Genomic DNA, 72,089 nt, shown 5'->3' with positions numbered 1-72,089 from the left:
TCTCATCATTTTTTTTAATTAAGCAACTTAAATTTAAATCTTTAAAGAGAGGTTCAGTTTCCTTAATCACTTAGACCACTATTATAGCAGTCCTTCTATATAAAATGCTCTTAAAAAGCTCACAATTTTCCATTAAAACAGGTGTACTTATCGGCGTAGCCAGGATTTTTTCCTGTCATGGGCTATGATATAAATACACAAAATATTTTTTAAGATCAATTATTCACTCGAATATATAAATTTGTCAAGTTAACAATAAAGTTTTAATTCAAATACATAACACAAAATACAAAAAAAATTAAAGTACATAAAATTCAAAATAAAAATAAAAATAAATTATACTATTAAAGTTGCACCCTTCGATGTTTTGTAAAATAGAATTCATCTATGATCTAATCCGAATCAATATCTTCAACAAGCTCTCGTTCAATGTAAATCATCATAGAATCTGCTAAGAACTCCTCTTCTATTTTATTGCGAAGCACAGTTTTAACATGTTTCATAGCTGAAAATGCCCGCTCTGTAGTGGTAGTGGAAACAGGCAAAGTCAAAATAAGGCAAATTAACCTGTCAATCAAATGATAGTGCTGCGACTTATTTGTGTCAGCTAATCCTCGACATAATTCAAAAATGGTAGACATATTCTGAAATCTCTCATGATGAATCACATCAATCTAATAATGTTCTAGCTGAGATCTCATATAATACATCTCTTATTCATTGAAATCTTCAAGATAAAATTTCTCGGCAAGCTTGTAAATAACATTAGCTTTAAATCTCAAATTTAATTCTTCCACCTAGAAATCTATTGTTGGGTTAAATATATCATAATGATAATGCTGGTAAACTGTCACTGAACTTTGTTGTTGACATGAACGACCTGTAGCCTTTTTATATGAAGCATTAATATGTGGTATGTCAATATCATATTTTGTGCAAACAGATTGCACATTTACAAGGAGAAGATTAAATCCGGCATCTCTCAAAGTTTGAAGCAATGCTTTAGTAGTTGATACAAGATCCATTGCATTTAAGATGTCAAGAGATTTTTGCTGCAAAGCTCAACAAAGTAAATCAGTAATCCCCATTATTTTATACATTAAATATAAAATGAATAAATATTCAAAAGATTTCATCACAATCAAACAACCACCAGCTTCTCCACGTATAGAATTAGAAGATCCTTCTTGAACCATATTTTCAAGCACAGTAATAGTTGCACCATACATATCTATTAAGCTGCAAATAGAATCAAAATGAGAGCTCCAGCGAGTAGTTCCACTTCGATTTAAATTATTGATTTGATTAGCTCCTCTACCAGTCTCACGTTCTCCAGAGCTACCATATGTGCAATTTCTATAGCCTCAGCATAATGTAAAGTATGACGTTTAGGAGAAGCACAAATAAGGTTGATAATAGTTGTCAATTTTAAGAAAAATAACCAAATAAAAATCTCATTTCCAGCTACTGCAACTAATGCTAGTTGTAGTAGGTGAGCAAAGCAATGTACATAATATGCATAAGGACAATCTCTGAGAAAAAGAGCTTGTAGTCCATTCCATGCGCCACACATATTACTAGCACCATCATAGCCTTAACCTCGCATATTGAAAATATGCAAGTTATATTAAGCGAGCACATCATAAATTTCTTTTTTAAGTGTTGAAGAAGTAGTATCTGAAACATGCACAATATAAAAAAAATGCTCTCGTACAAAACTCTGAATGTCAACAACTCTTAAAACAATAGCCATTTATTCTTTATTTGATGCATCTTTGGCTTCGTCAACCAAAATAAACTTTGCATCTCTAACTTCTTCGCAAATCTTTTTCCTCACTTTGTTCCGAGAATATGCAAAATCTCTTTTTGAATAGTTGGTGAGGTATACTTTGCATTTTTCAGAGCTTTTTCTAAGACAACATCATCAATGTCAACATTTAGTCCCCCCATAAGTCTTATCATCTCTAAAAAATTGCCTCGATTATTAGAAGCCGAAGATTCATCATGACCTCTAAATGCACATGCTTGTAAGCTAAGCTATTGAACACTTTCAATTGTTGTTGTAAGTCTCAACCGATTTTTCTGAACTTCTTCAACAGTTTGTGCATTCAACACTTTATCAATATGTCTACTTACTTTCATTAAATCTTCAGCAGATTTCACAGCATTATTATATGGTGAAGTGGGACTTCCCATATGCATCAAAAGTGCACATCTAACCCCATCATTAACCCTCTTCCAACTTCTAAAGCCTTCGGTGGTGAATGTAAGATGACGAGGCACTTTGTTTTCAAAGATAAAGCATGGAAAACAAAACATTGCATCATTTGATAGAGAGTACTTTAGCCAAGGAAATTGATCAAACCAAGTGTATTAAAATCGACGATATTGTCTCCCTAATTCAGTCATTGGATACTCTGCTAACTTAGGTTGATATGGACCCATTTTGATATAAGCTTTCTAATTTTATCTTGTTGATTAAAAGGATGTTTCCACACTAGAATTCGTAACCCAGGATCTCGTGCAAGATGAAAAGATACTAATGCCATAATAAAATATTCATGAAATGCAGAATATACAAGGATAAACTAGTGATGCAGACTACTGGGAGATTTGGAGAACTTAACTTTGAAATAACCAGTAAATTATTAGTACTAGTGTGTTAGCATCCGTCCATTTCTAAGGTACAGTCTACTGTTCACTCCAATAACAATCTACTGTAATGAATGTGAAACATTGAATTCAAAATGAAAAGTCAGGGTTAGTAAATTTTTACCTGATGATTTTACACTCTTGCGACTCTCTGTATAGATTCTTTTTCAAAATCCAAGCTAAAATTATATATTATTGAAAAGAAAACGCTAAAACCTCAAGTTACTTAGAAGACATGTGAACCAATTAATTATTTATATCTAGATAGGTTTGCTATAAAATATAACTAATTAATTAGTGTTACAAGGGAAATTAAGTGTGCGGCTAATGGCTGCTAATTAATTAGTGTTGCAAGGAAAATTAAATGTGCAGTTAATGGCTGCTAATTAATTAGTGTTGCAAGGGAAAGTGGGTAGTGTTTAGGTTTGTAGTGTAAAAGATAAAAGAAAAGTGGATTATTAAATTTTTTTTGTTACATTGCATGGGAAAATGGGCAGTGTTTAGGTTTGTTATGTAAAAAATAAAAGAAAAGTGGATTATTAAATTTTTTTTGTTACATTGCAAGGGAAAGTGGGCAGTGTTTAGGTTTGTTATGTAAAAAATAAAAAAAAAAGTGGATTATTAATTTTTTTTTTACCTGGGCTACAGCCCTCCTTAGCATTGTAAAAGGTTCCGCCTCTGTGTGTACTTAGGGGCAAATACATCTTTAGTTGTTTTTATTGGCAAGCTTTAGCTTGTTGCGAACAGATACAAGACAATACACGCGCGCGCGCGCGCACATATACACACACTTATTTGACCTGCCCTCCATTGTGAGTAAGTAGTTTTTTTCTCTTATAAAAAAATTATACAGGCAAACTTTTTCGATGCATTTTTGTAAATAAAAAAATTAAGTGTAAATTGAAAAGTTTTTACGTACATGTAATCAAATAAATTAAGAACTATGTGTGTTAATAAATAAAAAAATAATAATAATAATAATAACTAAAAATAAAACTGGAAAAATAAAAAAAAACATATATAGATCAAGATATTTAATCTTGCAAGAAAACATATTTACCCGGTTGTGTTTATTAAATTTATTTATTAAAATTAAATTTTTATTCAATCAAATGATATTAAAAATAAACACATTTTAAACTAATTAAATAAATAAAAGTGAAAAACAATTTATGAAAAACTGCACATCGAACTTTCATCATAATGAAGAATCTGGCTTATCTTATTCTCTTTATCTTAACTGTATGTAAATGAAAATAAATATTTTTTATTTTCAAAAATAAAATTCTTGTATACAAAAGATTAAAAAAATATAGATGAATCAAAATAATCTTTTCAAAAATTAAATATGCACAACACTATTAAAAAACAATTTCTATTCAAAAAAATATTAAATAAACAAAAAAATCATAAATGATGGATGTTAATTGAATATAAATTTAAAAATTATTTAAGAAAAGATATATAAAAAAATTAATAAAAAAAATAAATAATAGTTTGGTTACTGTGACTCAACTTGTCAAACATATAACTCAGATCATAACTCAACTAGATTCAATATTTCTTTCTCTTAAATTTATATTCAACCTAAAAAAAAGGAAGAGGGCCAAAAAAATATTTAGCTAGTAACACGTCACTCGCCAAGACAAACGACATGTCATCTACAAGCTTAGAATTTGGCCACCACAGTGGTGACTGGAAAATCAGATAACTAATCTTTTGCCAAAAAAAACCCAATTTTCAAGCTATTTTAACACAAAAACACCTCATCAATATTCTTATAATACCCACAAATAATTCCATCAACTCTAAAAAGTCCAAAAATAGTCCAAAAACCTTAAATCAAACTGATTTAGTTTGACTTTCTTGACTTAGATTCGATTTTTCATACAACATCAAGACTCTAAACAATCACCTTGAAGCCCTTTTCATCTCATGAAATCCTTGGACACCAAAAAAATCTATTTTGGTGGTCGGAAATAGAGTGAGCGATGAATTTCTCTCTCATCAATGGAATTCAGCAACCCCTCTTTCTCTATCCCCTCTCTAATAAGTGTTTGAAAAATAACACAAAAAACTAAACTTATGTATCAAAATTGATTTTTTTTAAATTTAAAAAGATCTATATTGTATAAATTGTGTTATTTTTAAAGATCGAAGACTTAGGTATATTTTTCATAGGCATGCCATCTATGTTTGGTTATTTTTTTCATTTCAATTTCTCTTCTTTTAATTTCACTTTTAACTAAGAATTAAAATATAATTAGTTTTAAATTAGAATTAAATTATACAAAATAAAACTTCAATGACCAAAATAATTTATTGAAAATACAAAGTATGCCGCCATATTGTTTTTGTGAATATGTCAACAGTACTACCGACTCAACAGTAAACACCCACTAGATTTATACTTTATATATATAACAGCCATTTAATTAGCCTTTTTCTTTTGTCACTTCGATATGATTTTCACGATAGATGATATGACCAATGAAATGAGGCCCAGGTTTAGTGGAATCCACGTATACTCTTTGACTGGTTAATTTTTAGAACTGACCACGAAAAAATTCCAATCATTGCAAACTCACCATATGATTATTACATTTAGCCTTTTTTATCTTTGTAGATACATATTGATGATGTTTATCCTCCAACCATATCCATCCAACTAACGTCGTCACAACACTTGAGGCCCACTAATAATTCCCACGAAAATGATTCGTACTTCATTGGACCAGATTAATTGATCACCTAATTTCTTGGCCAAAAAAGGTTCTTAATTAAATTAAGCTGTGCAAGTCCTTAAATAAAAAAAGTTTGAACCTATTAGTCCCTCGACTATTATTTTTTAATCGATAGTTACTGTTCAATTCCATCTATAGGTTAATAAAGAATTTTTTTTCATTTTAAAATAATTATTTTGACCATTTAAGAAATATTAATCTCAATGAGGTCATGCGATTTCAACGTACATAATTCACTCTCTCAGTCATGGATGAAACCTAAGAATTAAATAAATTAACAGAGGACTTTGATCAAGAAGTTCAAGGAGCTGGCTGAGAATCTTTAAGCTAATTGTTTTCCCTAAATTTCTAGAGGGGCAATAAACTTTTGGTGTTAATAAACATCTGCTGATATTTTCTTAGCAAGGGCTAGATGTGAATTTCTTTTAATTTAATTTCTTATTTTAATTGAGGGGAGAAGAGTCAAACTATCTCACATGCAGATTTACTTATAGAGTGATCTTATTCCTTATTTTGGTATAATTTATTGATGGGAATTGATATTTGGGTCTAAGCAGAGAGGAAGCGGGGATATTGGATCAGAAACCTCCACTCTACAAGGTAGAATTTCCTGTCCAATATTGTATTATCCATGGGAGTTAATAATAATTTCATTGAGAAGCGACATTACGTGAGTTTAAGGAAGAGTTAATTTGACAAATCATGGCTAATTTCATCCCCAAGATCAGATTAAGGTTACTAAGACTAGAGGAAGATGTGGAGGTGAAATGTTTTATCATGATAGGTTGTTGAGCACTTGGGAGCAAGGTCCCCCAAAGACATCATGGAAGAGAAAATTGAGTGTCAAGTTTGGTAAGCTTGGTAATATATATCCCACAAACAGTAAGTTTGAGACTAATTAAATCCTTACAAGTTAAAAAGATACTAATAAATTAATTTGTTCATTAATTACGGCCAAAAGAAGCAGAATATTGGTAGAGAGGAGAAGTCGTCCAGCACCCGAATGAACTTGCATACTATTCCTTTACGAAGCATGTATACAGATTTGTTCGTGGATAATGAAAGGGGCGCCTGTCTCGTGAAGTTACATTTGTGGAATCTAATATAGAAGTAGTACATCATCCAAGTTTGACGTTATCTTACCTAATCAAACTTCATGAAAAAATTGAAGTAAAAATAGACAAGACTCAGCACTTGATGGATCAATATCCATTGCAATCTTTAAGAAGGATCTTTGGGTTTAGATTAAGGTGTGTTTCCTATTAATGAGTTCACTTGACCTACATTCTCTGCTTTCTGTACCATATTCTAATTTCTCAATCTCAAATCTCCAAGTCGAACTTGCATGGTTTTGAAGAGCTTAACATTGTCCACCGGATCTCCCCGCGCGGCCCCTTGTGTTGATCAACCGTAGGGCTAGGCTTATGCTTAGGGTATTTAGGGTTCAAAAAGTAGTTCCAGATCATTCTATTCCCAACTACGAACATATAATTATAATTGATCATACCCATCTTCCACCTTAAACTAGTATTATGCAATGATTTTAAAGAATTGATAACTTTAGTGCTTGATAAACATGAAGAAACACAAATAGCAAAAGTAGGTGTGAGTAATGTGAAATCCAGCCAATTGAGCTAAATGGGATGTCCCTCAACAGGACATTACAATAATACACACATGGAGCTGTCCACACCATTGAAAAACAAAAAACGAAAAATGGAGGAAATACTTAAAACATTAAAGTTTAGGTATATGGTATGGTTACACAAACATTAATGTTCCAACCCAACACAGCTACATCGTTACCTTGCAACTTATTGCTGTGTCGATTGTGACGGTTTCAATTTGCCAAAAAGCTGAAAGAAAATACAACCTCAACTGCCTTCCTGGTGCTTCTTCCCGTGACCCCCTGATTACTTCAATTATATATCCCTTCTTCAACATATATACAAGACCATCTTGTCGACCTTATGACACTTTTTAACTCTCACAAATAATTTATTTTGGATTTCCATGGAGCTTAACTCTAGCATCTCCACGGTCTTTCTTCTGTTCCTCCTCCTTGTCACGCCTCACATTTCTAGAGGTTTGTAATTATTATATATTATGTATCTTCTCAAATATATCGTTGGAGTTTTTTAATGTGTAGCCGCAAAACTTGGGTTCCTTTTATATATATTATCAAGGATGGGTTAGCTAATTTGGTGATGTTTTTTTTTCCGTAGGAGGATCTGAAGTGGCAGATTCAGAGGTTTATGAGATTGATTATAGAGGACCAGAGACTCACTCGTCAGTTATGCCTCCTCCTGGCCATTTTCATGGCAGGCCTTGGATTCATCAAGATACTGTCAAGACATCTCATAAACCCCAAGGTTTCAGAGGTGGTAATAACGGAGAACAAGTAAGATCAAGTACAAATTAATCATTTAAGTTATCAAGTAAGATTGCCAAGTGAAAAGTAACATGCATGGTAGACCTCGTTCATAGGGAAATAATATCGAGGATGTTACAAGGGTTACATATATGATATATGGAACTTGCCCCTTTCTGCAAATTGATGACAGGTTTTTAATTAAGATTCCAGCTGGTGTGTGCATGACTAGCTGTTGTGTTTCGACTAACCGTTTTGTCTTGTCTTTGCTTGTGTTTCGCAGGCTAAAAAAATTCATGGATGAGAGAGAGCTATGTGGAGGAAGTATTAGTTTTGTTTCAAGTTATTACACTTTAGTTCCTTCGATCTCTTAGGTACGGATAGAACATTTGCATGTTGAGAAATGAAATCTTTTGTCATTTTTCAACTTTCTGCAATGGCTGTAAATGTTGTTTGTGTGATCTAAGCTGCTGAGTTCGTGTAACTGTTGCGTATCTTCAAGTTTTATGAAGGATTGTTCCGTCGAGATCTAGATGTTTCCTCTAGTTATGCTGTCAGATATTTTTAGGCCACACATGGATTTAAATCGACGCCTTCTAAAATGTTCATTTTTGGTGGTAAAAACCTGTTGATGTGGGTTTCGTGGCTTAAGAATATATTTCAATGTTTTAATTTTTTGTTATATACAACTCTCAATGGTCCTTACATGAAAAATAGTAATCTTTCATTATATTATTGCAACTCGAATATTGATTCATTGAAGTAAGGTACAAGCATGCAGGAGACTCATTTCACTTATTTTAAGAATATATTTCTTAAAATGTGATACTTTATTGCATATAGCACTCTTTTTTATCTGACATATTGTTGATCTAATCTAATCTGGAATGCTATTTCTCAAGCTGCTAGAGCTACAAGATTTTATTCTGCAACAATTGATCATATGAAAATGGTTAGTTTAATCGCACTATTGTCAAAACGATCTCGAAGGTCTCACTCTCCTGCAAGAATAACCATAGCTAATCTCCTAGCTTTCTGCATTACTGCATACGAACCATAAAAATCCTAACAACATGCACCTGTCATTGATTGGGAACTTGAGTTTCGAACTCAAGCAAGCCTCAGAATCCACACCAGTTGCTTGAAGTAATTATCTTTGAAGTTTGATGGTGCAGGCTTTGCTTGCTTTTCAGAAATTAGGAGTTGGTGTGTACTCTGCTGTCTCTATTTTTCTTTGTCAGTTCATAGGGAGACCCCTTGGCCCATGGGAGTTGACAGTCTACAAATCCTTCACCGCAAACTTACCTTTTCTGAATTTGAATTTATTACTTTCAAAGGAAATGTTAACTTTTAATCATCAGAGACTTACCCGCATTAGTTTTAGCCATTGACCAGCAATAGTTTTTGGTCATATTGTGGAGCACGAAGAAACATGTCCTCCTATTTCTCCATCCTGAACAAAAAACAGAAGTCTATGCGTTGAACAGTAACTTTTCTGGTACATAGAAACTATGACTTAATTATTATACATCAAATACTTGATCTTATATAATTAATCTGTGCGCGTGTTCCTGGTAAGTGTAAATAAAATTTATATAGGAATAGTTTGTGCAAATTATACTTAAAAGACGATTGACTTGCCAGTTAAAAAAGTAGTGCTGACCTTGATTCTTCATTTTGAATCAATTACGGGTATCCATTTTTCGTTTTTTAAACTGGGACTAAGCAGCCTTCAAAATCAAATAGAATGTGGAAATACGAAGCCTCGAATCTTTGAAATGTTATTTATTCCATCACCACGTATATAAAAAAGCAGGTGTTTAAGTAAGAATAATCATAAGAATGAAAAAATTTAAAGAAAACTTAAGTTATAAAGGAAATTTTAAAATATGATTTATATTATTTTTAAATAAAAAAAATTCTAAAAAAATAATAAAAATAAAAAAAAGGTAAATTATATTGAAATTACAAGTATAGGGTAGACCATCATTTATCCTATTAAAATATATAATTCTAATCTTATACAAATATTATTATAGGATAAAAAAAACTATATTGAAGACTTTCCTTTTAAATAAAATTAAGTTTTATAACTCTTAACGCACATTCAAACTCTTTATAGTCGATCACATTTCCTTGATCGATTAGGACTTTATCAAGTCAACTATTTATTCAAACTTTTCTTGGTTGATCATTTTTTTTTTATTTACTCATTGGAAATGTATCAACAAAAAAGAGGTATTTGTTCAAAAACCATACCTTTGCAATCTAGATGGAAACAAAAACTAGATGAAGAATCTTAGGGATTATCTTTCAAAAGGAGTTTTCCTAGGATTTTCTATTTTTCATAATCCTAAGATTCTTCATCTAGCTTTTTGAATTAGTATAAGATATTTAATGTTAAATAAAGAACTTAAAGTTGTTTTTTTATTTTCTAAACAAACTTGTATTTTTTTTTATATTATTGTACTTAAATAATCAACTTGAATTAATGAGGATAAACAAAAAATCAAGTTGAAATATAAAATAATAGCTAACCACAAGACCCAAAGAATAGCTCCATTTATATGCTAATAAGTGATATAGTACATGGAATCTCGCCTCATGAACATCCTTTAACTCTATTATCATCATTGATTGATAATTTAAAAAGTTCAAATTACACTTCGAAACCTTTCTGAGTGATTGTATTTTGAACTCTATCATAACCTTATTTTTTTCCTCATATAAAAAAACAGAAAATGTCTTTTGAAAAAACCCATTTTCAAACAAAAAGATTTTAAAAAAATGGTTTTCAAAAAAATAATTTTGAAGAAAAAAGGTTTCAAAAATAAAATACAATTTGGGTTACAGTCGGGCAAAAATTTAAATTACAACTAGTCAAAAAATAATGTAGGAATGCAATTAAGGGTTTAATTAAAGAGAAATTAGGGGGAAAGGGTTGAAATTGGTCACAATAGAAGTAATTGGAAGACCAAGGATCAAAATGGAAAATATGACAAAGTTTGGAAGTCCACTTCATTCAAATAAGAGCCTAATTAAAGAGAAAAATTTGAATTCAAGGCAAAATTAAGGAAAATTGCACAAATTGGATGGTTAATGACCAAAATAAAAAAGCAGCCAAAGTTGAGGATGAAAATTATAGAATATTAGGGATTAAATTGTAAGAACTTCAAAGTTAAAAGAGCAATTGGAAGCCTAAGTGAGAATTCTTGAAATCAAGGACTATAACTAAAAGAACACAAAAATTCAAGGACCTAAATGAAATTAATCAAATGATGTTGTTCCATTTAAAATCAAGAAACTAAAGGGCTGAATGATGTGTTGTATAGTTTATCTTTCAAAACCATGTTTCTGTAAATAGGATGTCAGCCTGCTTGAGGAAGAAACTTTAGCTCTCTATTTCTCCTTTGTTTTGCCTCTCATCAAGATTAAAAAAAAGAAAACACATTCCTCGTACCATTCTAGATTAAGGTAGCATCCTCAATCTTATTTTTTGATAGTTTTTTGCATGTCTATCAAGCTAGCTAAAAAACCCTTTAATAACCAGTTTTACCGGCAGACCTTAGCTTCTCGTGGATCAATGCCGGTTTGAAACTAAATGCTAAGATTAAAACGCTTAGAAACATGTTAATGATACAAGAACGACCTAGATTATTGATTAATGATGATGTACAACATGCAAAGACAAAAATAAACTTAAAAGAAAACTTAAATCTGGTATTCAAGACAATGTTCTTCGGATGAATATGAAGAACACGAACTCAAGCTGCCTAGAAAATAAGGATTACTGTCATATCAAGAAATTAACTTTCTAGGTCTCTATACTTTCATTTTTTGGTCTATATAAATTAACTACATTGTTCATAAAAAACATGTTTGAATCAAAAACAATACAAATAACATCAAATCATTCAAAACATGCTTAAGATTTCAACTTCCAAAATTGCAACTCCATTGATAACCAATAAAATATCAAACTTCAATTCAAAACTGACTCTTTAGCACAAAAACCAAATCCAAGAACCCAGGACATGAACTAACAACCCAAAAATATACATCAAATAGCTACTACCATATTTGGTAGATTCCAAAAAACACTCATTTCAGCAAGAACAACATTCAAACACCATTCTAAACATCTAACAAATATTAATAACTAACTTAAAAAAAAAAACAATAAGCAAAGAAAATAATATTTTCATTCATCAATCCATGTAAATGCTAAAACACAAAATGATGCTAAAAAAATTTAAAAAATTGTCATTAAAAATTGAAAAAAAAAAAAGAATGGATAGACCACATAGACTCCACCCTTGAGTTTTCACAAGAGTATATCTTCTCCAAGCTTGGTGGCTATAGGCTATTATTTCCCTTTTCTTTTCCTTATTCCTTTCCCTTTTCCCTTTTCCCTTTTTTATTTCTAAAGCTTGCTTGACTTTCTGTGTTAGGCTTTTAAACCTTCACAATAGGATCTTTCCAGAGGGTATTTAATTACTCATATTTTTCTCTATATTTTTTATTCCTTTTTTTTTCTTTGATTTCTAGGGATATTTCTAGGGTTTTTTCTAGGTTTTTTTATGGATTCTCTCAAATATTGATCAAAACTCAGCCCTTTGATCAAAATGAGAGAGTTCTGGACAAAAGCTATCAACTAGAAGCTCTTGTTCTAGGCTGGTTTTGCAATGATGGTTTTGTTTTTAGGGGTATTTAGTGGTTTGCTAAACTTGAAGGGCAAAAAGCTATTTCTTGCCTTTTGATCTTGAGAGGGAGGTTTTAAAGTCATTGATAAAAACTTTTTGAGAAGCTTGTACACAGGAAAAAAAAAAGTGTTTTTTATATAAAAAAAATAGGTGTCACAATCTAGGCCAACTTAGTTGAGCACTTTTGAGGTTTCGCTAGAGCAACTCCGATGTAAATATTATTTGAAACCACCTAAGATTTGTAGATGATGTGTATACCTTTTATTTGGATCCAATCTTAATTAATTTAGAGGTCTGTAGCTTCACATTCATTTATCCAAACATGTCAACTCGATCAGCCCAAAATCTGAAATTGTAGTGATGGCTTATCAGGGACAAGATGTTTAAGACTTTAATGAACAAATTAGGATGTAAACGTCCACTTTCATGAAATGGGGTTGTAGAGGGGTTATTCTTCTTTCATTTACAAAAAAAAACCATCATACCATTTAGAGGTCTAAAACTCCACAACGAGTTCTTGGAAGGTGTTAACCCGATCATCCAAAACTATCAAGGAAAAAGATGAACAGTGGGTGAACGACGCATCATCTAGGTTAAATCCCTTGAAATTAGAGTTTTTAATTTGGGGTCTGATAGATTTCATTTTAACCCTTATTCTTCCAATTGCTTTTAATTGCACATGTAATTCCCTCCCAAACTCTTAATTTCATGCAATTTCACTTCTGCAAAACTCAATCATCAACCCCGGAGTTTAGCATCATTTTTAACTTGGTATTTAGTTTTTGATTTGAGCATTTGGACCCTTAATTAACCATTAAACTTTCGATTTTCTTTAATTTCCACCCTGATTTAATTAATTTCAGCCCTTGAAGTCTTGTGCCTTTTACAATTTGGTCCTTAGTTTTGAATTTCTTCAATCAAACTCCTAAATGGCTATCAAACTTTAATTTTTTTCACAATTAAACCCCTTATTTAACCAATTAAACTTTTCAAAGTTCAATTTCAGTCCTTGAACTACAATTTCTTCCAATTAATACCCAAATTGACTCCAAAAAAATAATTTTTCTTATAATTAAATCCTCAATAAAATTAATTAAGCCTTTCAAAATACTCATTAAGTCCTTACTAATCTAAATTTATATTTCTTTACCCCAAATACAAATATTTTCACCGAAGGGGTCTTTTTTCAATCAGAATTGGGTCGCTAATTTTGTCAATCTTGTACATTCTAGTCCTTTAACTTTTTCACTTGTCATTTTGGTCCTTCATCACCAACTTAGGCAATCTTTTGGGCTTTCTTCATGTGTATCCTCTTGTATTTTTTAATTTTTTTTTCTTTTATCTTTTTTTTCTTGATTTTTTATGGGATCAAAAATGAATAACAACATATGCCTTATACAATGCTTACAAAGTAAATCTCATCAAGGTTTTGCATAGTAAGCTTATAAAGAAAAAGTGTTTGTCTAACTTATTGGATGATCTATTCATCCATAGAATTTGCTTTTAAAATTCAAAAACTAGTCTATTTTCATGGATGACCTACCCTTTTTAAATTTTAAAAAAAAAGCTTCAACAAGCGTTTATTCTTTTCTAAAATTGATCTTCTTCCACAGGTCACCTACTCTTTTTAAATTTCAAAAAGAATTTTAATAAGCGTCCATACTTCCCTGAAATTAGTATATTTTTATAGGTGACCTATTCATTTTGAAATTAAAAAACTAGTCTATTTTCACGGGTGACTTACCCTTTTCAAATTTCAAAAAGCACTTCATCAAGTATTCATACTTCCCTAAAATTAGTCTATTTTCATGGGCAACCTTCCTATATTAAAATTCAAAAACTGATATATTTTTCTTGCAATTAAGTTAATAAAATTAATTAAGCATTTCAAAATCCTCATTGAGTTCTTACTCATCTAAATTTGTATTTCTTTATCCTAAATACAAATATTTTCACCGAATAGATCTTTTGTCAATCAAAATTGGATCACTAATTTTGCTAATTTTATATATTCTAATCATTTAATTTTTTCACTTATCATTTTGATCTTTCATTACTAACTTGGACAATTTTCTGGCATTTTTTATGTGTATTCTTTTATATTTTTGAAATATTTTTGAATTTTTTTTCTATTATTTGTTTTCTTGAATTTTCAAAGGGTAAAAAATAGATAACAACAATTGTGACTCTTCATCTGCTTCATCTTCCCCTACTCCAAGCTCTGCATCAGTAATTTCTTCCTTCGTTCCAGCCCGATAATCTCAGCTCCAGCAGCATCTCAGGCCGACTGCTGATCCTCCTCAGCATCAGCAGCCTCAGCTTATCTACACGGCAGCTCCTCCTCTGCACCAGCGACAGTCCAACAGTGCATCACTGTGTGCCTCCGGCAGCAGTCCAGCACCTGTAGAGTCCTCAGCCTCCGGTCCCAGCACTTCATCTTCTCGTGTTACATCCAAACACAGCACCAGCAGCACCATCTCCACTGTCAAAAACACTGCCCTAAAACCACACCTCTTCACAGCCTTTTTCCACTGTTGCCAGCAGCTCCTCTCTCATTTTTTGACCGAAATCAACCCTTCCTCTAGCGCCAGGGGACTAAAAGAAGTCAGAGAAAAACAACGGTGTCATGAAAAAATAAACACTTCCTATACTCATTTCAAGCCTTAGTCCCTAGTTTTGGAAAACTTATACACACACACGAGTGCACATCACAGCCTCCATTGTTAGCACCCCCCATACACTTCACGCTATATATACTTAACTTCACTTACGAAGTAGACAAAGTAGGGATGAACAAGAAGAGAACGATGGTGAAAAAGGAAGGAGAAATAACAGAGCAAAGACCCACACTGACGTTGCCAAAGGAGAAATCTTGAAAGCTTCATGCCATTATAAGTTATCGTATCCCTCTGAAAGCAGGGCTGAAGGACTAAAATTACAGGTAAGATTCTTTCTCTCACCCATTTATCACTTTGAGCGTTCCTGCTTAATTTTACTAGTTTTTTTTTTTTTTTTTGCCCCTCAAGAATAACAATCATGTGTTTTCTAAAGAGATAGCAGCAGACTTTAGTGTTGATTTTGAGCAGCAAAAAACAGTAAAATTGTGGGCAAATATTTTCTTGTTTGTTTCGTTTTGATTTGTCAATGAGCATTACTTGCATTTGGGTTGTGTTTTTTGGACCAGGCTTTATTGCCTTCTGAGTAATAAATTTTAGTCTGGCGTTTTCCTTGAGCCCATTCATGCCTTTTGGGCTGTGTATTGAGGATCACAGGCCCGATCTGAAAGCCCTGGCTGGAACTGTACCTTTACTAAGTTACGGTAGTGTTTGGGTAATACTTAAATTGGTTTAATATAAGCCTTGAAACATTCAACCTAGTCATTACCCTAAATTTTGAATTTTTGTCCATTACCTTTTAGTTAAATTACAAGGTATTGTTTTTTACTTCTAGGCTATATTTATTTCCTGGAATTCACTTTCCGAGAAATTACTTTTCAAATTTTTTTATGTTTGTTTGCCATTAGAAAAGTTGATCAACGGAAAACACTAAAATTTAGCTTGGTTTCCAAGAAAGTATTTTCCTAAACAATTTGGACGAAAAACACTTTTCGGAAGTTATGAAAAATTTAGAAATGTCATATTATTTTCTGATTATATCAAATTTGGTTCTCAAACTTTTGATTGATATATATATTTTGTTTTGAATATTTATTTTTCAATTTCATCTCTAAAAATTTAATTTTTATATTAACTTTGGTCTTTATTTTTATAATTTTTATTTGCTTTTCCCTTATCATTTTTTTTTATTATTTTTTATGTATCAAATTTGGTCCTCATTCTTTTGATTGTTACTTATTTTATTTGAAATAATTTATGAAATGTTAATTATTATTATTTTAATTTCTTCATCTTTCATCTTTTTTATTTTTTAGATTTGATATCTATTATTTTGATTATTATTTATTTTATTTGAGATAATTTATGAAATTATTTTTTTTCAATTTCATTCTCATTCAACCTTTTAATTTGTAAGATTTGTTCCTCATTATTTTAATAAACTTGAGAAAAATAAAACATTAATAAGTTATTTTCCAGCTTATTTTCCATGACATAACCAAACACTGGAAAGTGTTTTTCAACTTATTTTTCATTACACTACCAAACATCGAAAAATAATTCACTTTTCTGAAATTTACTTTCCCAGAATTCACTTTTCAAAAGAAAACTACTTTCCAGCAAACAAACGGAGCCCTAATGTTGGTTTAGAAAATTACATTTTAGTTAAATTACATCCAATGTTGATTTAGAAAATCTAAAACTTGATTGTTGGTCGACCATTAGTTTTGACCGATTAATTTCAATGATCTATGTATTGTTCTTTACAATATCTTAACCATCATTGTTTAGATAAGGTAATAAGTTAGCAATGGCTTCAATGGAGTTTGGTATAGTGAATACCATGTTTGTGGATGTAATTTCCTCATGGTTTCTTACTTCTATATTACAAGGTATTTTTAATCCATCATCTTCTATAGCACTCTATTCATTAAATTGTTATATTAATACTAAGAACTCTAACTACTTTCCTTTTTCTTACTATGTATTGTCATTTTAGAAGTGTTTTTATACCTTCATCCATTATACAATTATCTAAGAAGCTATCAACATCGATATTTGTCATTCTCTTTTATTTAATTTCTTGAGCATTTAGTTTCTTGTTCAAATTCTAGCCAAGATGTCATTCATTCTGTTTCGGATAAAAGTTTCTTATAATGCTTATTCTTATCCTTTTTGTTGTCTGTCTCACCACAATCATATTCCTTCCTGAAACCCCACCTATCGCTATTATAGGAAGGAAAAAAAAAGCAAATACTTCAATATCTTCAACGTTGTTGCTGTTATTGCGGTTGTTTATTTATTGGTATATCATTTTTTTCATAGTCGTATCCATGTTCTTTATTTAGCGTTTATGGTTATATTGATGGTTTTTTTAGCTTCTCCATTAGTAGTTCCAGTTCATGATTTTATTCAAATCTAGACTTTAAACCGGTTTAAGAACCAAACGAATGTTGAAAGCAAGTTCAAGAACCTTTATTGAGAGAAAAGATAGCCCAAAAGAAGATTTAAGGAAAAGCCCGTTAAAAAGTCAGATTCGGTAGCGGTGAAGCAACCGCAAGCTGTAGAGGAGGAGAAAGCAATAGTGGAGGTAAATAGAAGGCTGGTGATCGGAGAGGATCATATAGTTTTTAGGGCAATGTGGACTGCTGATTTTTTATTCTGTATATGTCACAGGTTTTGTTGCTATAAACGATATAGAACACATTGATTTGGCTTGTTAATTTCTCTTTTGATTTCCATGACAAGTATTTGGGGGATTGTTTCTAGTTCAATGCTTGAGTGCTACATCAAGTAAGTCTCTTGGTCCCTGCTTGATTCTTTGTTAGTTTTTTTTAAGTTTAATTAATTAGGATTTGTTCTTCAATTATCTTCATTAGTTGACTTTTATAATTTGTCTCATGTCCTTATTTTTTGGATCTCTGGGTTACCTTTTTTCTTAAGCATTAAGGACCATGCTGGTGCCCACAGTTTCTAAACCCTGTTGTTTTCCATTTCCTTTTTTATTTCTTTTTCCATGTATTTTCCAAGCGATGAGATATCTTCACTTCTTGGAATTGGTTATGTCTAGTAAAATACGATTTGCTTATTTCTTTTGTTGGAGAGTTTTTATTAATAGATTTAAAATTAGTCTCCATTTTGAATCATGATATAAACTAAACTCAAGATTAGTCATTAATTTTAAAACCTGTAAAATTAATCAAGATATATGCAAGCAAGTTTAAACATTCACATTAATAAAAAAAAAAAAAAAGTTTTAGACTGGTCAATTCTTATCTCACATGCCTACTAGTTAGACCAACCCCACTTGCTTGAATTTCATATTGTTTTAATTTTTAAAATTATGTATAGATGGTTGATATTGTTTCTGTATAGTATAATTTAAAGTTAATTTATCTTTTTATTTGAATTATAATAATATATATTGAATTAATATATGTGTGTGTACGGTGACAGATCCTAGAATAAAGCATTAAAATGCTCTGAAATCAAAATTTATCATTTTAATAAATAAATAAAAAACATAACACCAAGCAAAATGAAATTAACAACTTTACTTTTTGCCAAGATTTTTTTGTTGATGAATGATTTTTTTTCTTTAATAAAAATTAACCTCTAATTTTAAAAAAGTACTAAAAGGTTTGGCTAAATTATTGTAGCCAAACCCACAAAATATTATTTATTAGAATAGTGTTTTGTTTTGTTTCTTTTTATTTTTATTTTTTGTAATTTAATCTTTGAATAACTTTTTTTAATTAAACCTTCAATATTAGGTTATTTTGGGAATTATACTTCTTAATTTTTTTTTATTTGTTTTGTTGGGTTATGTATTAGTCTTGTAGATTTACTTTTCTTTTCTGGATTTCAAACTTCAACATTAGATCTATTGGAAAAGGGGCTACATAATTTTTTTAAAAAAATTTCTTTTCTACAAATCTATCTCGATCTCATAACTCAAGTCGCGAGTTTAATAGGTTGACTTGAGTAGTTTTTTTGCTATTTTTTCAATATCATCATTTAATATTGAGTTGATTAGAAATTGACTTTGATAATTTATTTTTAATTTTTTTTTCTAAGAAGTTATCATGGTTTTATGATCCATATCATAAATTTGATAGATTAATCTTGAACTATCATGTCTTGTCTCAATATTTGAAAAAATATATAATCCAAAATGTTATCACATCAATATTTTAAAAAGATATCATTTAATATGTATTATATTTTAAGTTTATGATTAATTTTTTTATTAGAAAACATATTATCAATATTAAAAAAATTATGCTAACAAAAATAATTTGACCCTGAACCCAAAATTTTAATTTAAAGTATTGTTTGTCTATGAAGAATTAGGAGCAATGCTCTCTAACAAAAAAAATATCCCCAATATCTTCACCTGAAGTTCTTTCCACATGCTTTAACCGTAAAATGGCCACTGGATGTCGGCTTTCATTTAACACAATTTTATTTTATTTTATTTTGTCTCATCAGAGTATATTGTGCCAGGTTTTTTTTTTTTTTTTTTTCAGATTTAGAGCTTGTTTGACAGTGTAGTTGCGGGTACTTTTCAAATAACTTTTCATGTCAAAATACATGTCAATAATGTTTTTTTATTTTTTAAAAATTATTTTTGACATCAGAACATCAAAACGATCTAAAAAATACAAATCATATTATATTTTAATAAAAAAAAATTTAATTTTTTAAAAACATAGATTAAACCGCGTTTTCAAACGTTAGCATAGTAATTGCCATTTCACTTATCATTCATTACGCTAATACCAAGAATTACTCCTTATCCTTGTGGATACATGTTAGAGAATATTTGTTTTTATATTTTAAAATATTTTTATATTTAATATATTAATAAAAAATAAAATATTATTTTAATATATTACAAATAAAAATCATTTTAAAAACAACAAAGGTATGACCTTATATAGTTTCATTGTATTTTCTGATTAAAGGATAAGAAAATAGATTTTCTATAATTAAGAAATCTAGTGGTAGATATTTGTTTATTTTTGTATTTTAAAAATATTTAAAAAAAAATTAAAATTTTATTTTTTATTTGCTTTAAATTAATATTTTTTTAATATTTTTAGATCATTTTAATACACTAATATCAAAATTAAATTTTTTTAATAAGATATTATTTTAATATATTTTTTAAAAAATTCAAATTCCAACAATTTGCTGGCAGACCATCTCCAGTCTTGCTGTTCATATTATTAGGAAAAAGCTAAATGGAGTTGAATCTTAGGGGCTAAGAATAATTTAGTCTGATAAAAACAAAGGGTCATGTCATCGATAATATCGTAAATACTTTAATTGTAAAGACCGCCATTGACACGGCACTTTAGCTGTCGTTTTATAGTAGCATCTCTTTATTTATTTCTGTGCCCTCCTCTTCGTTCGAAACTCGTCTTTGTAATAAATAATTTATTAAATTCAAGTTACACTTTGGGTTATCTTAAATAACATCAAGTTTTAAAATAATATTTATTTCAAGAAATATTTTTCAGAAATCAAATATTTTTTAAAATTTTAAATTCACTCGCCAAATCAATTAGTTGTGATTATTACTTAATTTAATTTAAAATTCAAACTATAATAAATTTTAAATTAATAAATTATTGAATTATTCTATAAATTATAGACTGTATTTAAAAATATAATTGAAATTGTTTGAAAATTTTGTTAATGTTTTCAGATAATTTGATATATTAATGTTTAAAATAATTTTTAAAAATAAAAAAATATTAATTTTATATATTTTTAAATAAAAAAAACTTTTACAAACTTCCTAAACATCATTCAAAAGCCAAATTCAGTGGAGTTAACTAAACATCGATCATGTCGATTACTATTTAATTTAATTTAAAATCCAACCTACACGGTAGCCTCTTGTCAATGAATTATTAAATTAAGAAATAGAGTTGGGTTTATATATATATATATATATATATATATATATATATATATATATATATATCATTTAGGAAGAACTAGAAGTAATTGACTCTCGGACTCGTTTATACAGAACATCATTTCCTTGAAATTTTCATATCCAATTTCCTCTGCCATTTCACTCTTTTCAATTTTCACCTTCTCTGTAGAAATATAATCCAATATAAGGGGCTTTGCTTTTCTTTTCGATTCCGTACTCTCAAAAATGACAGACAACAACAACAACCCAAGCTTCAACAGCTATAATAATGATGGAGAGGAATCAAGCCCGTTGTTGAAGAAGAACCTTGAAGACAACGACAAGAAACCCGCCAAGGTTTCTGCTGATGCAAAGACCGCCACCGCTGAATATGGATGTACCGTCAATGGGCTTCCGTTGATTCATGGGAGCGTGATGGGTGAGCCTATGGGACGGACTCAGTGGGACTCCAGCCTTTTCTGTTGCCTCGGTCGCAACGATGAATTCTGTAGCAGCGATCTTGAAGTCTGTAAGTCTTTAATTTCCGTGCGTTGATAGATTAATTTATCATTTTTTGAAATTATTCGTACATTCTTTCAATTGGGGTCGTTCTTGGTATTAATGATTGATTCGTTTTGTAATTTTTCTTTTCCGAGAATTGCTATCGAGAATAGATGATTGATTATTCTAGATTACAGATTCTTTGAAATTGTTAATGAGATTTTTATAATTGATTAAAGTGCAGCAAAGTAATGGATCATATGTCTTTGTTGCAAGTTGAATATTAATAGCACCAATCTGGATGCTCTCCAGGAATGCAAATGGAGTATAAGCTCTTAGATGAGTAACAAGGGTAGAAAAAGTTAGTTTAAACAGGAAGAGAGACGGAGTCTATGGTTTCCTGAACTCCAGGCTCACCATTAATTCATCACTTCATAATACTCTCATGAAAAACAAATTCTGTTTCAATATATCCACTTCAGAAATGGCTACACGTTGAAATGACTAGGACAGTAAAAAGAACTGAAAATAACTAACCAAATGCTGCGTATAACAAGGGAATAAAAACGCTGCAGGTGGACTTGCTGAAACGGTGTTGGTACAGTAGCTAATGATCGGTCAATTAATTAAAATAGTTGAAACTTTTCCATTATTGTTTCTTCCCCTTAGAATCTAGCTCTGCCACCATTTCCCCTCCTTGAAAATGCCCTTGTCCTCAAGGGAAAATTATGGAAACTTTAGATGAAGATCATCACCAAACTCCCCGGTTGCATTCGAAGGTGAAAGACCCTTCCATAGGATCAGAACATGCTCTGAAGCACCAGTCTCGATGTATTTCTTGGCATTATCCCATACACCACCAGCGTTGGAAGCAGAGATGGCAGTCTGGACACCAAACACAAGGGATCCAGCTAGTAGGGGTGTTAGCATGACAATTGCACCAGATGGGGTCATCTACTTGATAGAAGCATCCATGAAGACCTTAAACACAGGTGGCATAGTCAGGCTTGGCATGATCTTCCATGAGGCCATGAATGGTGTTGAATTGCACTCGACCCTCCTTAACCATCTTCAAAGCTGCACTTCCCACACTTTTAATAACTTGTTTTATGACAGGATTGCAAACTTCTTCTACTTCCTTCAACTTCTCTTCATAATTATCCTTCTCTGCATTTTGGTTATTGTCCAACCATTCAAGTGCTTCCTTCAATGCAGTTTTGATCCTCTCTTTATCATCTGAATCAATCTTATCAACAAGCTTGTCTTTATCATTGATTGCACTTCTCATGTTGTAGATGTTAGTCTTCAACTTGTTCCTAGCATCAATCTTCTCCCAAATTTTATTATCCTTCTTGGCTATTTCTTCAGCCTCCTTCACCATCCTATCAATCTCTTCTTGGCTTAGACCCTCCTTATCGTTGGTGATGGTTCTAGATTGAGACTTCTTTGCTGCTTTGTCCTCGGCTTTCACATGCAGAATACAATTGGCATCAACCTCAAATGTGACCTCAATCTGGGTCATTTTCCTTGGAGCTGGAGGAATGCCAAACAAATCAAATTTCCCAAGCTCACGACAATCCTTTGTTAAGCTTCTTTCACCTTCATCAACCTTTATAGACATTGTGGTTTGCTGGTCTTGGTAGGTGGTGAAGATTTGGGACTTCTTAGTTGGTATAACAGTGTTCCTTGGGATTAGTTTTGTCATCATGCCCCTAACTGTCTCAATACCCAGACTCAGAGGAGTAACATCAAGTAGAAGGCCTTTGGTTTCCTCTCCGCCTTCACCACTAAGAATTCCATCTTGAACAGCAGCACCATATGCTACAACCTCATATGGATTCACACCCTTGTTAGGTTCCTTCCCATCAAAATATTCTTTTAACATTTCTTGCACTTTGGGAATTCTTTTACTTTCACCAACAAGCACAATCTCTTTGATATCAGCCTTCTTTAATCTTGCATTATCCATAGCCTTATTTACTATCTCCAGTGTCTTCTTAAATAAGTCCATGTTCAACTCTTTGAATCTTGATCTTGTTATCGGCTCTAAGAAATCAATGCCATCAATGGGTGATTCAATCTCTACTCGAACTTGGTGTTGGCTACTCAACGCCCTCTTAGCTCTCTTACATTCCCTTCAAAGCTTCCCAAGAGCTGTCTTATCCTTACTTATGTATTTGTTGTGCTTCTTCTTGATCAACTTGATGAAACAGTCCATCAATCTCTGATTGAAGTCCTCTTCTCCCAAGTGGGTGTCTCTGCTAGTAGCAAGAACCTCAAAAACACCACTATCAATAGTCAAGATGCTAACATCAAATGTACCACCACCATTATCCCCTCCTTTCTTGTCCAAGCCATAGGCAATAGTTGCAGCTGTTGGCTCATTGATTATCTGAGGCACATCTAGCCCGGCAATGATGCATGCATCCTTTGTAGTTTGGACATGATCATTGGCTATATCTCTCCATGTCCTTTTTGAGAGACAGCCACATAGAGTAAATAGTCCCAGGATCAATGTCAATCACAGTTCCTAGTTTTGATCCACCCTCTGTTGTCACTGCTAATCCTAGAAAGTAGTATTTTGATATGATGTTGAACTCAACCCTTCTAGGATCAATTTCCAAATCTGTTGGTCCAACAAATCTATTTCAACCAGCCAAAATGTTAACACTAAGAGCAATGACATCTAGCTTCAGAATCTTTGGTGTCCAATAGTTCAGACCACAGCTCGAAAGTTTGCAACCTTAGGAGCTGCAGGTTAAGTCCCAATTATCGTTCCATGAAATAGAATTGTTGCAGTTAGATATTGATTCGATTTGACATATCCTCTAATCTTAATGGCAACAATTTCACCAATCTTAGTAGCAGGCAGAAGATGAGAATCAACAATTAGCTTCTCGCCACTATCTGCTGTGTTTGCCACTATCATCCCAATCCCACCAGCAAGCTTTATTGCCGCTCCTTTCTTCACTCTTGCATAAGCAACAATCAACTCCATCCAAGAAGTCTCATCCCTCTTGGCATTTTATCAAAAACTTTTCTCTCATACTCCAAAAACCCACATTTTATACACATATCAATCATAGAATTCCTAGCATGCAAACCCTCATCAATAGCTTCATCATCTTCCACACTATTTGATCCATGAATTCGCGAGGAATGAAACTGAGGCTTCAGATATTGATGGCACCAATCCGGATAGTATCCAGGTGAATTGGTATTGATTTGGCAGAGAGCCAAATTTGATTTAGTGATGAATGTGTGTGAGAAACAAGCAAGAAGCCAAACAAATGGAGAAGAGGGCATGTTTTCAGGTGCCCTGAAGGAACCCCCAGCCTTCAAATTGATCTTATCTTCAGTTTTATCTGGGTATAGGGTCTCTAGTCACCAAACTAGTAGCGTCAGTAGCAACAGGCGTAAAGTGAAACCCTCTGGTTTGGCATCTGATGATAGACTCAGTTTTGGGACAGATGGATCACTTGGGACTGGAGAAGAAAATACAAATGGTGTAACTTTATCATCAATTTTATTGTTGGGGAGGTGCCATTCAGTTTCTTTGGCAAAGCAACCTTCTCCTTGAAGCTAGATATTTGAGAATTTGGTAGGGCACCTTCATCAGATATTAAAAGCTAACTTCTGGTTTGTTGCATCTTGCTTATCACTTATGGCAAGTAACAGTGGAGATGTAAAGTCGATGCTCTTTTCAGCAATCACAACAGCCTTGTAGGGGTAGTGACCTCATTCCAACTTCTGCAAAATAGATCTGTTTTGATCCATCACCCCATGAAGAAGATCCTTAATCTCCTCAAACACGTCTCAAGACTTAGTATCAGTCATCATGTTCAGGGTCCGAAGATTGACCGCTCTGATATCACTTGTTGCAAGCTGAATATTAATAGCACCAATCTGGATCCTCTCCAGAAGTGCAAATGGAGTATAAGCTCTTAGATGAGTAGCAAGGGTAGAAACAATTAGTTTAAATAGGAAGAGAGAAGGAGTCTGGTTTCCTAAACTCCAGGCTCTCCATTAATCCATCACTTCATAATATTCTCATGAAAAAACAAATTCTGTTACAATGCGTATATACAGCCACAACAATCCTCTAGACTTGAGCTGATAGAATCAGAAATGGCAGCATGTGAAATGACTAGGACAATAAAAGGAACTGAAAAGAACAAACCAAATGCTTTGTATAACAAGGGAATAAAAACACCGCGTGTGGACTTACTGAAATGGTGTGTACACACACCAACATGGTATCTAATGAACGGTCAATTAATTAAAATAGTTGAAACTTTGCCATTAATGTACTTCCCCATTGAATCAAGCTCTCCCAAATTCAACTTGTAACAGTCTTTGGTCAATGATCGTCTAATCTGCAAATTGTATCATGATAATGATAATAACAATTGGCAATTTTTTATTTCTTAATCAATTGGAGATTTACATGATGGTTTCTGTTTTCTATTAGTAAATTTCTGGTATTATGTGTTCTTTATGTGCATGATAGTAAGTGGATATCAAATTCATTGTTGTTTTTTGTTGTACATTGTTGCTTCTCTATGTGATGTTCATACGTGTGCATGGTATGTAGATATTTCAGAAAGTTTGCCCATTTTTCTGGGTAACTTCAATCTAGCGTGGTAGATATTTCAGAAAGTAGATGTAAGCTTGGTTTAGCTCAATAGCTATTTTGGTTGTGTTTCCTTATGTTATACTTAGATGCACCCACTTTGTTCTCATAAAATCCAAAGTAATAGAAAACACCAGATTAGTTTTCCAAGTGGAATTTAAGCAAAAATTTCATTTTCAATTGGCAATTATTTTTGCATAAGAAATTTGATGGTATTTTTATGGGTGGATGATCTTTAAAGAACATGGTATAACATATTTAAAGGAGGAGGGTTGGCCTTTAGCTTATTTGGAAGCCTTTATTTGATTTGGAAGCATTTAGCATGCAATGATTCCAGATTCTGGAATCCATTTACCATAACAGCTTTTAGCTTATTTGGAAGCCTTTATTTGATTTGGAAGCATTTAGCATGCAATGATTCCAGATTCTGGAATCCATTTACCATAACAGTTCCTTCAGCGTGCATGTAATCAATTTGTTCAAGAACCCCACCTATCATTGTGGACAATCCCTTCATTTTCTTTTTTTCAATTGTGCAAGGTCTTCTTGGAAGCATTGCCCCTTGCGTGCTGTATGGAAGCAATGCTGAGAGACTTGGATCTACTCCTGGAACATTTGCATCCCACTGCTTGTCATACTATGGTTTGTACCTGATTGGCAGCTCATTTTTTGGTGGGAATTGCCTTGCACCATGGTTTTCATATCCTAGCCGGACAGCTATCCGCCGGAAGTTTAACCTAGAGGCAAGTTATTTCCCTAAGACTTGCTCCCGTATATCTGCAATTTAAACATGATTTTGAATTCTGATTCTTGGTGTAGCTTTATTATCATCTCTGCTGTAATCATTAGTTATGTGTTTGAAACTTCATTTTCTTTTACAGTTCCACTCCTTTTCAAGGAGCAGGGCCCTTATATGAGTTCCAATCCAGTTAATTTAGACTTGTTCCAAGAAATAGTCTACATTTGCATTGCTATATTGATGCAGTTTTTTTTTTTTTGGCTATGAGTGCACAATTACGTGTTGAAAAAAGCTCTTTTTCCCAATTTATACCCGGTGGTAGGGCTTCAAGACTCTTGAAATTTTCTTTTTTGTAAGGAAATAAGATGGCATCGGGTTTTTTTTTTCCCTGCTTTTGTAAATCAAGGAAATTTAGAAAGATTGCCTTTCAAGCATTAATTTCAGTGGCTGTTAATGTGAAACAGGGTAGCTGTGAGGCACTTAATAGGTCATGTGGTTGCTGTGGAAGCTTTGTGGAAGATGGTCTGCAACGTGAGCAGTGTGAATCAGCATGTGATTTTGCAACTCATTTTTTCTGCCACACATGTGCTCTTTGCCAGGAAGCTCGCGAGATTCGTCGTAGGGTACTCCATCCTGGTTTCAATGCTCAACCAGTCTTGGTTATGATCCCTCCTGGGGAGCAATCCATGGGACGTGGGGCTTGAATGCTTCCTTCCCAGTATTAGAAACTTATATCCTGTTCTTACATATTTGGGTGTGATGTTTAAAGTTTCTGGAAACCATGTGGTTTTGTTGGATCTTCTCCAAGCATAAATAAATATGGACGCTTTTGATGGCCACTTGTAAAAAATAATTATGGAAACCTGTCCTAAATTTAATGTTTATAATTATCCATTGAAGTGTTTTTGGTGGAAGTGTCGAGTGATGTGCTGAAGGCACGTTGCTTTTAAGTTTAAAGGGATGCTTGGGGTATGGATTTTCAGAATATTTTTTTCCCAGTAATGTTTGGTTTATATTTAATAATTCACATTTTATAATATACATATATTCTTTAAACGTGAAATATGAAAATTTAACTTATGACATGGTTTTTTTCTGACTAATTATGTTCATAATTACATTCAATTTATAGTAATTACTATTCTTATGTTCATAAGCACATTCAATTTATAAGATGTACGCGTAGGAATTCCTCTATTTAGAAGAAAAGTCTTTATTTTTTTTCTTTTTGCTATAGATATTTTCGTTTATAAACCTGCGGACTATTTCTCAATATGAATGAAAAAGGAAGCGACGTGGACGGTCGATGTTTACTGGTTCAAGTGATTAGTTTGGTTTGATTTAGGTTGTTTTGTATTTTAATTGATATTTATTTTTTTATTTTTTTTAATTGATTAAATAGAAATTAAGTTTTATAATTTTTTTTTGTTAGTTTTTTATGAGATCAACATGACTAGGGTTACGGGTTTGATAATTTAACTTAGTTTGACTGAGGTAGGTTTTTTATTTTTTTTTAATTTATTTTTTTGTTTATTCTTTATTAGATTAATTAAAAATTTACCTTCATAATTTATTTTAACAAGTTAGGAATTTTTTTGTTTTCTATAGAATTATCGCAATTTCATAACCTGTATTATAAATTTAACAAGTTAACTTGTGATAATCAGATATATAATCGTTTCAATATTAAAAAAAAAATCATTTTAATATGATATTATATAAATATTTATAAAAAAAATCATTCACATCATATTTTTAATTCATTATAAATTTTTTTATTAAAAAATGTATCAAAATTACTTGAATATTTTTTTATATAAAAATAAAATTTATCTAAACTACAACGCAGGGAATAATATAATAAAATTATAACACTGCTCAACCTTTAACCTTTCTCGGCAATAATTAAAAAATGAATTATTATTTTTTTATCCACTAAACATTCTAATTGATTTGAGCGCCCATTGTATGTAATATTTGATGATGGCGCTAAATGAAGCCACGTGTTATGGATTTACATCTCAATTATTTATATTTTTTGTTTTTTAGTTTAACCATACAATTATCTCATTAAATATTCGATATAAACTTTACCGGGGGTTAGATATTGTTTTTTAAATAAAATAATTATGTGTGTATATATATATATATATAGATTTTTAAAGAAAATGATAGATAATCAGAAAAACTCTTTAAAATTTAAATACATAAAAAAATTATCATTTAAAAAAGTTAAAGAAAGAAGGATTATTAATTTAAATATAAAAAAATAAAGAAAAAAACCATATAAAACAGCATTGATTTTAAAAAATAATTAGAAAAAAGAAAGAACCAAAGGCCCGCGCGTGCATATGGGCGTATTAGTCCATAGGTTGGAGGTGCTGTGGCTGGGCTATGCTAGTGTCTGGTGAGTGGGTTGTAGGTGGTGGTGAAGAGGTGAGCAAAGATTGAAGAGGTGGGCGGAGGTTGAAGACAAGGATGATGGGTAATCCAGCCAGAATGAAAGAAATGGGGGTTGGTTTAATTTGGGTTTTTTTATGGGAGGCCAAGGTTGAATATGCTGATTCAGTGCTGGATATGGGTTCCTTTGATAATGGTGACTGCTTGTGGAGGAAGAGAGGGAGGTCGGTGTGTAGGGAGGGAGGCTGGACTGTAGTAATAGTTAGTGTGGGTCACCCATTTTTCTTGTGTAGCTGGTGGCTGGTTTCAAAATAATGCGTCCAAGTTTTTTTCTGGTGTTTTTGAGCTGGTAGATAGGACTATCTTGGTGTTGAGGTGGGTTTGTTTTTTTTATTATCTTTATTATTTTTGTTTTTTAAAAAATAAGGTAATAATAAATATCCTTTCTTTACTAAATTTACAAAGTAAAAACCTGTTAAGTGATTGGCGAAATAAATTTTTTGTTTTTTTGTTAATGGAAACAAAGAAAAAAAAAAAGACTAAACAACTCTAGTTAAGCTAATTCTCATGTTATCTGCTAGAAGAAGCTGTTGCAAGCCTTGAGGAGGCTCATCCCAGATCATCAAAAGCTTTGCCATAAAATCAGCACAAAAATTAGCCTCTCTAAATCTTACAGTCCGGTCATTATTTATTAATTCTTTAATCTCTAAAAAAAGAGCATGTAATTATAAAAACTCAGTTGATTAGCAGATAATAATGTAAGTGCATTCTTCAAGTTTGAGTGATAGATTATCTTGTGATATCCTTGATTCGAAATCAACTTCAGTCTTTTAGCAATAGATTCTTTTAGCAATAGATTGTAACTCTGGAAGAAGGTTGCAAGCAATACCTACAAAGACAGTAAATCAAACAAGAAAATTCCCCGTACTGGACCTAATTAAACTATCAACTCCAATCCTACCAAGGTTACCGAGAGAGCTACCATCCACATTAATCTTTACAAAATCTCAAGGAGACCATTGCCATAAGATCTAGATTGTTTCTTTGGTTACATTCATATCTTCTCCCCAAGCCATATGAGAATCAGCAGTCATTCTCTAAATATTTTTCCTTAATCAAACATTGTCTTCAGAGTAGTTTTTGAAAGCAAAACAGTTTATTTGCCTCTGAATCCACCATATAGCTGAAAGAAACAAATGATCCTGATCTAAATCCACTTGCTGAATAATTTAGTCAACAATATTCCCACCAAGAAAATTAGTTGTTTTAATGAAACCAAGTTCCTGCCAAACCTTCTAAGCTTTTCTGCAGTCCCTGATACAATAAGTTATGTAATATAAACAAACTATTCTAAAACTGATATTCTAAAAACTTTTAATTCAGTTGACCTGAAATTTTGTCGGCTACACAGTATTTTGTGAAGGGGTAAATAATATCGGCTGCACAGTGATCATCCAATGTGTTTTAGTTTTAAGTTAATAATTTTAGCATTTTTTTATCTATTTTTTTTTCTCTGGGATATGAAACAGAAAGAATCAACCAATCAAAAAGAAGCAATTAAGTATCAAAAATTTAATATTGTAAATTATCATTATTAGTACAATTAAAACATGTGGATCAATTTAATTGATCATATAAATAGTAAATCAGGTCAATATATTATTTTAGTAATTTAATAACAAGCTTTGAGTTATAGCTCAGTAATAACATGTAGCTTGACTTTGAGGTTTTGCATTTGAATCCTAGTGTAAGCAAATAATTTCTTTTAGACAATAGATGATATGTCGTTTATGTATTTTTCTTTTATAAAAAAAGAAAATGCAACATGTCATCTGTATCTTATACAAAGAAAAGAAATAAAAGCTTAGGCGCACTGGCCTCCTTCATGCCCATACGTCAAGGTTTTTCCAATAAACTCATGGTTTTTTTTTATTGGCTATTTGAGTCCTACCCATTTTTTTTATTTTTTATTTTATCTTTTGAGTTATTCCTTTTAATTTCATCTTTTGATATGAAATTTTTATTTTTTTTTAGGTTTTTTACCCTTTTTTGTCTTTTATTTTTTATTTCAATTTCATCATTTAATATGAGATTTTACTTAATTTTATCTATTAATATTGGATTGATAGTAAATTAGCTCTTGTGTTTTTTTATCATATAATAAAAGTTTTTTTCCCCTTTCTTAATCTTTTGGTTTTTTCTCTTCCAAATCAATTCTTTAATATGAAGTTTTTTATTCCTTTGGATTTTTTTTACCCCTTTTTTATTTTTATTTTTTTTCAACGTCATTCTTTAATATAAGATTTTTATTTAATTTTATCTTTTAATATTGAGTTGATTTTTTTTCTTTAGACCTATCTAATGAACAATGTTATATTCAACCAATTTTTATACAATTTAATTTAAAATTATGATTAAAAAATAATCAGGTTTGAATTTTTAAAATTTAAACAATTACATCGAATTTCATGATAATATTAAAAAAATTATTTTTTTATTTTCATATATTTTTCTAGCATACCCTAAATGGAAGGGTATTAATTATCTAACCCAAAACCCCAAGAAAATTAATCCTTCTCATAGTACAATGGGACCCACTCTCTTTTTTTCGCTGCTGAATTAGTCAATAAAACACTGGTTTAAATGAAAATAAGTTCATGTATTAGCCAGCTGATTACTTTTAATTAAAGAATTAAAGAGCAAACAACTACTATAGATTAAGTTTAAATTTAAGCTTTCAGATATACTGATATGGTAAGTAAACATACAAGGTTGTTTCTGTCAAGTTGGTTGTGCTTGTTGGTAAGGGAATCCCAGAGCAGGCTTTTTCTCTATAATGATGATAATAATAATAATAATAATAATAATAATAATAATAATAATGTATTTATTCATCTATTTATTCATCAAATATCTGTACCGAAAGCAAGGAAGGTGGAGAGTATCTAGAAATGCTCTCCATTATTTAAAAATTTCCCCTCAAAAACCCATAAAAAAATCACTAAAAAAACAAAAACAAATATTGAAGATTTGATAGCGCAACAATGGATTCTTAATAAATAATTGCGAATTTAGCATAAAATATTCACATCTTATTTCACAAATAGACCGTAACGCGTTATTTAACTGCGCAATGCTGTGGGGGTGTTTTCAAATTTTATTTTTATTTGGTTTTTATTATACTCAAAATGGATATTTGTGTGAAAAATTATGATTTATTTTTCAAAAAAATATTTTTTATTAAACAAATTATTCATGCATTGTTTTATCAAAATATGTTTTTATTAGTAGCATGTTTTTTAAAATTAAAAGTATTGTGAATTTAAATATTTAAAAAAAATTGAATAATTTAAAATATGCATAAAAAAATGTATCTCTTTAATTGAAACTACATTTCCTTATTATGCACTCCTTTTTATTTAACTAAAACTTGTTTTTTATCATAAATATTTTTGAAGTTAAAATACAATATGAAAAGCAATTTAAAAAAAAAATAAAACAAAACATTGAGAATCATGTCTCGATATTTTACACGCAATTGAAGAGAAAATAATTAATCTAAGAAAATATTATGAAATATAATAAAATATTTTTTTTTAATATTCATCATCACATATTTAAAAGAATTTGCATATTAGATTCATATATATTAATTAACAAAATGATTGCTAATATTATATATAAAAAATGCTATAATAAATAAAATATTATATGAAAAGAGACCAAGCACCTCAGCATTGACACACCGTGGCCTAACTCAAATAAGCCTAGGTGTGAGTGGGTCTACATTGCTAGGTTTTATGTTTGGCCTTCTTGCTTTTTTATTTTTAATAGAGTGAATAATCCTTATTTTTAAAAATAAATAGGTGACATGTTATCTACCAGTAAAGATTTGGTAGCCAAAAAGTTGGGATCTAAGTCTTTGGGATTTCAAAAACTCATTTTCAATCAAAGTTTCACATGAAAACACCTAAGAATATCATAAGAATCTAAATAAATTCATATTCAATCTTAAAATACTATTAAATTGGTGAGAAAAACCAAAATTACAACCATTAAAAAATGAATGTGATAGAATGTGACATAAATATAAAATAAATGATGTTTAGGATCTAAACAAAAAGGCCTAAAATAAAGGAACCAAAAATGAATAAATGAGAATTTTATGGATGAAAATGGATTTTTTTTCACAAACATGAAATAATGGCCTATTAGTTTTCTATTTTTTTTATTTTTATCCATCTTCTTTTAATTTTTTTAATCACAACAAATTAAAATCTTATTTCATGAAATTGACCTCTAATTCAATTTTAAAATCACATTACATAAATTGAATTCTTAAGAAAATAAAAGAAAAGGGAAATATCAACACATAAAATATAACAAACATCACATAAAAGATGAAATTCAAAAGAAATAAATTCTAGGGACCAAAATAAAAAATAAAAAAGGCATCGTTCATTAAGCAACACCATTCACAATAAAATATGAGTACAGTAAAAGTATCCACCAAAACCCTTAATTCTTTTATTTTGTTCATATTAATATTAACAAAACCTAATAGGCCTTGGAAAAACACTATTTATATAGACAAAACCTAAAAGTATTATTAACTAGAACACTATAATGATGTTTTTGTTATTCCCACAAAAAAAATCCTTGACCCGAGTATTGAGGGCAATAAAATCTTTTCATAAAATCCATTAGTCATTATTTGGTTGAAGATAAATAAGTGTTTTTGTATTTTAAAAGTACAGTAAAATAACCAAAATACAAACATAAATTTGTAAACTTGCGTCCGTGAGCTTTTCTGTATTTTTATACTAGTTTTAATCATTATTATTAGGTTGGATGAAGGGCGATTTGATATTTTAATAAATATAAAATAAAATTAAAAAAACAAGAAATAGATGGTGTGTTGAACGTAGATGTTAGTGTGTGGGAGACTGGTGTCAATCAGCTTTCCGTATTTTTATATTGGTTTTTATTGTTATTATTATGTTGGATGAAGGGAAATTTGGTATTCTAACAAATATAAAATATAATTACAAAACAAGAAGTAGCGAGTGTGTATAGAAGGCGTCCACGCTCTTCGGGCAATGCAAGCCTCCTGACAACTAAAAACCAATTTACATGGTTACGATAGAAGCTTTGCATCAAGATCTTTTTTTTGGGATGATATGTTATGATGGTGGAGTGCTGATGTGACACCAATGAATTTTTTTTTCTTCTCCTCCCACTTTTCTCTCTCCTCCCCTCGAAAATCATGGTTGTCATTCAAAATCTTAGAGTTATCTTCTTATTTATTAAGATGTCAACTTCGATAATTTTTTTTTAATTTTTAATTTTTGTTCTTGATTTTTTTGTAAACTTTAGATTTGTTTCAATTTCATCATTCAATCCTAATTTGTGATATGTTATTGTTTTTTAATTTGATCCTTATTTTTTAATTTTTTATTTGGTCCTTTTGTTAAATTGATTATTATTTTTAATTTCACTCTTCAGTAAAAAAATTGTATTTGTTCTCTAATTTAGTTTTTTATTTTAATTTTGATTTTTATTTTCTTAATTGCTATTTTTTGTTTTGAATCCTTTTGTAAAATTAAGCTTTTTTTTTAATTTTATCATTTAATATTTTATTGGTTGAGAATTGAGCTTCATTGCTTTTTTAAATAAGATATTTTTGATCTAATAATCCACATTACGGGTTTAAAAAGTTAACATGAGGTTACTTATTTTGTCAATATCCACCAATATCGCATTTCTAAAGATCAAGTTTTTCTCCAGCCTGATGTCAAATAAAACCTTAGCAGATAAAACATAACCATTATTATAATACCCATAAATCATACTAGTCCAAGAAATCCAGCATCTCACCAAACAAACTTCTTGCAAATGTCATCGCCTATAGTAACCCTAATATATCAAATTAAGGAGTTTTCATGATTTCAAAAAAGATTGAATAAAACAACACCAGCAAGAGGTTTTTGCTCCTGAATTTTATTTTTTTTGCTCCTGATATTTGTGTGAAGAGATCTGGCTTCATATTTAATGCTTTTATGCGGGTGTGTCATGTTATTGGAGAGAGAGAGAGTGTTTGGAAGAGAGAGAAAAAAGGTTTGGTGAGAAAATTTTGCAAATTTACATTTATTATATACGAAGAAAAAAATAATTTTCATCTAATTTGATTTTTCTGGTTTACTACATAGAGAAATTACAATTTTTTAAACCTTAGATTGAAAACAAAAACAGAGCAAAATATATAAGGTATATTTTAGTAATTATCCATAAAAATAACACACACACACACACACACACACACACACACACACACACACACACACACACACACACACACACACACATATATATATATATATATATAGAGAGAGAGAGAGAGAGAGAGAGAGAGAGAGCGCGACTTTCTCTGTTTAGTCTTCGTACGGGTTAGGTTATTTATGATAAAATACCGAGAATTTTTCGGGTTGGAAAAGTCCTAAAATCCTCCTCCATTTCCTTTCAACCACATAACCTTGGAAGCACAACGCATGGCAAGGACGCTAGCCTCCTCGCACAACTCATATTTGTCGAGTCTACACCTACACGGGTTGTTTTTGGGACAGGGAAGTCTGGTGCCAGCAGCCATAGAAATCCCAACTTCAATAACATATATTTTAAGTTGTAATTATAAAGCTATTAGCTGAACTTTGAATTAGTTCAGCTAATCTACCCTCAACCCTCAAGTGAGTCCATCAAAGACTAAATACAGGTGAGAAACCAATAGCAAACGACTACTACAAGGTAAAGATAAAAAGAACTTCGGGAGTTCAAGCGTGCTTGAAATTGATGGGAGTGAAGCGTGCGCGTTTCTGTAGGAAATTCCTTCGTTTGTGAAAAATGCAAGGTTTTAGGGAGTATCAAATTAACATTCCCCACTAAAACCATGATAATTTTTGTTGGCAACTTGGGGGAAAAATTAAATGTTAAGACCCACTTTGCAGTATGATTTGCTACAACAGTAATGTCTGCAATAGCAAAATGCAGCCCGGCTCCGAGATCAGCAACAACCCTTTTCCTTGATAAATTTTGTGGTTTATTGGTTTTCAAATGCCTATTTAGTAGCTCTACAAGGCCTGAAACAAGCGGAAACAATGCAGAGGATGACGACTCCCATGACAGGGGCCGCATTACAAAGGCAATCGTCATTTTTAAACTCCTGTTCTATCCAAAACTAGAATATTAACTTCTAATTAGTTTTAATTTCTAAAATTATGAAAGCGGTAAACATAACTGACACAGCTCTCTCGACATCAAAGAAGGGGAAATTCGGAACACAACAGCTCAACACGGACAGGACTAACATAAAACTAGTCTTAACTTTTCACTCTCCTGGTGCAGATACTCCTTGCTTCAGTCTCTCCTTCTTCATCTTCTTCTTTGAGACTGGCTTCTTCTTTTTCGGAGGAAGGGTCTTCTGCGCATATGTGTAAAGCACAAAGTTTCCAACTAGGAATGACAAGAGTAACCCCCCAATAACCAGCAGCACTATCAACCCCGGGTTTAACCCTTTAGGCTCAGCATCCTTGATCACATTCCCCTGTTCATCATAAAATTTAATTGTATTCTAGTGAGAAAACATCGTACAGCAAACAAGATGAAACAGGAAGCAAGGACAAGCACAGCCCACCAGTAAATATTCCAAGTAAAAACAACTTCAATCATATGAGACAATCTATACATGATACAGAAATCATAACCCAAAAAATTTACCTTTGAAATCTTCCTTTAGAGGACTCATCCTGATACTTTCATAAAAAGGCTGATTCACTAAATAGTGGTGCAATTCAATAGAGTTCTAATGCCAATCCGGATTAATAAGTGCCTAGGTTAAACCTGTTCAAGCATAACCCATCATCTTGCAGAGGGTATCAGAATGCTCAAATACCCATATTTAGATATATAAATATATCGATACACCAAATGTTTGGTTCCAAAATAAATAATCATGGATGTAGAATAGGTTACATAGATTATATGGGAATTTAACGCAAAGAGAATGCGGTATCTCCACACATCTTTACAACCATCTCTCCTCACAATTCCATCAAGTTATTGAGAACAATAACAGAACAAGCAATCACAACAAGTTCACAACAAGTGACTACAATAACAAAACATGGATGGCAAAAGAAATGGTTATCTGACAAAGCAAATGAATAAAAGGTGTGACAAGTAAATGACAATGGGTAATTCTGGTATCAAGCAATCTCTGATACAAATTATTGAATTAGATTGTAGAGTGGCTTAAACTGACTTATAAAACAAGAAGTTCTAGTCGTCTTTATAAGTGAAACACTAACAAATCCTCTTACAATTCTGTCACATACTTGCTTTCAGCTCTATGTCTACCAACAGTTTCGAATCGAACAGCGTGAGCTCAACTACATTCAGAGAAAATCTTCCATCTTCAACCAAAGCATATAAACCTAGGACCTCAAGGACGGTTTTTTTTTTTTTTTTTATCAAAACACAACCTTGGATTAAAACAAAAAAGCCAACCACTCACATAGAATTTTAAACAAACACGACATGACCAGAACAAGAAAAATAAGATTTTTCACATAATCTCAAACAAAACCCTTCGCCTTTACTTTTAATTAAAAGAAAAGGCTTTAAGATTTATAGATCTAATAAGCAATAAAAGAAAATCTTAACGACAAGAAGCTAAAATGCAAAAAACAAGTACAGATCTTCGAATAAAAAAAATATCTCTGAACTAAAATCCTAAAAATTCATTTCTATTAGTACAGATCTCGGATTTGAATTTTCGAGAGAAAATTGAAGTCTGTAAAAGCAAGTACCGTACCATATTCTGGAAGGAAGGAGGAGATTGATCAGGGAACTCGAACTCGTCAGCCATGGCTGCTAGAGATCAGCCCCTCGCTCCTCTAATTGGACTATTTGAAGATTCCAGAGAGGAATAATAAAACGGAAGGAGAGATGCGCAGATCTATAACCACAAAAATTGAAGGAAGCTATTTATTTAATGACTTCATTTTGACCCTCTAAATTTTTAGCGTTTGGATAGGACACAAATATTGTTATACCCTCCCGAACTAAATCATTAACTCTATAGACTAAAAACGTTATAATTATAACTACGAGGAAAGAAAATAGCTTAATTAATTATGTTTTAAATTTATATTTTAAAAATTATTAATTTGAGTTTTATAAAATTCAAAATTATTAAAAATTTATATTGTTATACTCTCTCTTCCCTTTTCTCTGTTTTTTTTTTTCTTAAAGGAAGGAATTATTAAAGTGATGAAGGCAGTGTTTTAGAGGCAGAGAAAGAATGGGTTCTTGTGCTTCAAAGTCAGCCATGAAACTATTAATATATTTTTTCTTCTAGTAATGACTTCTTTCAAGGTTTTTTTTTTTATTTTTTTCTGGTTTTGTTGTTTGTAGTTTGCATGAAAATTATATGTGTGTTTCATTATGTGGTTGAAGATTTTGGTTTATTTTTTAAAATAAAAGTATAACAAGTTTTCCATTTCTATATTCAATTAGGTGATTGATCTCGGTAGATTTTATTTTCTCATGTAAAACAAGATAGGAGCTTTAGGAGGTATATTGAGTTATATCTATTGGTTCTGGTGAATTTCCTTTATTTCTTAATGCATTACTTTTGGTGATTTTGGTTTATTTTAAAAAATGAGGTAAACTGAGTTATTTGTTACTAACATGCTGTATTGGTTCCAGTATTGGTTCCAGTATTGATCTTGATGGATTTTATTTCCTTAGATGCTTCATATGTGTGAGACTTGTCCCTTTTTATATATAATCTTGTGTACAAATAAATTTGATCAATGCAAATTTAATTGATTCTCAAATTGTTATGTTTATATGAATGCAAATTTAATCAGGCTAAGTTCAAGTTACGCTTAATTGGGCATGGATGTACAATGAATATCAATTGGATAACTGAAACTCGATTGGGTTAGATTTTGTTTATACTTGATTAGGTTCGGGTTTGAGTCCGGGTTTTTTAATCGAGTTTAAGTATTCATTGTCATCCCTACCATTTGGTGTTGTATAGTGCTCTGTCACTATTATACTTTGATTTCCAATTTTTTCATCTAAAGTTACAAAAAGTTGTGAAACTTTGTTTCAATAGGAGTAGAATTCTTCACTCCCAGTCATTCAATATTTCTCAATTGAAATACATTGCTATGATAGCTAAATTATGTTAATAGCATATAACTAGATTGGTGGCCAATAAGACTGGACCAAATTTTAAATCATGATTAATTTGATAATATGATAAAAAAAAATGAGACAACAATAAAAAAAATATATATATATTGCCTTGGACAAAGATGTGTTACCACGCGAAACTCATGACCTGATACATGAGATCAGGATAACTCTATGAAAGTATAATACCAAAAAAAATTGTAAAAAAAGTAAAAAAAGAATTAATGTTGAACAACTGAATCGGAAAAGAAAATAAAACAAAAGAAGATGTCAACACCGATTAAGTTTTCATACTCATAACCTGGGTCATCGAACAAAAAACATTATATACATAAAAAAAATATGAAGCTCAATCTCTACTAAATGAAATGTTGAAGGATTAAATGAAAAAAAAAGAAATTACATAAAAAAATCTAAAATTAAAAAATAGAAATTAAAAGAATGAGAGTTTATATCAAAATAAAAGATAAATTAAAGGGAAACAAAATATTTGCAATTTGAGAGTTAAATTGAAAATAAAAAAAACATTAATAAAAGAAAAAAAATCAAAAGAATGAAGACCAAAACAAAAAAAATATATACTATAAACTTGGATTGAAATGTGAAATTAAAAATAATAAAACTATTATAAAATGATCAAGGAAAAGAATCAGAAATCCAAAAAATTAAGGATCAAGCTAAAAACAACAATACATGAAAAAAAATAAACATGTAAAATTTTTCAAATTGTTTTTTTACATAAAAAAACTCATAAATATAACTCGAAAAACTTATGCATGCATCTAATTAAATAAATTAAGAATCATTGTATATAGAAATGAAAAAAAAGTTATTGACGTTAAATAAAAATAAAATTGAAAAAATTAAGAGATAAATTTTGATCAAGATATTTAATATCGCAACACAGGTTATTTACCTGATTAAGTTTAATAATTTTTTTTTATTAAAATCAATTTGTTATAGAAAATGACACACACATAAAATTTATTAAATAAAATAAAAGGAAAAAGATTGTGTGAGGCTGCACATATTAAAAATATTATAAAAGATAAATATTTTTATTTTTAAAAAATAAATTTAACATATAAAAAAAATATAAAAACAGTACAACTAAATCATACTAACCTCTTAAAAAATTAAACATATCCAATATAATAAAAAAATAATCAATATTTAAAAAATACTAAATAAGCTAAAAAAGTCATAGTGAGTAAATTATAGACTTAAAAATTATTTTAAAAAAGATATAAAAAAGGTTTAATTTTTTTTAAAATGAGGCTAGGTGTTGTTGGGGCTTTTTTTTGTAAGTTCATGTCATTCATCCTAATTTACTTTTTAAAAAATATTTAGAATCTCTAGATTTCAGCCACTGTGGTGGCCAGAAAAACAGGGTTGCTGTTTTTTTACTTCTAAAACTCATTTTCAATCCATTGTTGACCTAAAACACCTAAAAAAACACCATAGAAACCCTATTAAACCAATCCATGACCTCAAAAACATGAAAAACCGTATCAAAACCCGAAATCAAAAATCTTTTGGAGTTCAGATATTTTTAGGCATTTTTAAGGTAAAAAGAAATAAATATCTAATTTGAACTTTTCTTATCATATAGAACCATTTGACACAAAAATCGATCATTTGATGGCTGGAATAATCACAACAACAACTTTTTTAGGCAATTGGGTGTTAATTTATGTTCAAAATAGCTCAATTGTGTAAAATAAAAGTTTGAGGATTAAATTAAAAATTTTAAAAAAATTACTGCTCCAAGCCATAATGATTTGTGAGACAGTGAATAGTAATTGTGCCACAGGAAAAGGAGGAACCCTTTTATTTTCTTTTAATTTCACTAATTTTTAAGCTCATATTGATTGAAATTTTGGCTTAAAGAGCATGTTGGTTTTTGTTTCACCTTTTCCTATAAGAAGATATAAAGGCATTGCAATTTATTTTCTATTGGTGATGATAATTGTAAACTCTTATGAAACTTTGTTTTAGTAGGAGTAGAATTTTTTAGTTCGATTCATTCAATGTTTCTTAATTGAAATACATTGTTATGATAGCTAAATTATGTTAATGGCATATGATTTCACTAATTTTTTAAGTTCATATTAATTGGATTTTTGGCTTAAGGAGTTAGTTTTTGTTTCACTGTTTACTATAAGAAAATATACAGGCTTTGAAATTTGTTTTATATTGGTGATGATAATTGTAAATGTAGTTCTATATTCTATCATTATTATCTGATTCTAATTATATGGTCGATGAACTCAAATTTGTGTTATTTCTTATAAATGCTTGGATTTCAATTCAATGTTCATGCTATAACACCATTCAATTATGTTAATCTACAAAAAATGAAGTGTTAATAGGGTTTAAAGGGCCTCTAACTGTAACAACCCATGTGACAAGATTTAATAAATTCCATGGAGTTTATGAGAATCTAATTAAGACAATAGTTGGTAATCTAAAAGAGTACATGAAGAAGAAAGGCATACCAAAAGATGTGATTTTGAGGAGTTATAGTGTTCTTGAAGCTGTAAAACGCAACATATATGCTCTATTTTACCAGACATTTCAATCTGTCATAAACTCAAAGGATTATGAATCTTCAAGGCTCACAACACCTTAATTATTGATGAATGTTTTAATGTCTACAATGAGACTTACCTTTTAGGCTTTTCCAATCTTTGCCTTAGTTTCATTGCTCTATTCAAAGAAATTATACATATATGTTTATTACAATCTTAGGAATGTTTGATTTTCTTGCCTTTTTCATGCTTTGACCTATAAAGAAGTGCGAACACATAAATAGTATCTAACAAAGTTGGAAAAACTTTTAATAGTATATGGGTTTCTCTATAACTATTTAGTGGGTTGAATTATTTTTATTTGGTTTTGACTGATGATACATTTTCTCCTGCAAAACAATTCTCCTATATAGAACATAGGACCCTCCAATACCTAAATTAGCAAAGCGTAAAAGGAAAATAATATGTAGAAGAATAAGAATAAAAATATAAGAGAACTTATGTTATGGTTTAATTATATGGATTTGTTGTGTTGTCTTTCATAATTGGTGGTTTTTTTATACATATACACCTTAGGCCACATGTGCTATAGAATATAAAATCTATTCGTAAGAGTAATTATAGAGAATATTTATTCATCATGAGCTCTAGTGTAATTAGCTTGTTAGGATGAGTTGTTCATGTAGGTGTCTATTTTGTCAACTTGTGATGCATAGCAGTAGGTACTATATTGACAACTTAAAGAATTCATGTGGGCACCGTATTGATAACTCGTAATATGAGAATTCAAGCGTGCGCCAACACTAATAACTTGTAAAATAAAAAATTCAGGATGTGGTAGTATACTATGCCTTGAACCTCATGTCATGTCTAAATGAGATTTGTCGACATGAAGAGAGTTGGTTATGTTTACCATTTTAGGTTGGCCACCTTTTCCCCTCTCTTTCTCCTTTTGTTTTTCTCCCTTACGTTCTTGGTGAATTCGGTTGGGCCAAGGTTGTTGGGCATGGTTATGCCATTTTTCTCTTTCTTTTCTTTTCCTTTTTTCTCCTCTCCCTTATTAGTATCGGTCAGGTTGAATTAGGGATTGAATAGAAAAGTTATAAAAGAATTAATAACTGAAATTGAAGAAAATAAAAGGTGTATCTGGCAAGTGTAAGACAAGTGCCAACACATGCTCTTCCCCCACTGTATTCAGGTTCTGGGTGAGACATGCTTTGTCATTTAATTGGTGTTTTTTACTTTGTTTTGGTGAGGGTAACATTCATGTGTCGTTAGAAAATCTCCAATGTAGATAGCATCCCCCCTCCGTCCCCCCCTTCTCTTCTTGTTTTTCATGCATTCTTTCTTTTCTTCTTACTTTTCTTTTCTTTTATGCCTGATTGGGGTTGTTATCGAGCCAGGTTAGGCTATCTTTTTACTTTTTTTCCATTTCCCTTTTTCTTCTCTTTTAATCTAAGCTTGATTGGCCATATAATTTTTTCTCTTCTCCTTTTCTCTTTTTCTTGGGCCTTGTCAAGCCTCTCTTTTCTTTCTCTTATCTTCTTCTTTTCTAGAGTTGATTAGGCTTCTCTTTTTTTTTTCTCCTTTCTTTTTTCTTCTTTCTCCTATTTTCTTCTTGTTGGGCTCGGTTGGGCCTAATTTATTTTTGTCCCAATCAATTTCTTACTAGTTACTATTTTTATCACAACTCAGACACCAAATTGTTTTACTATCAGACAAATAAGAAACAGGACAAATATGTTTGTCGATACACCAAGGTAAAAAACCTATCCGCATGTGAATTTATGTACAAGGTCATGGAATCTATGGGAGATGGTGCCTTATAATCTTTCTGTGACAACGAATCTATGAATGCAGGAAAATCTGGCTGCACTCCCAAAATTTGGAAGGCTGGGGAATCAGTCGCAGCGTTGATATCTGAAAAGCAGCCAATACACGCCCGTTCATTTCTGCTGATATACATGACAAGGTGCGTTGCTGGACCTGGGCCACAAACACAGAGAGAGTATAACATGGAGGCATTTTGGGGAGGGCTGTTCGTATTTCCACAGAAGAATTGTCAAGTTCCGAGCAAATTTGTTTGCTAGCTAGTGAAATGGGCAGCAGATACCCCACGATTTTTTTTTACTTATTTTCGAAGGAGGGGCACTAGGCTTACCCTTTAGTTATCAGTAACCTTGCAAAAACAATAAAAAAATATAAACAAAAATGACAAAAGAGTTTCGGGAGGTGTCTTTTCGTTGTTTTCTACACACAAACGACAGAGTAGGCATGGAGCATTTGCGTTAGCTTTTCTATTTTTATTCCATCTCCTTGTATTTGTCCGGTATTTGTTTATGGCCTTTGGACATGACTCTTGAATCTTTCTGGCAACACATCACTCAAACCTACACCTTCTCCTGTTCTTGAAATCAACTATCAATGGAGGAAAACGCAGAAAATCGACAATAGAGCCAAGTAACGAATCACGCAGTCAGTTTTATTAGCACATATTGGTTTTGATTCAAAGCGTTGGCGTATACTAACGATCTATATAACAGTTGTGAAATACAGTAGAATTTTACAATAATTCGTAAGCAGATTGTAATAATCTCACTAGTTTTTTTTTGTTTTTTTTTAATAATAACTTCACTTCCTGTAAGCATATCTCTAACTAACCACTATAACTTTGACTATAAGCTTGCTTGTGAAAGCAACTACCCACCCCTTCCACGAAGGAACAATCATCCAATGAAAGCAAGAAAATGACCCTCCACCATTTCTCTTTGTATATATAGCTATAGTTAAAGCCCTCACAACTAATTTTATTATACCAAAAAGGATACATTAATTTAAAACTAAAAATTAAAAAAAAAGAAGTCCCTGAAGACCTTGTGATTACAATGGATGTTATTGTGTTATACATACATAAACGAATAATAATAATAATAATATATGTATTATGAGTCAATAAACAAAAGATTGGGGCCCGTTTCTTCACTTTGATCAGACAAGGTCATGACCACCGCCTAGGAAGCTGTTTTCTGACGAGGAAGTGCAAATGGTGATCATACCGTTACAGTCAGACACACTATCTTGCAAGCTCAACAAGAGATGTGAAGTGCTAAAACTCATCGTAGGTTTTGCTCTTGGGACAAGAGGGACCTCAGCTTCCCCCACAAGCATCTGGACCACACCCCTCATAGTGGGTCTAGCCATTGGGTCAGGGTGCGAACAAGCTAATCCAACCAGCAAAACCCTCCTCATCTCGCTCTCATCAAACTGACCCTCAAGCCTATCATCAGCTGCCGCTAGCAATCTGCCTTCTCTGTGTAAATTCCAAACCCATTCAACCAAATTCCCATTAAGCGTAACTTTCCCAACCCCACTGGTCTCTTTTTCGATGGGTCTTCTCCCACTAGCCACTTCAAGAACCACAGCTCCATAACTAAATACATCGGTTTTCTCCGTTGCTCTCCCTGTTAATAGATACTCGGGAGCTAAATATCCCATTGTACCAGCAGCTACTGTTGCATCTGGCGATTTATCATGCTCAATTTGCCTGGCCAATCCAAAATCTCCTAATCTTGCATTGAACCCCTCATCCAACATAATATTGCTGGTCTTAATATCTCTATGAATCACCTGGTTTTCACATTCTTGATGCAAATAAGCTAGAGCAGAAGCAACACCAAGTAAGACTTTACGCCTATGTGGCCATGGCAAAGGCGTTCTTGCCTCGAACAAAGCTTTATCAAGACTCCCATTGGGCATCAAGTCATAAACAAGCAAAATTTCACCTTTTTCATGGCACCAACCTTGAAGCCGAACAAGATTTCGATGCCTTAGAGTCCCAATTATCGACAATTCAGATAAAAACTCATTCTTTCCTTGACTGTTATGACTACACCGCTTCACCGCCACAATGTCACCAGTTTCCGGCAATATACCCTTATAAACAATACCAAATGCTCCATGACCAATAATTCTATTCGCATTAAAGCATTTAGTAGCTGATTTAAGCTCTCTGTAGCTAAACTCCTTGGGCATTTTGATAACCTCTGATGCAAAAGACTCTGACTCTTTTACATGCTTGGACCTTTTAGAGAAAACCCAGATAAGAACACCGGCGAAGACAACGAAAAAAGCACTAGCAGTCACCACCCCTGCAACAGCCCCTGCACCCTGCTTGCAGAGCTGATTATGACACGAATCAGACTTAGCACTCTTACCACCAACTGACTCTAAGCCACTAGGAGCCAAAGTTGGTGGCGGGGACTTAACAGAATTGGCCGTTGGATTCATCAAACTAGCCGTTGGAGGTGGAGGTACAGGAGAAGATGACTCAGAACCTGAACTTAACTGAAAAGATGAACTGAAACTCCACCACTCAATACTATGAACCTCTGTACTTCCTTGAGTAGACCCAGAAAACCCAACATACATAAAATCATTAACATACTGGTCCAAGTCAAGATTAAAAGACAAGATTGGTTCTTTGGGCTTAAGATTTGAAAATGAAACAGAAATGTTAAAGCTTAGGTTTGTACCATCATAATCGATCCAAGCATTAACAAGATCACCACTTTTTAAATCAATATTAATAGCTCCTAAATCACCAATTTGTGTAGAAACCATACTACTTAGATCCAAACCCACATGGTTCCCATTAATGTCTTTAAACTCCACGTCCATTAAAGTATCAAACTCGACCGCCACAAAACTGGAAGCAGCCTTTGGCATGTCGTTGGTGTTGAGGAGTCCAAGGAAGCCGCCGGCAGCACCGAGGGTGTCGGAGTCAGGCGAGAGGACAAAAGCTAGGCCACCGCCGATGGAGGAAGGGTTCAGATTAGTAACAGAAAAGGAGAAGAAAGTGGAGAAGCTGGTGATGGCGTGAGTGGAGGGCTGCCGGAATCTGATGGGTTTAGAGTAGAGAACTTTGCCGGCGCCAGAATTGGGGACGTCGAGGTCACGAGTGAGACGGACGTTGCCATTGTTTAAGTGAGCGTCGCCGAGGAGCTTAAGACTGCTAAGTGTTAAAGTACCGAAGTCAAAATCAGTCGATGTTGCTTTGGTTGTTAACAGTACTAAACAGAGGAGGAGAAACAGAGGAAGGGGTAAAGTACCAATGTCCGAAGTTTTGCAAGAGAGAGACATCAAGACATTAACATTATAGAATTGACTGTTTGAGGTTTATAGGAGAGGTGAAGAGAAGGAGATTGAGAACGCTTCACGGGTTTTGTCAGAGAGTGAGAAAAGAACTGGAAGCAGAACAAAAACGGAAGCAAGCAAGGAAACAAAGGAATGGTGTGCGAGTGAGGGAATCCGAAGAGAGGTGAAGAAGACAGGTGGAAGTGAGGGACTGACACGTGGCCACACGTAACGGTTATTTTTTCGGTGAACAAGAAACGTTTTTTTCCCCTCATGTCCTTTTTGTTTGCTTCACACGGTTGCACGTGGCGGTAAAAGTCATGAATGGCCGCCCTTTATGGAAATTGGAGTTGCTAATTAGGACCAAAGTAGGGTAAAAAACAGAGATTCATCCAAAGCATGCCTGGTTTGCATTATTGACGCGGGTAAAAAACAGAAGAGAAAGTACAGAAAACCTGAATTGTTTGGTATATTAAAAGTTTAAGAAATATACATTTTTAAATAAAAAATATCTTAAAAAACAGTATAGATAAACTTGAGCTGCTGCTGCTGCTGCTACTGCTTAGCAGTCTAATCAAACATCAAAGAAAGCTTCGTATAATTTTATGTTAATGGGATGACATAAACATGGCTGTCTTTTGCTGAATCTCTATTGAACATCGACAACGTGCATGGTATCTTTTGTTTTTTTAATGGTGTGTGCAGGCGCCGGTGCTGTTTGAGCTTCATGTTCTGCTTTTTATTAAGAGCATTCGTAAGTGTACCTTACTACGTTTTATTTTATTTCTGGGCTGTGTCCGTGATTACAGTTTGTCTAGGCAATCTGCTCGCCAAAATTATATATATAAACTAATGTTTGATTCTATGTATCTATAATTTTTTATCTACACGGTTCATCTTAAACAAAAAAAAAGTTTAAATTTTTAGAAATATAATGCAAACTGTGTTTCCAAACGATGCTTAATAATTGTGATTGAATTTATTATGTATTTGACATGGTATTTGAAAGTTGTTTCTTAAAATTGTTTTTATTTAAATTGATAAATTCTAGATGCTTTTTAATTATTCTGATATCTTTAAAATTAATATCATACTTACACAAAGAGTATTTTAAAGAACATGTGAATTCTAATTTCTTTACAGTAGATTTTTCATTGAATGAAAGCTAATCATTTGCTATGTTTTAAGAAATTCACTGGTGATGGATCTTGAAATTAGACCAAATTAATCACCATGTAAATAAATACATTCAAATATGGCGACCCTATAATTCTAGGTATCCATTGATGATTTCTGGGCAAAATGCATGTAGAAAGCGGACTTCAATTATAACCTCGATCCATCACATGCTAAATATTTCTTTTTTTTATTAATAGAATGTTATAGCCAGTTTATGCTTTTACGAGTCCTGAAATTAACGATTATATAAATCTCTAGTAGTACTGAGCTTTATAAGATTTAAACTTATAATTTTTAAGAAGTAAATTCGAAATCTGACCAGTTAAATTATACCCCTCAGGACTACTATATACAAATATTATTTAGTGTTGTGATTCAAGTGTTTTTCAAATTATTTCTAAGTGATATTTTTATTTAAAAGAACATAAAATAAATGTTTTTTTAGATAGATTTTGATTTTCTCATATTAAAATCATTAACAAATACTAAAATTATTTAAAAACATTTTAAAAAATCAATCTAATAACAAGTGTGTTATTATAGGAATAATATGTTAGGTGGGTTTTCTTTATTTAAAATGTGACATCATATCATTGACAAGGAGCAAGAGAAAAGGAACAGATCAGCTATGCCTCAAGATGCCGTCGTTTGGCGTCGGTCATGTAAAGCTAAGTTGAGCAGGAGAAGTAATTCTTTGATCCAAAAATGGGTAATGCCTATGCCATGCTTTGCCCCTCAAACACCCAAATTTCCGTTCACGAGAGCGCGTCCATCTCACTGCTCTGGAGAACGCGTGCATTTCGATAAAAATGTCAAAAACATACACGGGGACGGGTGCACGCGACTTTGTGGAGCAAAAAGCTTAAAGTCCTATCTTTTGGGTTTTTTTTTTCTTTTCTTTTTTTAATCAGCACACTAAATGTAAAGTTTTGGAGTATTAAAAAAAAAACGTAGCGATATAATATAGTTTTATTTTATCTTGCTTTTAAATAAATTGTAACATTTCTTAAATATCATTATTTTTAATTAAGATATTAATTAAAATTTAAGTTTTCTTCCGTATTCAATTATTTCTCTTCCTCACCACTTGTATCTTAAAAAAAAACTTATTAAATATTTTTATCTTATTTCCTTTGCTGTCATCATCTTTCCAACCCTTTTTCTAGTCTTACAAATAAAATAAATATACTATATTGTTATGATTTATATTTGATTTAGTTCAAATAAAATAATTATTTAGATTGAATTTAGAATTTATGATGAATTTAAAATTTGTTGAATTAATAATAAATTATTTATTAATACCTCCAATTAGAGTTGATTTACTATAATTGAACATAAAAATAAATTAAATTAATTATATGTTGCATTTACTTTTGGATAAATTGTTGAATTAACAATTATATATGGATTGTTGGAATTAGTTAATAATATAATTGATTATAGTTGATGATTTCATGCAATATAGCATGAATGTAGTATAATTATGATGGATTAAACGTTGTATTAAATTGTTATGGATTTGATATTTTTTTTAAATTATTTTAATTTGCTATAAATTTGAGTTTGATTTAATGTAATTGAATATGAATATATCAATTACATTTGATATCATGAATTGTGTTGATTTTTAGTCAAGTTTATTTTTATGTTAATTTTTGAGAATTTGATTAAATTTACTATGAATTTTTCCAATTAGAATTAAGAGTAAAGCAATTTGGTTAAAATTAAATCCAATTGACCAAAATCTAATTTGACTCTTTTTTTTCAAAATGTTTTCATCACATATTTATATTATATCATTACGGTGACGCTATTGTTCCTGATATGAACATTAATATTACATATAATAACGAGAAATATTTTATTGTTAAATAGTAATTTACACATGTTACATGTAAAAAAATATAAATAACTATATGTCATGAATTTGAACAAAATTATAATAATAGTAATATTGAAAAAACTTGAAGATATGAAGTTGGTGAAGATCAGTATTATCCTATACCAATTATAAGTAATGATAATTTTAAAATAATAATTGATTTTTTTATTCAGTATAGTTTACATATAATAGTATTGTATATATGTGTAGTAGATCAAAATCTATATTTATGCATCTTATGCTGATAAACAGGTTAGCCATAAAATTTAATTGATGTTACAATTTAAAAACGTAGCATTTGATTTACAGTCACAACCAAAAGTGTGTTAATTCACCAAAATTTCCAGCTCTTTTCTTATGTTAAATGCCCAATTTATCCCGTATATCCAGGGGCCTTCACTAAACTGCGCAAGGGTGCGTACGTACGACCTCAGTCACGTCACTCTCCTTTAATTCCCACGTAAGCAGGTGAAATGACGAGACCGCGTGGGTTTGAGAGTTTTCCAACCTACGAGTTTGATCTCTAGCGTATGATGGCGCTGTGGACTGACGCACTGATTCATTATGATATAAATATTATATTGTACGTATGTATATATATGTGGTGCGGTGTCAAATGGGATCCCACCGTTAGGTGGACGTGCACGTGACATCCAATCATTGCTGCTCGTTCTGGTCATATCATCTGACGGTCCACGAGGAGGGATGGATGGAAAGTAGACTTGCTTGGTGGCTTGAGTGCACTTCACTGTACTCGAGAATTGTTTCCATTCCAAGCAAGATATTGTATTATGCTGGATAGAAAAGTACACTAGCTTAATTCCCCCCTCTAAGCCACATATCTATATTTAAGAAATAAATAATATTTATTAAATTCTTAAAAATCTTATTACATTTATATAGGAAGTTCATCATTTCAATAAAAAAGAAAAAAAATTCCTTTATGTCTTTTATATGACTATATTTGAAAATAAAGTATGATTAGTTTGAGAAGATTACATAAAAATTAGCAAAACAAATTTAATATTTTGATTTTTATTGAATAATGCATATTATATTTATATACAACTATTCATAAAATAATACTAACATTACCATTAAAAATCTATAATCTTATTTGATCATCAATGTTTTTTAAAATATTATTGTAATTATTTTATTTAAAATAATCTTATTTTAGCATATCAAAAAGTTATGAAAAAGGGGTTGAAGTGTGAGAAAAATGAAGATTGATGACTGATTTGTAAATGTTGAAAATAAGAATCAAGTTGTATAAAACAAGGATCATAAGCGTGAAAGAATGAACAATGCGGTGAATAAGAAAAGCTGAGTGTATGATCAACACTCCATGATAATAAAATATTGTTTTATTTTAGTATATAAAATTGTAACGTGCTTAACTGGAATAATTCAGGTGATAATAAAATAATAAAATATTTTATTTTTTAATTGATTGTGTACTTTTAGTTAGTGGAAATTAGTTTTAAAAAAATCAGATGAACCTCTCTAGTAGAGGTTTGCCTCTGATAAAGGGCAGCATAAATGATTCAAAATTACTTTCAATAAAGACAAATCCAAAGCATTGAAAAACACCTCTAATAAAAATAGAGATGGTTATGGGAATTAGAAGAGGCCAAAACGGAGGATTCGTTGCAATCTCTACCTTGAAAATCTGTAAGAAGGGCCTTTATAATCCGACCACCCATTTTTCTGACGTAATTATATTGTTTCAAACAAGACTTTTTTAAGACACGTTGCTATGAATTTTTTTTTTTTTTATGAATGTAGGTATTCGGATCAGTTTGTCCACACCTCGACTAATCCTATAAACTCTGAAGTTAACGATCATGTGAACCTCTAGTGATCATTATATTAGCAACTACAGGACTCGAACTTGAAATCACAACAAGAACAAACCTCTTGATTTCACTACAACATTATACAGTTTCACCGACGGACTAATTCCGTCGGTGACAGCAATGAACTCCGTCGGTGAAATAACTACCGACAGCATCACCGACGGACCACGTCCGTTGGTATAACAGTCGTCGGTAACTCCCATTTCCGTCGCTAAATCTGTCGCAAATAAAAAAAAACACACATCGACGGAATACCGATGATCTTTCAGACGGATACCCGCACGCCAAAAAAATGTTTCCCGCGGGAACATTACCGATGGAATAAATCCGTCTGAAATTTCATCGGTATGTACCAACGGAATCCCCGACGGACTGGGCGTTGGTAATTATGGCATGGCTGGTAATTGTTTTGCAACTCTCTGTGAAATACCGACGGATATTATCCGTCAGCATATCCGTCTGAATTTAATCACCGACGGATGGTATCCGTCGGTGAGGCCATCGGTAATGATGGCATGGCTGTAATTGTTTGGCAACTCTCTGTGTAATACCAACGGATATTAGCCGTCGGTATATCCGTCGGTATGTATTTAAAATAAATAAATAATAATAATTTATTAATTGTAAAAAACCTTAATAAACAAATAAAAATGGATTAAACATTAAAAATATAAAAGTAATGTTAAATAATATTCATTACAAATTTAATGTGTTTAAAAAACAAAATTAAACTAGAATAGCGGCGGAGCTGGAGGAGGAGAAGGAGGAGGAGGAGGAGGCTGATTGTTCCCGGGACCATACGGCCAAAAAGAAGCTGCACAAGTATCGTCACCCATCTTTGATCTCATCTCCATGACTATTTGATGGAGCTCATCATAATTCGTCGAGAGTTGTTGATATTATTGTTTCAACGCAATGAACTCCTCAGACTGGGTGTTCGATACTGATAGAGAGCTTCCAACAGTTGAGACACTACGAGCCGAGCGCAAGTTTTCAGCCGTAGTGTTGGAGAGCCCGTAGACCCGATTTTTATCGGGTCCACCAAACGATCCCGTCTCCGTCCACAAATCTGGATCGAAATCTGGATGGGTCGACGGATTGTCCCCATATCTCTCCCTCAACTGGCTATTATAGGTCTCCTGAAAATTCTGTCGGTAAAAAAATCATCAAATGCAATTCAAGATGCAATTCAAGAAATTAATAACTTACAAAATAAAATGAATGAACGAACATACCACGAAGTGCTGAGCACGGTTGTCCATGAACTGCTGCACCCCCTTTTGGCGGTCTTGACTCCGCACATGCGTCTCTACAAACAACTCCATTGGACTCGGTTCACGTCCAAGAGACGCAACCTGTAAGGAAAAAATAGGTTGGAAGTTAAATATATTTTAAGGAACGACAAATTATTTAACGATATATTTCATTAAAATTAATCTTACCATCCGCTTTGCATGTGCGCTGAATGAGACGGATTCGCCAGTGTGCGTGGTCACCGAACCATGAATTTGCCAGTTCCGGTTGTCGGCGCCGGACTGTGAGCACCGTGAGAACCGCTCTGAGGTCACGTGCTCAATATATGCCATCCATATTTCCCTCGAGATGAATGGCGGTTTGAATTCCTGTCAAACCGCCACCTCATTCCATCCTTCAAGACCGTTATCCCTCGCTTGTCTTTTTGATTTTTTTTGGGTTTCATACCAAAAATCACGTAACCTACTTCCATAGTAACAAATTAGAATTTAAAATATAAAATTATAAAACAAAAATAAATATTATTTTCGATGTTACCTAGTTGCCGCGTGATTCTCCCATACCCTCCTCACAACATTGTTGTCCACCCTATCCCACTCAAATTTGTTCTGTGTATATAAATAATTCATATAAAATAAGAATAGTACAAGATATAAAATTATAAAAATCATTTATTAAAAATAAGCTGGAAATTAAAAATTAACACCGACCTGAAATCGCTTAAACCATGTATCGATATTAGGTTTCCACTCAGGATGTCTGGAAACCTGGCTCCATTGAAACAATGGAATCTCCATCGACGATTTAAACATCAATGTTATAGTCCTTGCAGCCTCAATGTTTGTGAACCTGATATTAAATAAAAATAGTAATATTAATTAGTTGTTCATAAATTATGTTATAAGTACATAAAAAAACACTAAAACCTAAACAAACTTACATTGAGAGGTCATCCTTCCATTGTGCCTGGTACTTGCGGGTGAATTGACCCCGCTGTGAAGGCACACCGCTTCTGCGCTGTGAAACCGCGCTAGAAGAGGCAGCATCACAAGTTGGCGTAGATTCCTCGCCGTGATCAGCACCTAAGGATACGTCCTCCTTGCTGTTAGAAGAACTAGCTGCAACCGTCTTCTGACGACGTGCTGTAGATTTCATTCTACGCATCTACACAAATTTATACGAATAATTACATAATTAACTTTGATTATTTTTTAAAAAAATCGACAGAGTCTCCTTTATACTGGGGGGTCCCAAGTTATCGACAAAATCATATTACATTTCTAATTTTATTTCACATCCCGATCCAATCATCCTGAATCTCAACCCAACTCATCATCATCAACACAAAATTTTATTCAATAACATCATATAATGATATTCAAGTAAAAGAATCAATTTCAACTATGAACATTCATTGTTAAATTGGTACTTAGAGTTACAAACATTAGATTAAAGTCATACATTCAAATTTACGGATTAATATTAATTTCAAGTTTTAGGAGACAAGACTCTTAATTTATAAATAATTACATGGTCATACGCGAAAGATAACTAAATCAATATCATTCCTAACACGATCGACCCTAATGGACCTCAAAATAGAAATTAACGTGTACACATAAATATAAAAATGTAATAACAAGCAATAACAATGACATGGAAACAATAATATCCTAAATTAAGATAAACTAATTAAATGTAATTCTATATATATAAATTAACATTTTTAAAATAATTCAACAATAACAATTATATATATAAATTAACATTTTTAACATAAATTCAACAATAACAATTATATATATATAAATTAATATTTTTAACATAAATTCAACAATAACAATTATAGCAATACAAACAATAATATCCTAAATTAAGATAAACTAATTAAATGTAATTCTATATATATAAATTAAAATTTTTAAAATAATTCAACAATAACAATTATATATATAAATTAACATTTTTAACATAAATTCAACAATAAAAATTATAGCAATACAAACAATAATATCCTAAATTAATAAATAAAATTAAAAAACTAAAAAGCACTACACAAAACAACATAAACACAAAACATGCAATACACAAAACTAAAAAATACTATATCAATTCAAAATAAATTTGGGAATAAAAAATGCTTACCTTAATAGTGTGTTGAATTTAAGATTTTATCTACAAACAATACACAAAACAAAGAACACCAAAAAAAATAATCATAATTAAAATTAAAAAAATACAAAGATAAAGAAAAAAGACTACATACCTTGGTAAAATCACAACCACCAAAACAATAAAATCTCTTCAATTTGCCAAATAAAAACGAAGAGGAGAAGAGAAATGAAGAAGAAGAGAAACGGAGCCGAGAGAAAAAAATGAACCAAATGGGGGAAAGGGGGGATTTATATTGCAATTTTTCCGACTGAATGACCGACGGACATTAATTGTTGTCGGTGGCATTAAATTCCGTCGGTAATTCCGTCGGAAATTAATTGAAATGCGCACCAAATTTCAAAAATCTTGCCGAACTTTTCGATCTGTCGGCATACTCGTCGGTATTCTTGCAGACGAACACGTGTCAGACATGCGTTATCTGTCGGTGATTCCATCGGTATTGGGCATCAGAAAATCCATCTGTATTCGTGCAGACGGACACATGTCAGACATGCGTGCGCTTCAGTATGTGCGTTAATCTGTCGGTGATTCCGTCGGTATTGGGCGTCGGCAAATCCGTCGGTGAATGTGACACAATCTCGTAAATTTTTTGCAACTCTCTGTGAAATACTGACGGGTTATATTCCGTCGAAAACTCCGTCGGTGAATGTGGCACAATCTCGCAAATTTTTTGCAACTCTCTGTGAAATACCGACGGGTTATATTCCGTCAGAAACGCGTTGGTGAATGTGGCACAATCTCGTAAATTTTTTGCAACTCTTTGTGATATACCGACGGGTTATATTCTGTCAGAAACGTCGTCGGTGAAACCGTAAATTTGTCTTATTTTTTGTATGTAACCGTGTCAAAAAATCTTGAATTGCAATCTTACAGCACACACAACACAATAACAAGGGCTGACCATTAAAGAAGAATAAATATTTCATGTTTCAAATTATTACAGTATAAAATAAGGCTTTATAACATGTTTAGTTAGTCGAAATTTTCATCTTCGTCCTCTATTGAATTGTTATCATCAACTTCATCGCACTCTTCAATTTCATTATCATCTTCTTCAACAACATTCTTTTTTCCACTAGTAGAGCTCAGAACAACATTCAACTCCTCTGCGTCAACATCAATAAGACTATCGTTGAAAACATGAAAATTCAAATTTTCTTCTAAGTCAATCGATGGAGCAACTCGGTATGGTTCAACCAATTTACTAGCTTGAAAGACTTCATCTATCACACTTGTGTCTTCGTTCTCATCCTGAACAACCTCGACACGACCCTTGGGTTTTGTTTTTAAAACGGATAACCAATCAACTCTTGATCGGTCCTTTCTAAAGGAAGGGGTGTGTGTGTAATAAACTTGTTGGCATTGCTTTGCGAAAAAAAAGATGTCGTTTACGTTGCGGTGTCTAGCTTTTGAGTTGATTTCAACGAGACCATAGTGAGGATCTACTCTGATTCCTCTGTCAGTTGTGTCATACCAATAGCATTTGAATAAAAACACTCTATTTTGCTCGCTATGATATTGCAGTTCGATGACCTCTTCCAATCTACCATAGTAGTCAACTTCAAACTCACTAGAAGTCGATCCCTTAATACAAACACCGCTGTTGTATGTCTTTCTTCCATGCCCGTATTCTTCAGTATGAAAGACATATCCATTGACAAAATATGCATTATAGCACTTGACTTTTCTTTCAGGGCCCAGACATAGTAAAGACAGTGAAATAGCAGCACTACCTCCCATTTGATAAACCTAGCTTGTAAATTAAATACAACAATAATCACTAAACGAATATTATGTAACATTGACTACAATTAATTACATTGCAAGAGATAATGAGTTTGTGATAAGACTTACATGTGTTCTAAACCATGTGGCAAATTGTTCATCTTGTAATTGAAAGATCTGGGATTCGATCAGCTGTGAGTTATTGGACAGTAAGTATCGTCGATGTTGCCTATAAGGTTGTTCTAAATTATATGAGTGTATGGTATGACAAAACATAAATAGTACACTCTTGACAAAGTTTAAGTCGAACATCTACTTAATAAAAGGTCTCAACTCATCACAGTTAAATATGACATAATTGTGTGCTTGTCTGAACTCTATTTCAGACAAATATCTTTCCCTCACGGTATGTTTAGGTGCGGGTCGTCCAGGATTGGAGAATATTGACAAGTTCCCACTTGAATGCACTTCACCACCATCATCATGTCGTGGAACACGGTTTATCCTCGTTCTCAAATGAGGTTCGAAATAGTATGAGATAAATGTTGAGATCTCCTCAACAATATACGCCTCACATATTGACGCCTCAATATGCGCCTTGTTCTTAACCTTTTTTTTAAGATTGAACAAGTACCTGCATATATATATATATATATATATATATATATATATCAATTAAAAATATTAAAATAAAAACATTTAATCATAAATGTCATAGCAACTATAATATCTAACCTCTCGAATGGATACATCCATCTGTACTGGACCGGTCCTCCAACTTTTACCTCAAACGGTAAATGTACGGGTAGATGCTCCATTGAGTCAAAAAATGATGGAGGGAATATCATCTCAAGTTTGAATATTGTCTCGACGATATTCTTTTCAAGCTTTTCAATGTGATCAACATTCAACTTGCTGGAGCATATGTCCCATATCCCCTTTGGCAATAAATCACGAAAAGCTAATGGGATGAGTGTTTGTATAAACACATGACAGTCATGACTCTTCATTCCATATAATCTGCATTCCTCCGTATTAACCAGCCTTGATATGTTTGAGGCATGTCCATCGGGGAAAAGCAGACTCTTAAGCCATTTGTAGACAAGTAGTTGTGTGTTTTTCTCTAGCACGAAGCTTGCTCTTGGTTTTGCGACCCGTGACCCATCACAAACCAACTCCATATTTTTACTGTTACAAAACAATGCTACATCCAATCTAGCCTTGATGTTGTCCTTTTTCTTCCCCTTCACATCCATGACGGTGTTGAAAATGTTCTCAAACACGTTCTTTTCAATGTGCATGACGTCAAGGTTATGGCGAAGAAGATTGGTCTTCCAATAAGGAAGCTCCCAAAAGATACTTCGCTTCACCCAATTATGGGTCAAACCAAAACCAGGAAACTTCTGCTTACCTGATTGGAGACCAAACACAATTTCACTGTACTCTGACACAACATCAAACAATTCTTCACCGAAAAGACACGGGGGTGCAACATCATTTTCAACTCTACCAACAAAGAAATCCTTTCTGTTCTTTCTGTACCTGTGGTTATGTGGCAAGAAACGACGGTGACAGTAAAAAAAAGAAGCTTTACCCCCGTTTGTTAGCGTGAATGCCTTGTTGTTCTCCATACAGTATGGACATGCTAGCTTTCCATGCGTGCTCCAACCAGAAACCATTCCATAAGCTGGGAAATCATTGATAGTCCACATCAAAGCCGCTCTCATAACAAAATTTTGTTTCCTCGAGATGTCATAAGTCAAAGCTCCAGAGGACCACAACTGCGTCAACTCATCAATCAACGGACGAAGACAAACATCTATATTCCGCCCCGGACTGCTTGGACCTGGTATGACCATAGATAAAAACATGAACTCCAGCCTCATACACATCCCCGGTGGCAAGTTATAAACCGTCAGTATGACCGGCCAACAAGAATAAGGAGCAACAAATGACCCGAATGGGTTGAATCCGTCTATACACAACCCAAGACGCACGTTCCTTGATTCAGCTGAAAAGTGAGGATGCATACTGTTAAAGTGTTTCAAGGTTTCACCGTCAGAAGGATGAACCATCACTCCATCAACCGCATGATGTGATTGGTGCCATGTCATGTGCTCAACAGTCCTTGGTGACATGAATAACCTCTGCAGTCTAGGTGTGATTGGGAAGTATCTAAGTTTTTTATATGCCACGAGAGTCTTCCCTCTACCAGTTCTGGGTTTGTAACGGGAATGCTCGCATGTCATGCACTCGGTCATCTCAGCGTTTTCAAGGTAGCATAACATGCAGAAGTTAGGGCATATATCAATTTTCTGGTATCCTAAACCGAGGGGTTTCATCATGGACTTGGCAGCATAGAAGTTCTCTTTCAGCCTGTTCCCTTCAGGTAAAATGCTTCTTGCCCATTCAATAATTTTGTCATAACCGGTCTCACTTAACCCGTGATCTGACTTAATGGTGAACACCTGTGCTACAGCTGATAATTTACTGTGGTTCGCGCAACCATCCCATAATGGTTCGTCAGAATCTCTCAACAAATCAAAAAACCTTGCTGCATCTGCATTAGGTTCTTCTTCTACGATTGGACATTCCCTGACATTACCTTCACCCATTCTCATTGCATCCATAACAATATTCCTGTAAGGATTACTGTTCTCATTTCCAACTTCATGCATGTTGCTAGCACTAGAAGTTGACCCAACCACCTGTTCTTCCATGCTCTCATCAGGAACAAATAGTTCTCCGTGAGCATACCAACACAGGTAATCTTCCATGAACCCTTTGGTTAGAAGATGCATCGTTACAACATCTTGATGCAGAAAATTTAAATTTTTACACTTCCTGCATGGACACCTAATACCGCCATTAGTAAAATTCCTCGGAATAGATGTTGCAAAATTAATAAAACCCTAGACACCGTTACAATAATCCATCCTCCGCAATCCTTGGGGTGAGTCCCGATACATCAATGAACGATCATCCATGACTTCAATTGAACCTCTATAAAACATAACAAAAATATTGGTTTTCTCTGATATTATCCAACAAACTAAAACAACACTTATGTTAAATATTCATTATCAACTATCAACGTTTATACATACAAATTTATACATATATAAATTTACAGAAATCACAACTTCGAAATAGAATTGATAACAATTAAACAAGACTCGTTAAACAAGCTATTAATTATTTATTTCATCACAACGACACATTTAATTCGGTGTAATTCAAACAAAATTTCAACAATTTACAAACAAATATAATTTGATAAAATCTAAAACAAACTATAACAACTACAAAATTATACATTCATACTACAAGTTTCTTTGACAAATAACAATTAAACAACACAAACATTAACAAAATACATATACTAAAACAATAAAATTCATAATTAAATATTAAAACTAAAAAGGATAGATTTACTTAAAAAAAAAATGATAAAATCTACAAGAAATGGATATTGTGACGTACAAGATATAAAAAACTTGAGTGCTTGTGTTGAGAATAGTGAAGAGTTAGGATGGGTGTTTGGTTCCAGTTTGGGAGGGGAGAAGTGGGATGGGAAAGAAGAAGAAGAAAGAGAAATAGAGACAGAGAGTGTCGGCAGATTGGGGATATATAATGGTTTTTCCGACGGCATCACGACGGAATTAATCCGTCGGTGATTCCGTCGATGATGTCGTCGATGAAAGTGCCGCATCACTGTACGGATATCTCAGTTTGAATCCCTCGGTACATCCTGACACGACCAAAAGATTGATGTCTTCTCCCAAGTGCAGGAGTGTCGAAGTAATAAATAACCCGGCAAGACCGGGGTCGAACCACATGGAGGTTAATTATATAAATTATAGATAACAATAATAACAACAAAAGCAATAATAATAAGTTTAAAGAGAGCTTTGAGATGTGATATTGATGTAAGGATTAAATAAGGATAAAAATAATTGTCAAGGTTAGAGGATCCACTAATGGTATTTCAAACAAGTATAGTATAAACTCTTTTTATTACTCAACTGGAAACCACACACAAAGAAGGTTCTAATCGGATATGTTAACATGATTACATTAATTATCTTATTCGAATAATGCTAATACTTGTAAATGTTGTCAGGCATTCATGATTATAACTTATATTAACAACAAATCAAGTTCCTTTCATAGCTCAGGTGTCGGTTATACCACAAAGTATGGGCTATGAAAGTGCCAAGTATTTGTTGTACCAAGTGTTATACAACATAAATCTAGATTAACCATTTAACAAGCAAAGTATTAAAAGTGAACAAGATAACAAATATAAAGTATGTTAGTATCCAACATTAAGGTCCATGTTAAGTTTATATTATACTTATTCTTACACCATTAGTGTACCCTTTTCACCTTGACATAATTAACTTAGCAACACATAATGAAAGAAAGAAACATAAATAAACAAGGAAAGGAAATGAAAAGCATAAACAAGAAATTAATATAAGCAAAACTTAAGCATTACAAAATATAAAGAGAGAGCAAGAGCATGATCTTGATCTGAAAATCAAGATGCCTAAATACATGGCAAATACCTCCTTTTATAGGCCAAAATTCGGAACTATTGATTTGTTGACTAATTGATGAGTGGGTGACCACATCTTGACTTAGTGACAATTTTTATCTTCTTGTCTGCCAAAAACGTCATTGATGACGTCATAATTTGAACAAACTTAAATCATGAAAGTTCTAGGAAATTGTCTCATCTTTCCAGGGTAAAAATTTACGATCATTTAAACTTCTAGAATTCGAGATATGGGCTGAACACTAAACAGTGTCAGGGCTGCAGGACAAATTCGGACTTCTTCGTTGTTGCTACAATTTGGACTTGAAAACGGCCTTTTTAAATCTTGGGCTCCACATGAAAGTTGTAGGCCTATGTCTTAGCTTTCCATCCATATAAAATGGACCTAAATACAAGATCTACAGCTCCAGATATGACCCAATTACCGAACAGTGTTCCAGTTTGGACTGCACCAGCATCTTTTTGGCCATCTTTTTTTCCTTTCAATTTCAGTACTTCAACTCATCAATCAATTCTTTCATTTATGTGATAGGCTTGCATTTCAGATGAATATTTACCATAAATTAAAGGTATCTTATATAATTAGATATGTTATTATAAAACATGCTTTAGTTAAGGAGTTATTGATACTTCAAGTGCAAAATGATGATATAAAACCTTGATAAAAATGCACTTTTAAGTACTAATCACTTCTGTCGGTAAAATCGCCTGACGTCACCACGCCGTTGCATATTTTCAGACAAACTGTATACCCTATCGGCGAAACCGTTGGTATATACCGACATAAATATTCTGTCGGTAGATACCGACGGTGTCGCCGACAGGTTTATTCCGTTGGTATATACCCACAGATTTTGAGACAGAATTATTTCCGTCGGTATATATTACCGATAGAAAAAGTCTGTCGGTAATTCCGTTGGTTTTCTCCAGTTTTCTGGTAGTGTTTTAATTTTTTACTACTAGACTACATACTAGATAGTTACGTTCTCATGATTTTAATTTGTGTTTACTTGGTAATTAGAAAAAAAGAGTAAGTTTTACATTTATGCTTAGATTTTTTTGTCAAAACCAGAATCTCTAACCAAATTAAGAACAATGTGTGTCCTGTATTGATAGATTAAGAAGTTTGTCCTCCGACAAATTAATTTTAAGAAAGAATGATAGAAAAGAAATATCAAAATATAGATGGGAGATTAATTCCTTTCACGAATTCAAAATATCAAAAATCCATTTGTGATTTTTAAAACTTGAGCATGACAAAAATTATTATTTTTTTTAATAAAAAAAACACAAAAGACATGCTTATATAATTAAACTAATTGTTTTACCCACGCTCTCATAAAATTTATGTTAATTGAAGTCGATTTAAATTTTGAAACTTGTTTATTGTTGAAATTCTTGTAAATAATTCCATAAGCATGGAAGTGATTATTATTATTCTATAAATACAAATAATATAACCAGTTGTTAGAATCTCTTCCGATACTATGATAATTGGAAGTGTAAAAATAAAAGTTGGTACGTCAAATATGGAGTTTTTTTTCTTCCATTATACCATAGTTGACAAACTTAATAACCAAATTAGTACAAAATAATAATTCTCACTCTAAACACTAGTCGCACATTTATTACATGTGTGACCAGTTGTTGTACATATAGCATATGCATGACCTATTAAAATTCATAGTTGCACATGTAGTACATGCACAACTAAATGGTATGAATGGCAAAAAAAAAAAGAGTAGAGAGAAGGAAAAAAAAGAGGTGTCAGATACACATAAGAGTTCCGATGATGAAACTTTCAGTACCTTAGGAAAGATATCGACAAGACAAATCCATAAACATCATGAAAACCCAACTTCAAAGTTAGTGATGAGATGCTAGCAAGTAAACATATCGTTGCTTTTAGATTATAATGTGACTTACCACAAGCTCCAAAGTTGGCTTTCCATAGTGTCCATAGATTCATCTCGTTGATATATTTTCGGTGGTACTACGAGTTTTATCATTAGAGCTCCGGTGCATCTCTGACGCCTCATTTTTTCTTTCTTTTATTTTATTTTTTCTTTTCTCTCTCTTCTCTTTCTTTTCCATGTCATCCTTTTATTTTATAGCCATCATATCATTTTGCGTTATACCTTGATTTATAGAAGTATTATTAATGAAAATTAAGTTTTCATTAAGAGAAAAAAAGTATTACATGTGTACCATGACATTGGATCTCTAGCTGAAAGAGCAACACTATCAGCACAAGAGACTGTCATAGGGCATTTACTCTTGAGGGCCTCTTTTATGGTATGTATATATTTAAAAGTTCCCATTCCAAAGATTCTTTACGATGTTTTCTTTAATTCAATTCCATTTATGGTATCCAGCAAGAGTGACGCATCGCATGTCTAAAAGAACAAACAAGCAATTTCCTTTCTAATTAGTATTAGCTGGCTAGCTAGCCTATTAATTTAAGTTAGTTAAAGTGTAAAGTTTCACATGACAATGGTATATGGTTAGATTACCTCTACTATACAATAATGGAAGAGATTCTTGACCTATATGGTACAGACCCAATGGTGTTTGAATTTGACTTTAAAATATATAATGATCAGTTTTGTGAGATTAGACATCTCTCAAACCGTACATTAGAGTGAGTTGAAATTTTATAAGGAAATATTAGACACAAGAAAATATATAATTTTAGAGGGTCGCAGTTACTATATAAATCTTGTCAAATATACTAGACTGGATCTTGATGTACCGTTTGAGACATATCTAGAGTTACACGTGTAACTTTTCTGCGATTCAAGTTTGGATAAAAGCTAGACATCTTAAGATTTCTGGTCATATATAGTAGACTCAGTAATTCATCTAGACAAAAGAGAATGATGTGTTTGAAGTCAAGACTGAAATATGCCAATAATGTGCAGAAATTGGAAATTCAGGCTATATGGAGGAAATTATGATTAGGATGAAGTCTTGGACCACTGCTTAGTAGCTTTACTTATTGTCTCTCTACCATTTTTTTCATGGTCCTCCCAACTAAACGTAATTTGCTTGTTATACCTTGATTTATAAAAGTAATATTAATGATAATTAAGTTTTCATTAAAATTAAAAAAAATAGTACACATGTATTGTGACATTAGATCTCTAGCTGAAAGAGTAACATTACCAGCACAAGAGACTGTCATAGGGCATTCACTCTCGAGGGCCTCTTTTATGGTATTTACATATTTAAAAGTTCTCATTCCAAAGCTTATTTGTGATGCTTTCTCTTATTCAATTCCATTCATGGTATCCAGCAAGAGGTCAACATGGCATGTCTAAAAAAACAAACAAACAATTTCCCTTTTAATTAGCTTAGGGCGTAAAGCTTCACATGACAATGGTATATGGTTACATTACCTCAACTATGCAATCATGGAAGAAATTCCTGACCCATGATGATACAAACCCAATGATGTCTGAATTTGGCTTTAAATATATGTTGATTATTTTTGTGAGATCAGACATATCTCTCAAACCATACATCAGAGTGAGCTAAAATTTTACAGGGAGATACTAGACACAAGAAAATATATTATTTAAGAGGGTCAAAGCTACTAGACAAATCTTGTCAAATTTGCTAGATGAGACCTTCATGTACTGTTTAAGACATATATGGAGTTACATGTGTAACTTTTCTGCGATTCAAGTTTGGATAGAAATTACACATCTTAAGCTTTCTGACCATATATGGTAGGTCCAGTAATTCATCCAGATAAAAGAGAACAACTTGTTCAAATTCAGGACTGAAATTTGTCAAAAATGTGTGGGAATTGGAGATTCATACTACATGGAGGAATTTTTGCATGAAACTTTGTTTTTATTATCCTATTTTATTTATTTATTATTTAATTTTGAATAATTATTTTTAGTTTGGGTTTGTTTTGGCCCATTAGACATTATTTATGAGTTTATTTTATTATTAAACACATGTTAGTTGATTACTAGTTTAGACCCATTAGCTTGCAACCCAAAAAGGGTTTATTAAGGTTAGTTAGAGGAGACTATATTATGTTTCTTTTAGCTGCAAATTTTGGCAGTAATTTAAAGAATAAACATGAGTTTTTATTTTTTTTTGTTTGTGGCAAAACAACTTTTCTTTGCAGGGACAAAGATCGCACATTGACTTATTGAAGATTAACTGGCTTTTTTGTGTCATTCGCATTCATAGGGCTTATAGATACAAGGTTATCTCTGGGTCCAAGTCTTTTTCCAATACCTTTGGATCTTAGGTATAAGATTTTATCAAACTTGATTTTTGGCTTTCCTAATTATTATCTATTTTATGGAGAGTTGTTTGACTATGTGATCAAGAAGTCCACATCAGTTGGTATTAGAGCTAGACTCTGAAATCAAGTCATATCTTTTTAAAAATTTTATTTTCTTTGTATTTTGTAAATTTAGTTTTGTTTTTCAGTATTCCTCTTCTTTTGTGTTTTTAGCATCTAGGTACCAAAATAAAAAAGATAAAAAGGTTTGTTTTATTTTGTTACCATCCATAGACATACTAATAACATAAAAAGTACAAAAAAGGAAGAAGAAGAATAGATGTTGAAGCTTGTTTTAATTCTGTCGAGAAAACAAAAACAATAGAGAAACCAAATCATACCATATTGAACTCACTTCAAAACTGATATACTGGTTATTTGGGGTGAAATCACTTTATATATTAAATTTATTCTCTTTTTTATACCATTTGATTGGGGTCTCGATTTTGAGTTAAATTCTACTACAAGCTTATCATACATGAGTTTTTGATACCTAGGCATAAGATAATGATTTATAAACAGAGACACGTTGTTTATTAGGTACAAGGGTGCTACATATCGAATTTGAGATTGTTCTAATATCATTTGGTTTGGGTTTCAATTCTGGTTCTTAAAATTACGTAACGTGTCAGATTTGTGTCAAGTTACAAAAACATGTTTACTACCATGTTTTTTACTTATTCAGTTCATTTATGTTATATTTGGGTTATCTTGGAGTCAAATAAGTGTTTTCATTAAGTTTTTGCTTCTGTTTTATTTTAAGTCTTCATATCATCTTTATTTTGAACGAATTCCCTTTGTTAGTCGTGACATCATAATTGTATTTTTATTTTTTAAGTATCTGATTGATTCTAGAGTCACTTTATATATATATATATATATATATATATATATATTAGGATTGTGTTATGATAGCCATTAACTTTGGTTCATTGATTTTTAGTTTCGAAAGAATTGTAGGAAGGTGAGCCGAGAGGTAAAAGGCGTAGTCAGAATAATGGAATGAAAAGCCTTGAATTGTGTGAAACACGAGAGTTGTGGGGATATATTTTTCTTGCTACTAATCAATTTTTACAGATTTAAAGATGTTTTAAAATTATAACTCCATGACATCAAAATTAGATAACACCTTTCAGATGCAAGCTTTCGCCAAACAACTTGAGCTTTTAATTGGGGTGATGAAACATATAAAAGATGAGATGATTTTGATGAGACAACAAGATAGTGTGATGAATCGATTGAGAATGGGAGCTGATCGGAGAAGAAACCTTTTTCAGAGGGCTATGTGGAATGTTAAAACTGATCAATAGATATTTTAAAGTCAAATTCAAACCTGACTTGGTTCGTATCACATGAAACAGTTGTGTTTCCATGTTATAGTACAACTTAAAAGTCTAATGAAATGAAAAGCTTATAGTTAGTAATAGCTTAAAAGTATGATACACAAGAAATAATGAATAAATCCACTACATTTTTTCATGGGACATTATAGAATAAGATTAGAAAGTAGAAATGAAAAAAAAATCAATATATGCAAGATTATAGGAATAAGATTATAAAAGTAATGGTAATAACAAAAGATGTTAAGTTGCAATGGTGCCTCTTAGAACTAGCCATATCTTTTCGACTTATAAGGAGCTTCTAAATTAACTTTGTGTGTCCAATTGAGGAAGTGCGCTTCTTTTATTCAGGAACGCTCTACAAGTGGGCAAGATAAAAATTCAATATGGGTTTGAAGATCATGAGACCATTGAAGTATAAAAATATAAGAGCAATGATAGACCTGCAAAACAAGGGCCAAGACCTTTTCTTTGATATTAAGACTCTAGTGAGAGTCTTTTTATGGGTTTGGAGATCCTTCTATACCCAAATTAGTTTAGGTTGGAGATAAAGGCTCTATAATGCAGGTGTGTTTAATTACAAAACAATATTTATGGTTCAACAAGTGAAAGAATATGATCTTATCTTAGGGTAACTTATAAGGTTGTTTATATAGTTTTGAATTTCTATAGGTGTATCCACGCAAATCACAAGGATAAACTAGTCAATATTTTTTTTCATCTATAGCATTGAAATACTTTAGGACAAAGGCCTAATAATGACAACTATCCTATAAAAGTTGCCATTATTTTTTATTTGTGTGACTGCTGGGGTTTCTGATACCACTTGTCACGGGGTCAATTTTTTATCCCAAAAACAGACCTTACGTGACAATCTAGTCTTACTAGACTTAGCATTTCCCTCATCGATTCACTTGTGTTTGTCTAACAACTAAGTGTATCCCTCACCAAGAGGTTTCCCACGCTCTTTCCCATTACATAGACAAGTGGAATACACAAGTGAAATATACAGAACCTAGCACACAAGATATTATAGGAAAACATTCCCAATAATAAAAAAAATTTGCATGCTACCCTCTATGTACAACTTATTACATGGAATATTACAACAAAACTGTCTCCCAAGACATGGGCCACTTTTAGTTAGTTTGGCCTCCTGGAAAACTACCGATAACTGCCCTCAATTGCTGCTTTTTCCATAGCCTACCACTCAACAAACTAGATGTCCCTTCTGTCAACCCCATGCTGCCAGAATAGGTGTTTGCATGGCTTAGACTGTCCATCATCTAAGTCAGGATCTGTGCCAAACATCAACCCATATCCTGTCGAATCATTAATGCATACTGTTGCCGAATCTACACATGCACACTTCCATTACCTATGTGTGCTGCCATTCATGCCAATACTGTATTTCATCCAGTCATGGACTGTCCATCGTCTAGACTTATCGTCAACCTTTGTTGCTGATTTTATCGACTCTGTCGATCTCATCAGTACTGTCAAATTTGACAATGTCCTATTGTGTCATTCCAGCACTGTTTCGTCAAGCTTTGGACAATCTATCGTCCAAGTCTCCAACTCACGTCAGCACACTGTTGCGCTAGCTATTATATGCTGCCACATATGCACGCTATCGAGTTTTGCTACTGTCATGCGGGCTGCCACCCTGTAGCTACTATCCAGCAATGCTTTTGTTAGTCTACTCCTTGAAAAATTTAACCCTGTAACAAACCTTCCCCACTAAAAGAACATGATGTCCTCATCGAACCAAACCTGAAGGACCCTTGCACCAAGTCTGTCCACTGTCACAGATTCGTGTCTCTGCACATAGCCTCTCAGTTCTGCCCATTTTCACATCTAGAATATTGTCAATTGATTCTGCGATGTCAAGCTGACATTTTGTTCGTCAACTCTTGCCAAAACCAAGTTATGACTACATTCTTCTCTAAGGTCCTACTTGTTACCGCATATCAGAATATGCATAGCACACAAGATGGACTTTATGTAATCCTTTTGTTGAGTTAATGAAAAGGTTGGGACTTATTCCTATAATCTGTTATGTTTGGGTTGTGCATTCTGCTTCTATTCATTTGTGTTATTCCACTTGCTTGTGACATTGAAAGAATGGAGGTAATCTCTTGGGTTTGTGAGACAAACTAGTCATAGGCAAAACATGAGTGAATTGGTGAGGAAAAGGCTGAGTCTAGTCGGACAGACTATCGCGCGAGGTTTGTTTTTGGGATTAAAAATTGACCCCGTGACAATTGATAACAAATGTTGAACTAATCTCTAAGATGACAAGTGTTTAAGATGTGTGCTCGTATTTTGTTTATTGAATTGACTAGATTTGATTGGAGATTTTGTGTGTCAGGTGTATAGAAATCATTTGAAAATTATATAAATGAATCATATCTTATCTCTATAGATTCAGAAAGATTCTTTAAGCAAAATTCATGGGAAAATGCTTAAATGGATATTAGGCCATCAATGCATCCCATGCCCAAATTAGCACTCATGTTGTGTGGGTCCAAACTAGACTATTTGTACTCTAATAAGTTTAAAGATCCACTGCTATATTGGATTTATAAGATCCAACAAATGTAAAAATATTGATGGACTCGGTCTTGATATGCATAAAACCTAGAGCCCATTTGTGATAAAAAAGAACTATTTCTACATTTACATAAAATTGTTCCAAGAATGCCTTTATCATCATGTCCCAAAATATATCAATTAATTTATGCATGAATATGTGAGTTGAAAGGCGTGTTTGGTACAACTTCTGCTTTGACTTGAAAAAATATTAAATTAATATTTTTTTAGTATTTTATAATGATTTTGATATGCTAATATCAAAAATATAAAATATAAAAAAATTTATTTTGATGCATTTTCAAGTAAAAAAATTATTTTGAAAAACATTATGCATCATACTCTCAAACAGCCTTGAAGTACTTGAGTGTTTTTCTTTGTGCAGTCAGTTTTGATTAAGCCTAATCAATTCTAAATCCATTATACTTTTGCTCATAAAGCCTGTTGAGTTATGAACTAGAAGAAAACATTATTAGTGTCCATTTTGATAGATAAGCAGACAGATTGACCGTTATGCTATTGATCTATCTAGTAAAAAAGACTGTAATTACCTTTTATGCTTATTTAACCGATCATACTAATCACCCCTCAACATGGATGTGTCATCTCGCTCAAATGACACAACACAGTCATGACAACTAGTGACAATTGCGGTCATAAAGGGGGAATGTTCATAAATTCATGATCAAATATATTTCTATCACTAAAAATGAAAAAAATTGTAATCTATACGAACTATTTAGAAATTCTCATGTATATAGGATGAAGAAAACAAATTTTCAGAACCTATAAGGCATTAATTGTATTGATAAAAACAAATAGAGAAAATCTATCCCAAGAACATTTAGAATTAATTAATATAGTAGATGTGGGCCAGCGCTATGCCGCTAATCTATTTTTATTTGTTATCACAAAAAATATTTATAGAAGAAAAATCTACAACTCGGGTTATAGTCTTAATTGAGTTAAATAAGTTGATTTTATTTTAATTAGATGATAAGAAAAATTGGCAATGAAAATAAATAAACCAAATTAAAAAATTACGGTCATGATAACTTAGGAAAAAAAACCTTTTTTCAAAAGAGAAAAAACAATGTAGTTTAATTTTTAGCCAGTTAAATATAGAATGATAAAAAAGATAAAAAAAAAAGAATAAAAAATTAGTCCGAGTGAACCCAAGTTAACATGTCAGACATGTAATCTTTGTAGTAAGGGGTGAGCTAACTGATTTGATCTGTCAAACTCACAACTCGGGTTATGAGATCAAGATAACCAAATTGAAAATAAATCAAAGAAAATCACAAATCCCATATTAAAAAGAAATTAATATTGAACGATAAAATAAAAAAAGGTAAAAATAAGAGATGTCAACCCATGTTATCTTCTCAAATCTTTGACCCGGGTTATTAGACTAGAAGCACCATTCATTGAAAAACCACAAAGTCCAATCTCCAACCAATCAAATGTTGAAGAATGAATTTGAGAAAAGAACAATTATACAAAAGGATTCAAAACAAAAAAATAGCAATTAAAAGAATGAGGATCAAAATTGAAATAAAAATAAATTAGAGAAAAAAATTGAAAAGAAAAATCACTTTAACAAACAAAAAAATCAAAAGAATGAGGACTAAATTGAAAAAAAATTAAAATATCACAAATTAAGATTTAAGGATTAAATTCAAAATAAATAAATTTTTTATAAAAAAGCCATAAAAAAGAATTAAAAATCCAAAGAATAAAAACCTAAGTTTAAATATAAAATTAAGAGGATAACAATGAAATTTATAATGGCTAGCGTGACTTTCAAGGAGAGGAGAAATGAAAGAAAAAGAAAAAGAAAAGCCTTACCAATGACAATTTATCTTACAAATACCACCATGCGCCGCTCTATCAAGAAAAAGATGCCACGATGATTACAATGACACGATGGAAGGGTTTTTTGGCTACTGGGAGGCGCCACACGCACTACTAGAAGGCCACAGGTGTCTCCCCTGCGTTGGTTACA

General features: G+C 32.1%; 4 protein-coding genes and 1 pseudogene across 5 annotated transcripts; 2 read left to right on the top strand and 3 right to left on the bottom strand.

The window, feature by feature from the left end:
- Window positions 1-7,199: 7,199 nt before the first annotated feature.
- Window positions 7,200-8,293, top strand: LOC133677043 (uncharacterized). The gene is made up of 3 exons (XM_062098883.1): window positions 7,200-7,482; window positions 7,622-7,797; window positions 8,051-8,293. The coding sequence occupies exons 1-3, from the start codon at window positions 7,410-7,412 to the stop codon at window positions 8,069-8,071; spliced, it is 270 nt and encodes an 89-aa protein (XP_061954867.1). The 5' UTR covers window positions 7,200-7,409; the 3' UTR covers window positions 8,072-8,293.
- Window positions 8,294-21,084: 12,791 nt separating this feature from the next.
- On the top strand, window positions 21,085-27,726 carry LOC133677618 (cell number regulator 8-like). Of its 2 annotated transcripts, XM_062099723.1 has the most exons (4): window positions 21,085-21,160; window positions 21,219-21,543; window positions 26,689-26,891; window positions 27,352-27,726. In XM_062099723.1, the coding sequence occupies exons 2-4, from the start codon at window positions 21,261-21,263 to the stop codon at window positions 27,589-27,591; spliced, it is 726 nt and encodes a 241-aa protein (XP_061955707.1). In that variant the 5' UTR covers window positions 21,085-21,160; window positions 21,219-21,260; the 3' UTR covers window positions 27,592-27,726. The 2 variants fall into 2 exon arrangements, with proteins under 2 accessions (XP_061955707.1, XP_061955706.1); XM_062099722.1 differs by having other exon boundaries at window positions 21,089-21,543.
- Window positions 22,439-24,513, bottom strand: LOC133677220 (luminal-binding protein 4-like; annotated as a pseudogene).
- Window positions 27,727-36,344: 8,618 nt separating the features above from the next.
- On the bottom strand, window positions 36,345-38,385 carry LOC133676414 (DNA-binding protein S1FA-like). Its single transcript, XM_062098051.1, has 2 exons — window positions 38,154-38,385; window positions 36,345-36,884 (listed from the first exon to the last, which is right to left on the bottom strand). The coding sequence occupies exons 1-2, from the start codon at window positions 38,205-38,207 to the stop codon at window positions 36,669-36,671; spliced, it is 270 nt and encodes an 89-aa protein (XP_061954035.1). The 5' UTR covers window positions 38,208-38,385; the 3' UTR covers window positions 36,345-36,668.
- Window positions 38,386-44,856: 6,471 nt separating this feature from the next.
- Window positions 44,857-47,370, bottom strand: LOC133676580 (L-type lectin-domain containing receptor kinase VIII.1-like). Its single transcript, XM_062098269.1, has one exon. The coding sequence runs from the start codon at window positions 47,212-47,214 to the stop codon at window positions 45,064-45,066; it is 2,151 nt and encodes a 716-aa protein (XP_061954253.1). The 5' UTR covers window positions 47,215-47,370; the 3' UTR covers window positions 44,857-45,063.
- Between the last annotated feature and the right edge of the window lie 24,719 nt (window positions 47,371-72,089).

Source organism: Populus nigra, chromosome 17 (assembly GCF_951802175.1).
Source record: "Populus nigra chromosome 17, ddPopNigr1.1, whole genome shotgun sequence".
Taxonomy (NCBI): domain Eukaryota; kingdom Viridiplantae; phylum Streptophyta; class Magnoliopsida; order Malpighiales; family Salicaceae; genus Populus; species Populus nigra.
Note: the sequence above shows the minus strand (reverse complement) of the source record. Positions and strands in the feature narration are given on the sequence as shown.

What these genes read in the sequence shown, in the direction of transcription:
- LOC133677043 (XM_062098883.1), top strand. Translation starts at nt 7,410, where the DNA reads ATGGAGCTTAACTCTAGCATCTCCACGGTCTTTCTTCTGTTCCTCCTC. An exon ending in CACGCCTCACATTTCTAGAG is followed by an intron (nt 7,483 to 7,621) that starts GTTTGTAATTAT and finishes TTTTTTCCGTAG; the next exon opens with GAGGATCTGAAGTGGCAGAT. An exon ending in GTGGTAATAACGGAGAACAA is followed by an intron (nt 7,798 to 8,050) that starts GTAAGATCAAGT and finishes TGTGTTTCGCAG; the next exon opens with GCTAAAAAAATTCATGGATG.
- LOC133677618 (XM_062099723.1), top strand. Translation starts at nt 21,261, where the DNA reads ATGACAGACAACAACAACAACCCAAGCTTCAACAGCTATAATAATGAT. An exon ending in TAGCAGCGATCTTGAAGTCT is followed by an intron (nt 21,544 to 26,688) that starts GTAAGTCTTTAA and finishes CAATTGTGCAAG; the next exon opens with GTCTTCTTGGAAGCATTGCC. An exon ending in GCCGGAAGTTTAACCTAGAG is followed by an intron (nt 26,892 to 27,351) that starts GCAAGTTATTTC and finishes AATGTGAAACAG; the next exon opens with GGTAGCTGTGAGGCACTTAA.
- LOC133676414 (XM_062098051.1), bottom strand. Translation starts at nt 38,207, where the DNA reads ATGGCTGACGAGTTCGAGTTCCCTGATCAATCTCCTCCTTCCTTCCAG. An exon ending in CTCCTTCCTTCCAGAATATG is followed by an intron (nt 36,885 to 38,153) that starts GTACGGTACTTG and finishes TATGATGAACAG; the next exon opens with GGGAATGTGATCAAGGATGC.
- LOC133676580 (XM_062098269.1), bottom strand. Translation starts at nt 47,214, where the DNA reads ATGTCTCTCTCTTGCAAAACTTCGGACATTGGTACTTTACCCCTTCCT.